General features: G+C 42.7%; 4 long non-coding RNA genes and 1 other non-coding gene across 5 annotated transcripts in view; 2 read left to right on the top strand and 3 right to left on the bottom strand.

Annotated features, from left to right (window-relative positions):
- LOC121028603 (uncharacterized) overlaps nucleotides 1-8947 on the top strand; it is a 31995-nt gene extending 23048 nt beyond the window's left edge. The window contains exons 4-5 of the long non-coding RNA XR_005789343.1: nucleotides 822-1037; nucleotides 4661-8947. This is a non-coding gene — a long non-coding RNA (uncharacterized LOC121028603). The remainder of the gene's footprint in view (nucleotides 1-821; nucleotides 1038-4660) is intronic.
- Nucleotides 1288-3238, bottom strand: LOC121028604 (uncharacterized). Its single transcript, XR_005789345.1, has 2 exons — nucleotides 3086-3238; nucleotides 1288-1613 (listed from the first exon to the last, which is right to left on the bottom strand). It is a non-coding gene; the product is annotated as an uncharacterized LOC121028604 (long non-coding RNA).
- Nucleotides 8948-16448: 7501 nt separating the features above from the next.
- On the top strand, nucleotides 16449-16557 carry LOC121029055 (U6 spliceosomal RNA). The gene has a single exon (XR_005789562.1). It is a non-coding gene; the product is annotated as a U6 spliceosomal RNA (small nuclear RNA).
- A 14501-nt stretch (nucleotides 16558-31058) lies between these two features.
- Nucleotides 31059-34297, bottom strand: LOC121028602 (uncharacterized). The gene is made up of 2 exons (XR_005789342.1): nucleotides 34039-34297; nucleotides 31059-33824 (listed from the first exon to the last, which is right to left on the bottom strand). It is a non-coding gene; the product is annotated as an uncharacterized LOC121028602 (long non-coding RNA).
- On the bottom strand, nucleotides 34292-64089 carry LOC121028601 (uncharacterized). The gene is made up of 3 exons (XR_005789341.1): nucleotides 63971-64089; nucleotides 63437-63524; nucleotides 34292-34356 (listed from the first exon to the last, which is right to left on the bottom strand). It is a non-coding gene; the product is annotated as an uncharacterized LOC121028601 (long non-coding RNA).
- Between the last annotated feature and the right edge of the window lie 8000 nt (nucleotides 64090-72089).

Raw genomic sequence — 72089 nt, 5'->3', positions numbered from 1 at the left:
AAGAGTTGTTCATTCCAACAGCTCATTGGCAGAATGGAGGCTTCCAGCAGGTGCTGGGTGATTTCTGGAAGACTTTTAGCCCATCTGTCTGTTCAGTTGTTTGTTCCTTTATTCAAAACATGTGATTCAAAGATTGGTTGTAACTAGATACATAGTGAGCCTGGTAACCCAAGTTATAGTCAAAAGATAAGTTTATTTTTTGCTATATAAAGTACTATAGCCCTTCATTACTAGCACAATAATTCATTATAAATATTTCAATTAAAAAAATAAGTACTGGGGGTGCCTGAGTGGCTCAGTCGGTTGAGCATCAAACTCTGGATTTTGACTCAGGTCATGATCCCAGGGGTGTGGGACTGAGCCCCTTGTCAGACTCTGTGCTGAGTGTGGAGCCTGCTTAAGAGTCTCTCTCTTCCTTTGTCCCTCTCCCCTGCTTGTACTTTCTGAAAGAAAGAAAGAAAGAAAGAAAGAAAGAAAGAAAGAAAGAGGAAGGAAGGAAGGAAGGAAGGAAGGAAAAGAAAGAACGTACTGGACCCTCTAGCCAAGGTTAAATCAAAGCAGGCCCAATGAAAAGTCTTAGTCTTGTCAGGACTCTGGGTAATAAGAGAGAGTAACCCAATTTCATGTAGCTTACAGCAAGGGAGTGCATTATTTCCCATAATTGTGGAGTTCAGGGTTATGGGATTTAAAAGTCAGGTTCTGCTGGATTCATGGGCTTGGATGATATATAAGGTTAGCCTCTCTCTCTCTCTCTCTTTCTCTCTCTCTCTCTCTCTCTCTCTCCCCCCCCCCCCACCCCACCTGTGGCTCTTTCTCTACAGATGGAAAGTTAGTCCAGGCAGCTCAAAGACCATATCCTACAGCTATTATTCCAAATCGACAAGGTATATACACTCTTTCAGCATCTGTGTAGAAAGTCTCAAGAAAGATGGCCATTTCAAAGCCAATCACTCTGGCTTGGGAAGAGAGGACTTAGACTGGCCCATCAAGACTGCATGCCCCCTTCTGCATCTGGGGGCACATGGAGTGCCAGTGGGGTAAGGGTGCTATGTGGTGGGACATGACTCTGGGATTTGTAGATCTATCAGGATTCCAGGGACTAGGGGAAGCATGGTTCCCTAAAGGAAATCTGAGGTGTGCTTACCTGAAGGAGGGGAAAGGAATACCAGATGGACAAATGATTTCTCCCGGCATCACTGTAAAATGTGCCTTTGAAAAGGCATTGATCCTGTTTGAAATACTTTTAAGAAACTGAAAATGAGAACAGAGAAAAAACAAAGACCATTGGGCAGCATTGAATAGAATATTATTAAGAACATATATTGGCTCAAGAGGGTTTGCTTCAGAAAATACCTTCGCAGTGAAAATCTAGGAATGATGGTATCTTGATTAAAATGTTTATTTTCATAAAACAGAATCCAAACAGCCTCAGAGTCCAAACAACTTTTCCTGGAACTGAGGTACTTTTTTCCCCCAAAGAAGTCCAAATTTAATTAAGATGGGATAAACAGCATCTGGACATTCCTGATCTTATATCTTGACATAATTTGGCTTCAGAGGCAGTCATATTTTCTTAGAAGATGATCCTTCCTTTCCTTCTGGTGGGCTTTGTCCTGGAGGCAGAGAGGAGAGAGGTTGCTGGAATTTGTCCCACATTATCCGCCATCACACATCTTCTCTGCTTTAGGGGCTCTGAGAGAGGTAAGGAGGAGGTGAGAGAGAAACCTAGTACTTCATGAAGGTATTAGAAAGGCTCTTCCAATTCATAGGGCTCCAAAGAAAAGTGTCACCAACAATTCTGGTTGTCCTGCTTTACACAGTTTTATGACTTCTAGTCTGTTTCCATCAGTTATCCTGTTGTATGGATGCAAATAAGATACATTCGGTTCTCTCCCTCTCCCTGTCTCAGTCTCTATCCTTCTGTCCCTCCCTCCCGCCATTAGGGTCACAGATTAAAAGACTCACTGCTCATCTATAAATGAAAATGGATCATTCCACAGGCCTATGCTCTCTCAGACTTCTTGTGACCTCACCCAGTAACAATTTCTGCAGGCAGAACAGGGGACCCCAGAGCCTGTCTCAGAGGGCAAGACACTGAGCTGGTAACAATATCGAAATGAGTTTAGCAAAGCTGTCTCCCTCAGGGCTCTGATCGTGCCTCTGTGACAAGGCCAGTCTCCCTTGTGGTCCTGGGTGGGCAGGCTCCCCTCAGGTTGAAAGTCCATTACCTGTGTGACTTGAACAAATCACTTCACCTCTTTGGGATCCCCTGTGAAACGAGCAGACTAGACCAGGTGATTTCTGTGGCCCTCGCAGTTCTGACGCCCCAATGCCATTTCCCACCACCGTGATTTACGGGAGTTCTATATAACCATAACTCTTTCTGGTGTCTCTCAGATAAAGGCCAGACCTAACCTCACCCCACCAGAGGGTATATCTGCAAAAGCAAGAACAAAAAAGCAAGGACAGATAGGGGGACAGGCATCAGCTATATTCAGATTAAAAGTGGTAAGGTTAAGTCAGTAGCATCCTTTATAATGTGGCCATTTCTTTCTCCTTCTCCCCTCTGGGATTAAAGCTTGTGTGCTGACTGTTGAAAAATCAGTCATTAACGGCCAGGAAATGACTTCCCCATCCATCAGAACACTGCTCAGCCATGTTTCAGCTTTTCCCTCCTTTCCCTGTGTAATTATTCTCATCCACCACTGATTACAGTTTATAATAGCCATAATTCTCTCCGAATCAATCATTACTTTACTTTACCATGGGGTTACTGGTAGAAGCATGAGGGAATGCAGTACCCCCGGCTGGGTTTTATTTTTTGGAAATTGCCTGCTTTCGTCTGGATCTCATTTAATCATCTGGATGTTCAAAGAAAAGCTAAGATTTTAATTCAAAGGCGTTTTTTTTTTCTACTTGACCTTAACTCTTCTTCTTATTTTTTTTTTTTTAAAGGAAATGATGGCTGGTTAAATAAGGCTGATAGTGTACAAAATCTGTCAGTGTTGTTGTTTGGAATGATTGGTAGGGGACACGGTGGGGATTCTTGTCATGAATTTATGTGCTTCTTTGACATTTCACCTACCTGAATGCTGTTCAGGCTATCCATCCTGTAGGATTTTCTGGAAGGTTCAAGAATTGTCTTTTCCCTCCATGGACCAGTGAGAGCCAATGTTCCTACTGGGGGAAAGAAAGTTTTTTCTTATGCATTCTGGGAGGTATGACAATCAGTCCTTTACACCTTAGTGAGAATTTAAGGCAATTCAGTCTTAAACAGTATTTACCAGACTTACTATGTTCAATATATTGTGCCAATGCTTTGGTGAGTTAAAAAAAAAATGATTATGATCTAGTCCTTGCATCCTGGAGCTCACAGGGTGGCTGAAAGTGGTAGGAACACAGACATACAAATAATCATTTCAGCACTCACTACACATACCTTGGATTATTGGGGTACAAAGTACAGCAGGAGAATGACAAAAGAGGCTATTTATACACTAGGGATCTTAGAATTTCTAGAGGAAATGTCTTGAACTGAACCTTGGCCAAGGGCAAGGACTTGAACAAGTAGTCATTCCAAGAGGGGACAGCAGAAATTAATCACAAAGGCCTGGTAGGGGAAGAAAGGATGGAGGAGATCAAGGCCTGACAGGAAAGGCCTGGAAGGGTGGAATGACCTGGAGCCTGGGATGGTGTGAAGGCCAGCAGCCTGAAGTCCAATGGCTGGCTAGAGTATCAGGTAACCCCCAAGGAAGCTTTGGGGGACCATTCGAGTTCTTCTCAGAGAGGTCTAGAAATACTTGCTAAAGCAGCGTTAGCAAACACAAAACAATAGGACAAAACATCACATAATTTGAGATATGTTATTGGAAATGTGACCTCATGGTTAGGTGTTTGGTACCTGCTAGTTATCATAATGAAAAGAGTAATTTTACAATATTGGACTCTCACCCAAAAAAGTGGTCTTTTCAAGCCCAAACAAAACGAGGTTGTAGTTGAATCTCTAACAGAAGATGTTTCACTTAGAAATGTTTTAAATACGAACATAGTATTTTGGAAGTACTGGATCAGCATCAACACCAAATGTTCTCAGACCCATTCACACGAGGGAAGAGTTGTATCTGTGGTAGGAATGGGGATGGCACATTGACTTTGCATCCCTCCTCACTACTATGTGGTTGGTTTATTGGGGGAAACCCATGACCTCTCATACAGCCCCTTTCACCCTCATTTGCCATATTTGTCATAGACAGGAGACATGAAATAATTCATGCAGCAAAAGCCCAGGGGTCTACAGTCCGGGGGAAAATGTTCCGGGTAGCTGCTAATCTGGAAGTTATTTTCTTTCCCTAAACCACCAGGGTGGTCCATATCAGTGGTTTCCAGCTTTCTTACTTCATGAGCCAGTAAAATTATTTTTTTTAATTGGGTGGTAACGGAGGGAAACATGGGTTTGCCTCCTTTTCATTTTGCCAAGTCAGGGTATAAAATATAACTGCTTTCATCTCCTTTCTCTATTGTTTCACACGCACACAAAGCACATCTTGATACACAAAACACCAGCAAACCACAATCTCCACATAGAGGACAGTCCTTTTGATTGAAAGCTTTACTGAAGAAAGCTTTCTTCATTGTCCTTACTTTTCTCATTTTGTAACAGAATGCTCAAAGATGCATCTTTGAAGGGCATGGAGCCCCGGAGAAGTTCTGACCTGTGTGAACCCTCTCTCCCGCTGCTAGAAGATAACTCAGAGAGGCGGCTCTGAGGTCACTTCACTGGACACATGTTGGAAGAAAGGAAAGGGACAGCCTCACTTTCCAGCATTGTCCAGATTCATCAGGAAGCAAATCGGGACTGCTTTGTCAACTCATGAGGTGATGTTTGAAAACAGCACGAGACAGAGTCTAAGACGTCTGTCTTCTCAGTTAATGTATCATTCCTATTATGGAGAGATGCCCATTCTGTTGGGCTTCTTGTGGACAAGGGCTGGTTGTGCATAGAAGGCCAGCCAAGCACACAAGAGTGCGTCAAAAGGGTGGAACAGAACCTGGCCCAAAGCATCTCCTTCTTAAGTTACTCTTGGCTGAGGGTTTTCATTAATCCCCAGCCTGGGGGCAGAGAGAAAGAAAGGATTGATGGTTGATAATAGTTATTACTGAATACCTACTATGTGCTCGCTGTGTACTATGTATGTATGTATGCTGAATACCTACTATGCTCCAGGTGAAAACCTTCACAATTACACCACGTTATGCAAGCCTCAAGACAAGTTTATAAAATAGCTGTTCGATGTAGCTCATTTTTAGCTGGAGAAGACAAGACTAAGAGAGGTTAAGTTCTTGGCCTCTGATTACACTGAGGTGGGAGCAGAACTCACTTGCCTGACCTGGGAGCCCACTCTGGCCGCTGCAGCAAGAGCTTCCCTAGAGTATTTGTGTTTGCTTTGTGTGATTGTCTACCACACGTGTGCATGGCCCGAAGTTATAGATTTAATACGCTGATTATAGCACATTCCCTCATAGAGCCTTTCTAAGTTTCAGTGAATCCTTTGTCACTTTTATACATGTCTCCAACATCGTTAAGGGGTAAGCCTGAGTCAGTCAGATACAGACAGGGACTGGCCATCAAGAAAGCAATGGTCCTCACAGAACAGGCCACACTGGGTCTCTCCCAGACCTATCTGACTACATCACCCTTGCTCTCAGGACTGGATGGCTGCTGATTTCGAAGGTTTTGAGAAAGCTTCCCCAGCTGTGCAGCCTCTGTCTGCCCCATCTACTGAGTTGGATGCAAATTCCCAGGAACATGAATCACCTGCTTTTCTCTAGGGTTTTGCTCCATCCCTGGCCCCAAATATTTCATAGCCGCAATGCCAAAAAGAAGCCCTGAGAGAGAGGAAAGCTTGCATATTAATTCCAGTGGCGACGTAATGAGAATTTCATTCACTTACTTTGAATTCCCTGGTGTTCCCCCATCCTCCCCTTGGTTCATTAACTCTCCGTACCTTGCCCGGCTGCTGAATCTCAAGAGAATGGATGCACTCTCGTTTCCTCCAGCAGTTTGCCTGGTCCTCTCCTCCCTGCATTTCCCCCAGGCCCTCACACATACATCTGCTCCCGCCCCTAACAGAGGTCTTTATCCAGGCACGGAGTGTGTTATTCTCGCTCTCCAGGAGAAGACAGCCTCCTTAGAGTGAGGGCTTCTCCTAAGTTCTGCAATCCTATCAGGCTCTGCTGGGCTTCCCGTCTCTGATATTGGTGTGTGTGTGTATGTTTGTGTGTGTGTGAGCGCGTGCGTGTGCATGCGCACAGTCCATGGTTCTCCCCCTCAACCCAACACAACAGACGCCCTCATTTATTTCAGAGAGGGACCTAACTCAGTTGTGTTCAAAATACAACAAAACGCCTTTCTGTAATCTGAGCCTATAATTCCAGATGAAGATTTAGGAGTATGAAAACTTGTGCAGGGATTGGGGGGGGGTTGTGGTTTGGGGCGAAAGTGTAAACTGGAATTTATAAGCCACCCAGCACAGGTTAGAGCCAAGAGCTGACAGTTTCATTCTCAGTTTAGATGAAGAAGCAAACATGCTTTTACAGCAGAACAATCTCATTTAATCTTTGCTAACCACTTCTGCCAGAAGGTGTCTCTGAAATACCTGAGCAGGGGTGCGTGTGGGTATGCTTGCATGCATGTGTCATCTCACCGCATAAACTAGGGAATGTAGACGAGGGCACTGTTCCTCCCCATCCTGTAGATGTGCTTTCACTGCTCTAAGTTGGCTGCAGGGCTGAATACACTCTTCAGGCTTTGGAGGCGTAGGGCTGACTCCATGGGTGTGTACACGGGGCAGCACATGCGGTAGGACTCTGCACTTGCCAATGCTGTGCTGTTGCTGTCTTAAAATTCTTAACGATTTATATACAACAAGGGATCTGCACTCTCCGTTTAGCTCTAGGACCCATAATTAGGCAGCTGATCCTATTGAGAAGCAGATCATAGATAGAACAATGGCTAAAAACACCAAATAGAAATGAGTTGTGTGATCTTGGGTCAGTCACTTCACCCTGCCGAGCCTCAGCTGGGCTCAAATTTGGAGGCTCTCAACTCTGGCCGTACCTCTGAATCACCAGAGGAGCTCTGGAGGAATATCAATGTACTAGAATCCATTTGGAAAGGGCACTGGCAGCAGAATTGTTCTGAAGTTTTTTTGAAATTCTGCAGGTGATTCTGATGCAAAATTGTTTTTGAAAACATAATCCTGGGTAACCTAAGCTCTGTTTTCTGTGCTTGTGTATTCATTTTCCTTGGTATCTGTTTGAATTCCTGTGACTGCTATATTCCATTCTGTAATACGGGCATGCTTGTTTTAATTTAAAGCTAACATTTTAAATTTATTACTATCTAGTAAAAGGACACTGCAGGAAGATGCACCATATTTAATTTGTGTATAAGTCATGGCTTTGCACCCTCAGATGTGTGTGCAGCCCACTTTGACAGGCCTAGGACTAGACTGGTTATGGTCTTTAAGGACCTTTATTGCTTCAATATTCTTTGGGCCTGTGGCCTGTCTTGCGTAGATCTTTCCACAGGTGGCCATATTCATGTGAGAAATGAATTCCTTAGATGTATGTGTCCTGCCCTGCTAACATCACCAACCCTGGGCCTTCAAGGAAGTTCAATGACTAAAGATCAAGGTCAAAGCAGGGAGTGATTGGTGTAGGCCCAGGGAAGGAATCTGAATTCTCAGCTGCTCCAGCAAGTTAACAGAAGAGTCTCACCCTTAGTCACATCGGGAAACATCAATACTGCTGAATAGTTTATACCAAGTTAGATCTCTTAGAGCTGCCCTGGGATTGCTCTGGGCAAAACATGACAAAGGTCAATTTGCCTTTGTTCTCTTCAGAACCCTCAAAGAGGGTTTGTTCTCTTTGTTCTCCTCAGTCCCTTGTTCTCTTCAGAATCCCTCAAAATGACCAATATGTTCAAGGGTATTTCTGCCAGCCTAATCAGGCCTGCCCACTAGGGGATTAGTATATTCCATGACCCAAACCACCTTTCTTCTGTCACATAGCTGCCCTTGGAACAGGATTTGATAAACTAATTCTCACTAAAGTGTCAATGACTGGTGCAGTCTCCTTAGTTCTTTCCAAGTGTAGTATATTGCAACAAGGCTGCATTTGCTTAGTCCAAAAGAATGTGGCTTTAAGATAGAATTTGAGGCACGGATGGCAATCAAGGAGGGGTCTAGTTAGACCTAGAGCAGGCTTCCTGGACCTCCTCAAATAACACAGCTCCTCTGGCAGTTGGCCATATGTTTGTCATTTAAGCAACAAATAATGCTATCAGCAAGCAAGTCTTTGAACATATGAAAGCATGTATTAAAAATCGACCGACCAAATAAATGTAAAACCCAAGGATATAACTTGAATTCCTACTCAAATTGCTCAAAGATAGAAAGATGAATTAAAGGTGCTTCTGTAAAACCTGGCAGATAAACAAGGAATTTAACAGTAACGCCCTGAAAATGAGTAAAGAAGAAAAAGGTGAATTGCAGTTAAGAAGGATCTAAGCATAAAAGGCAAATCTCTGGCATCCCCCCAAAAACAGTTGGGGTCCAAGAAACCGGCGAAGGGGGATAAGTGAAAGATTTAATAGAGAAACCAGCCAAGGTGCCCTGAGGAGAGGAAGTAGGTGTTGAAATGCAGCCCACACTGCCTGCCCTCAGCAGACCCTGGATCCCAGTACACAGTTATGTTCGCCCAAAGGGAGCTCCTTTTTCTAAAATGTCCTAATTTTCGCAAAGATTTCTCACAGGCCAGGGGCAACCCTGGAACCAAACCCACTTATTCTGTGGTCTGTATGCAGAAAATTTAAAAGCAAGAATAGCCAAGGCACCTGGGTGGCTCAGTCAGTTAAGCGTCCGACTTCGGCTCATGTCATGATCTCCCGGATTGTGAGTTTGAGCCCCGCGTTGGGCTCCGTGCTGACAGCTAGCTTGGAGCCTGTCTTCAGATTCTGTGTCTCCCTCTCTCTCTGTCCCTCTCGTGCTCTCTCTCTCTTTCTCTCAAAAATAAATAAAACATAAAAAAAAATTTTTTAAAGCAACAATAGCCACAGGAAGCAGAATGTCACAAAAATTCAGACCTAGACCCAACAAGGAAGTCATTAAAAAAAAAGAAAAGAAAAAAGAACAAGCAAGCAAAGGAACTGAGATTGGTAAAAGAGACACATTTACTGCGTCTCTGAAATGTGTCCATGGTAGCAGGTCAACTCTTGCTTGGAATAGACGAAAAAGAAGTGACACAACCCAGCTCTCCTTCCTGCCAGGACCGACCTATAATTTGGGAACGATGTAAAAGCAATTCGAGTGCAGGGATAAAGAGGGGGTACCTCTTGAAATCCACAAGCCAAAGAAGTTGGCCTTTTTTATTTTGCTAATTTAACGTGAAAGTGAAATAGGGTCCTTTGCAACCTTGACAGCTAGCTTTCTGGGAAGGTGTCTAATATTGGACATAAAATGGAGACATGAATCGATGAGACTCATTAATATTCATAGACAGCAGATTAAGGTTGGTGGAAAAAATTATTTATGAAACCGGGGTATTGTCTTCCTCTCACCAAAAGGATTTTGTTTGGAGAGGATTGAATTGGGTGACAGGGCTATGACAGATTAGGTATGAATTTGCAGATTTCTTGGTTTATCTCTGAAGGAAAAGAATCTAAAGCATTTGCAAGCAAAGAATGTGCTGGGCTGAGAACAGTAAATGCTTCAGCATCACGCGCCAGTAGGTGTAATGAGGTTCAGACACCACGGGCGTGATGGAAAGCACTTGGAAGGAAATGAAAGAATGGATTGAGAGTGTGGTTATGTAACAAAGGCAGGCTGAAAGCAAAACAGGGCTTGGCTGATGTCAAGAAAGGTAGGGGGATAAAACATAGCCGGTTCCTTTTCTATTATGCATGTGGGGGATGGGAGGTAGCACAAAATTGAATAATATGTAATTTATAATCTTTTCTCACATTAAATATGTATTTGTTGTATTTGTTGTGCTGCATGAGAAGCCTTTGTGTTATTTCTGAAAGTCAATGAGTTAGGAAGGTGTCTCAGATCCTCAAATAAACTCTGTTAACAGTACTCTATACTTACACAATTTGAGGATTTATTGCTAGTCCCTTATCTCCATGAGCCCTTCCCTCCTTTATCTTTCTGATCCTTTACAGGCTTGTGGAAATAAGCTGCAGACATCTGCTGAAATTTTCAAGTGACAGGTGAAATTTCTTTTTTCCAGAATTAAGCATTGAGAGTGGCAGAGTGAGACCCTTAGGATAAGACCTTGAATTGTTCCCTAGGGCGTACAACATGCCATGGATTTTTTCGAAGGAGTTTTCTGTTGATTGTGCTTCAGAGCATTTAGTCCCCCACTCATGGGCCCAGCCCATTACAGTTTGTCAATTGCCACGGTGTTGCACACATAGTTGAAGGAGAGAGAGTAGTCGTCCATTTGGGATTATCTACCAACAAGCCTTAATTTCAGGAAGATTCCCAGACCAATTGAAATGATTTTTTTTTTTTTGGTGGATGTGAACAGATGGAACTTAAAAATGTGCTCTCAGGAATTTGATAGGCCAATGTCTGAGGACAGGAGACCTGGAGCCAATCTAACAGAGCTTCATGCAAAACAACACAGCAGAGGCTACGTGGAGGTAGACAGAGTCAAGGTTTGGAAGCTGGAAGAATCTTTAGCCATGATCTGCCCTCAGCTCTTCATTTTGAAAGTGTAGATGTGAAGACTGATAAAGAACGTAGCCCAATGGATAAACAGTGTGTGGTACATCCATACAATGGAATATTATTCAGTCACAGAAAGGAATGAGGCCCTGACATGTGCCACAGCACAATGAACTCCCCCAACATCCTGCTAGGCAAAATAAAGCAGACATAAAAGGCCTCATATTTTATGGCTCAATCTCTAAGCAATGACCAGACTAGAAAAATCCGTAGAGACAGAAAGCAGATTGGTGATTGCCAGCGGCTGGAGGGAGAGAACACAGAGGTTGACCACTAACAGAGATGGGGCTGCTGTTTGGGGTGATGTAAATGTTCTGGAATTATATAGTGGTAGTGGTCGCATAACCTTGTTAATATGTTAAAAATCCACTGAATTGTGGGGCACCTCGGTGGCTCACTCAGTTAAGCATCTGAATCTTGGTTTTGGCTCAGGTTTATTCAAGCCCCACATCGGGCTCCCCACTGACAGTGCAGAGCCTGCTTGGGATTCTAAATAAATAAATAAATAAATAAATAAATAAATAAATAAAAATATTTTTTAAAAATCCACTGAATTGTACACTTGAATAGAGTGACTTTTATGTTATGTGACTTTTATCTCAATTTTTTAAATTGAGAAAAAAAGGCAAAAAGAAAAGAGGAGGAGGGGACTTGACAAGGATGTTTAACAAGGACAGGAACCCTGGCCTCCTCATCTGAAGGGAGGGTCCTTTCTGTTCATAGACCCTCTTCTGGAATCGTGTTTTCAGGGTATAAAATATCATATATGAAACAACAAAGAAAACCATAAATTATATCAAAATGAAGTGATCAAAATATTCTTCAAAACACAGATTTATGAACTAGTAATGCATGTGCTTCTAGAATGGCACACTAAAGAATAGTTACTGGCAGCAGGTCTGACAACTATTGTCATTTCAAAGTTGTGGTGAACGCACGTGATATCACACGATCCCTGCAACAACCTCAGTGGGCGGGGAAATCTGTGATTTCTGTCGATGAGAAGATCACAGATACTAATGCCAGTTTGTTGCTCACACTCATAATTGAATGACATGCTGAATTTCAGTTAGACAGTAGTGAAAAAAGAAATACCTGTATTTTTTTCACATTCGAGATCATCGACCCTCAAATTATATTATGGGCCACTTGGGGGTTCATAGACCCCAAGTTTAGAATCCCAACATTGCACCACTTCGGATGGTATCTAGGAAGAAGTGCAAAGGACTCAAAATATTTAATAAGCCACTGTCATTTAATTACTTAGGGAGGATGGTTTCCCATCTCAATAGCTAGCAAATAGCAAAAGCAGCATCTGAGGACACTTCCTGCCATTCTTTGAAGAGTGCATAATAAACTACCCGATGTAGTAGGCAGATAAGCCCCCTAAATGCAAATAGGCTTCATTGTGTTTGTGTCAACTACCAGGTTGTAGGGAATGCGTCTGGAGAAGGATTCTGAAGTTCTGTTTCCTGCCGGGGCTATTGGTAACTTCTGCTATAGATCAGTGCGATTGCTTGATGTCTGTTCCCATGTCCAGAAGGAGAGGGGACCCCCTGATCCTATTAACTCCCAGCCCTCAATGCTGAGCACCTTCTTCCTAAACCTGCAGCCTCTCTCTTCATGCCTTTTGTGCCACCAGGAGCCTTGGCTTTAGCAATTCAGTCCTTAGCAATTCTACACCAAATGTGTGATGTTAACACATCAGGAAAATTAGCCATGCAGACATTCGGGGTGGCTTTTCTTTTTAAAAACAAATCCCATTGTTTATTAGCATGACAATATGCTACCAGTGAAATGAAGCTTATTAAGAAGCTATCATTGGGGCGCCTGGGTGGCGCAGTCGGTTAAGCATCCGACTTCAGCCAGGTCACGATCTCGCGGTCTGTGAGTTTGAGCCCCGCGTCAGGCTCTGGGCTGATGGCTCAGAGCCTGGAGCCTGTTTCCGATTCTGTGTCTCCCTCTCTCTCTGCCCCTCCCCCATTCATGCTCTGTCTCTCTCTGTCCCAAAAATAAATAAACGTTGAAAAAAAAAATTAAAAAAAAAAAAAAGAAGCTATCATTTGGAGAACAATATTAACAGGTCGAGTTACTTCGGAAACATGATACTTCCTGTTTAAAATACTGTTAAGCTCTGCTTTTTAATTTACTCAAGCCCTGCAGGTAGGTCCTCGCAGAATGAAGTGAAACTCACAGGGAAGCTTCCAGGCACCACCAACAGCCAAGGTTTGGATCTGCAGAGCCCCAAAGTCAAGTGTCTTCCCAGCCCTGTGACTTCCCCTCCCAGCTGAGTCACGACTTATCATGCGGTGGGTTTCTGGGTATCTGACCGACAGGAGGCCACCCTCTCATCTCGGGTGTTGGTCCACTGCCTTTGGTTCTATTCCTTCAGTTAGTGAAGATACCAACTACTCAACTGAGGCCTGCAAGGAAACATGGCTTCTGGAACTTGATTCTCTAAGTTCTCCTCGGCATACCACACAGATGAGGTATACATGATGCATGTGTATGTATGCAAATGTGATGTGTTTGATTTGTGTGTGTGTATATATATATATGTGTGTGTGTGTGTGTATGTGTGTACATACAGATCTCCATTGTCCTTCTCTCTTTGGAACTGCTTTCCCCTCATTGTTCAGGATGAGAAACAAAAGAACATCCAGCCAGCTGGTGAGTAGTCATCTCAATTCCCTGCCCCTTAACTTTAATCAGGTTGACTGGACGACTTAGTTTGGCCCTCCAGCGTCTACTCAACAATTCTTCAGAGATTCTATCCTTCCAAATAAACTTATTAGCGGTGAATTTGACTCCTGATGCTTCCAAAGCCTGAACTGTTAGTGTGTTCTGAGATTGGCAGGAAAGCTCTCCTCCATCCATTCATCTCCCTCACTTGTGAGTCTGAGGTTCCTTTGAATCTCGACCCTTCAACCAGCTTCACGTAAAGTGAGAACACCTTCTGGGATGCAGTAGGAGGGTGGAGATACAGGAGCTTCCTTCCTTTCGCTCTCATCCAGGGCAGACATCACTAATGGAACACAGTACTATTTCCTGTGAACCTGAGTCTGGCCTCAGAGTATATCTGAGCACAGTGAGCCAACGACAGAAGTCGACACACAAGGGGAAGTCTCGCCAACCTTACATTGACCCGCATCAATGACAGTGAAGGCATGAGGTTTGCATAACTGATAACTCGGTCTCTGTGCACTGAAAGACCGTGACCCCCAGCTAAGGATTTAAAGACAATGTGTGTGTTTCTTAAGCAAGTTAGGTGCTCGTGTTTGAGAGCTTCTTTTAAACCACAACAAAATAGCCACCTTGTCCACTAATCTATGTGGGAGAGCCTAATGGGAGAGGCTTGCTGGGAGATGAGATGTGTCAATCCCCTTTGCATGGGATGTACACTGTTCCCCTGGCATGTCAAGCAGGTCCTGGCACAGAACAGCCCCTCTGTCCCTGTCATTCAGTGCACTGCCTCCTGGCCCGTGGTGTTGGCCCAGCCCAGCCCCATCGGTCTAGGGGTGCCAGCTCTTCCATTTTCCCTAGACCTCCCCTGCCTTCTCCTCTGAACATCATTTTCCCACCTTCACATGAACCGTGATCCCTCCCATCTCCCCACTATTTTTGAGAGCAAGTGTTTTCTAGCACGCCAGGCATTGTTTTAATCATCAGTGGTGTATGATGTTTCATCATTACAAAATCTCCCTTCCCTCCACTGTTTGCTTCTCTCCTCACAGCTTTCCTGACCATCATGTCGGCCATTGGACAGTGTTCCCTGGCTTCATAGAGATAATCCCCTCGCTTAACAGAGGTACTCATTTTATACTTTTATACCGAATAACCCTCTGTGTCATAGATGTCTCTCCTGGAGCCAAGCTCTTCTCTGCAGCCTAAAACCATGCCACAGCACAGCCCCCACCCCTGCACCATAAGCTTCTTGATTGTCCGATATCTCAGGGAGCAAAGGATAGCCCCAACTGCTGCAAGCAAGCTAGGCAGTGAGGTCAGTCCCATAAACTAATGGCTTAACTTAGCTGCAGCCTCATCGTCGGCACAAAAATCTTCTCTCTCAATGTTGTAGGCTTCCCAGGGCAGGGAAGAGAGTCAGGAATCCATCCTCCTGTCACCTCTCACCCAGGCAAAGAGGGGATCTGAGCAGTGGATTTCTACTCTTAGCTTTAATCTTCTGGAACACAGTTTAGCCTGGGGCCTCCTGAGCCTTGTAGCTAGTAAACCTTACCTGGGAATCTGAGATCTGCTGGTAGGGTGGAGGAAATACAGTTGTGTGCAAAGCGTGGGGTGCCACCCCCACCACCCACCCCCACCTCCCCACTTCCCTGCCCCTGCCAGCAGGAGAAGGAAAGTGAGCTCAAAACAATCAGCCAAAGCGATCAACTGTTCCCCAGACATGGCTTCTGGCAAAAGCTGCAGTAAAATACTAAGGTGCCAGGCAGCTAAGAAAAACATGGATAATCCCAAATGTTCACATTTCCCGAATTTCAAAATTTTCATGGTGTCTTTCCCACGGCTGCTATTCCAACAAGCAGAGGACTTGGAAAGGGTCCTGGCTTTGGAATGAGTGAGTGCTGGCTCCTGCATTTGCTGGTGGCATGATCTTGACCAAGTCCTGGGCAGAGTAATCTCATGGAAGCCAAGTGCCCCATTGGTAAACAGGGAACCATTAGAATATCTTGTTCCTGTGGCGGTTATAAGGTTCCAATAGCACAATGTAGGCTTGAAAGTCAATTATGTACTACAATTGTATTACAGAAGCAAGGACTTTTCCTTTTTCTCCATATTTCAACAGCCCGTGATCCTTCCAGGAGCCCCTCTCCCCCCAGCTCTCCTGCCTTACTATTTCCAGGCATTCACTGGGGCCACCCAAGCCCGATTAGTGGGGTGCTCAGTGGGGTGGGTGGGGGCTGAATTCACGATGCCTCCATTGCGCCCATGCAGATGGATAAGGCAGCTGAAATTAATGACATTCTGAGCCACTGCAGTGCTCATCTGCTTAACAATCCAATTTCTAGGACATTTTAGAAGTTGTTAGCTGACTGCCAAAAATGAGGATCATTAAAAATAGATTCACAGCTGTTCAGGAAGCCAGAGATATAATTTTACCTTCATTATGCCTTATTGCAGATGTTATTGATTTAATCTCATTGCATTTTACTGTGTAATATCAATTCACACTGTCTTTGACTTGGAAATTAGGAACTGTATTTATTCTTCTTATTCTCATAGCATAGCCATGCTTAGACTGACAGCCACATTGACATCAGGTTCCAAGGTGGTGGCACCATTTAGGCAAGGCCTAATTGTTGGGGTGCAAAGCTAATTTAGTGTAGTTGCCTGAGAGAAAAATAATCTAAACATGGGGTCACTGTGCCTTTCAAATGTGGATCTACCCACACGAACAATTTAAATAAGTGAATCAAAAGAACACTTGGATTTCCTTGCATGTCACCAAAACATTGGTTTGATGAATCTTTCACTTCTCTGGCAATTTTCTTTTATCTGGAAATTTCACACTGAAATTGCTAGAGGAGAATTTAATCTGAAATAAATTAGGACATTGCTTCCCAAGAGGTGTTTCTCAGAACATGTGTCTTGAGATAATCTATAATTAAAAAAAAAAAAAAAAAAAACAGAAAAGGTCCAGTGCTCCTCCTTTGGCCGCACATATAATACAATTGAAACGATGCAGAGAAGATTAGCATGGACCTTGTGCTAGGACAACACGCAAATTCGTGAAGTGTTCCATATTTTTATATAAATAAAATAGATTCTAAACTCAAAAGGTCTGGAAAACCCTACATGGCAAGTCCTACTTTGAAGGCGTTACAATATATGGTAGTATATTAAAGGATCCAAGCATGAAATAAATTTGCTTGACTTTGTTTAATCCAGCATTTTCTAATCCAAAGTGGTGCAGAAGTGTTTGTTTTCCCCAGCCATTAATATCTCTGGGTGCTAATGTGCTAAGGAACACCGTTTGGGAATTTCTGCTTTAAGACAGTGCTGGAAGAGGGAAGGCCAGCTCATTCCTAGGAAGTCCTACACCTTTGCTGACTGCCAGTGTGGCCACCATGTTGAACCTAAAGGAGCCGTTCCTGATTTACAAAGGTTGGTTCATGAACTTTTTTCACCTAAATGTTTGTGGCTTCATTCCTCTTCCTTTCCCTATTTTACTGCCTCAGCCTCCAGACTCAGGTTCTATCCCATTCACTCCCAATTTCCAGTCTCCCTACCGCCCCCTCAACCCTGCCCCAGGAGAAATGCCAGGCTCATCACTCTTAGGTGTAGCAGGATTCAGGGAGCCCATGACTACTCTGTTTTTGCTATGTTCAGGCATTTCCTCAATTGAGTAAGTTATCTCTGCACAAGTGAGAAAATTTGTTCAGTGTGCTCCAAAGCCTATATGACGTCAAGTATAAGATGATTCCAAATTTTTTGTAACATTAATATGTTTCATGGTGTTTAGCAGCCCATTTAGTCATTCTGTCTTGATGAGTGGTTGGCATAGCATGCCTAATGATGCACAAGTGTCTCTGTCTATGTTTATAAGGGCTTAGAAAAGGGCCCCATATCTCCAATAATGGCATTTGAAGGGGTTCCATTTGCAGCATTTGATTTAATGAGCTCACACTGGAGGTTTTACCAACTACAGTGGACATCATCAAGGATGGTGTGACTCAAGGATTTTTACTTTATTTCTGCCCACTTCCTTGCAGGTCTCCAGATATCACTCATTTCCAGGCTAGTAAATGTCTATGGGGACCTAATATATTTATGTCTATGTCACTTTCCTTTATTTCATAGAAAATATACCCCTTTGTTCGTGATGTCTAACATTTGCTACTAGGTGGCAGAGAATGTTAAGCAACTTCATTATTATCTCTCTCTAGCCCTTCCCTGCTCTTGCCTATCCCAACTTGGCTGAGTGCCCCACACCCACCACCCAGTGGTGACTCCATATCACTTCTCAGGGTGACAACTGTGGGCAAAAGTTTGGGCAGGGACCTGAGTTTGGGCAGGGAATAGAGCAGAGACCTGATCTTATTTGGTACTTACTCCCCATAATTACCAACTTCCCAGTAACAGACAACTTATGCCCTGCTAGATTGTGAGCCACACAGTGCCTGGCTTTTCACTTCTCCACATATCCACCATGGTACCCAGCACCAAGCTCAATGCCTACTTACTGACTACTGGTTTAGCATCTCCCAGCCCATAAGGGATGGAGCCAGAGTTGGACTCAAAGTCTCTCTCTCTTTTTTTTTTTTTACATTTACATCCAAGTTAGTTAGCTTATAATGCAACAGTGATTTCAGGAGTAGATTCCTTAGTGCCCCTTACCCATTTAGCTCATCCCCCTCCCACAACCCCTCTAATAACTCTCTGTTTGTTCTCTATATTTATGAGTCTCTTATGTTTTGTCCCCCTTCCTATTTTTATATTTTTATTTCCCTTCCCTTATGTTCATCTGGTTTGTCTCTTAAAGTCCTCATATGAGTGAAGTCATATGATTTTTGTCTTTCTCTGACTGACTCATTTCACTTAGCATAATACCCTCCAGTTCCATTCACGTAGTTGCAAATGGCAAGATTTCATTCTTTTTGATTGCCAAGTAATACTCCATTGTGTGTGTATGTATATATATGTGTGTGTGTGTGTGTGTATGTATATATATACACTCCATTGTGTGTGTGTGTGTGTATATATATATATATGTGTGTGTGTGTGTGTGTGTGTATGTATATATATACACTCCATTGTGTGTGTGTATGTATATGTGTGTGTATGTGTATATATACATACACACACACACACACACACACACACACACACATATATATATATACCACTTCTTCTTTATCCATTCATCCATCGATGGACATTTGGGCTCTTTCCATCCTTTGGCTATTGTCAATAGTGCTGCTATAAACATGGGGGTGCATGTGTCCCTTCAAAACAGCACACCTGCATCCCTTGGATAAATACCTAGTAGTGCAATTACTGGGTCCTAGGGTAGTTCTATTTTTAGTTTTTTGAGGAACCTCCATACTGTTTTCCAGAGTGGCTGCACCAGCTTGTGTTCCCATCAACAATGCAAAAGAGATCCTCTTTCTCCGCATCTTCACCAACATCTGTTGTTGCCTGAGTTGTTAATGTTAGCCATTCTGACAGGTGTAAGATGGTGTCTCATTGGGGTTTTTATTTGTATTTTCCTGATGATGAGTGATGTGGAGCATTTTTTCATGTGATGGTTGGTCATCTGGAAGTCTTCTTTGGAGAAGTGTCTATTCATGTCTTTTGCCCATTTCTTCGCTGGATTATTTGTTTTTTGGGTGTTGAATTTGATAAGTTCTTTATAGATTTTGGATACTAACCCTTTATCTGATATGTCATTTGCAAATATCTTCTCCCATTCTGTTGGTTGCCTTTTAGTTCTGCTTGGACTCAGAGTCTCTTAATGGGCAGATCTGTCACCCTGAACCAGTTCTGTCCCATGAGTGTGATTCTCCAGAGCACTCAGCTTGCTCCTCCATGGGCCCACTTCATTCTCACTGTGATTCAACATTGATTGAAAGATAGCTGGGGCTCATAACTACATACATTGTGGTGCCACAGAGAATTACCCAGATTTTAAAAATCGTAGCTTATGCAGATAGCTTCAAGAATCATGTTTGGGGCAGGCAGGGGCCACAACTATGTGTACGAACTCATAAGGTCATATTTGTTCCAAATTGAAAGAGATCTTTGAGGGCATTTAGAGGAAATTCCTTATTTTTATAGGTAGGAATTTGAACTCCAAAGACAGGTACAACTCAGAAACACAACAGATAAACTACATGATGCTAGAGAATTCCTCTCTACATAAACCCAAATGAGAGAGTTCATTTTCAATTCTTGTACTGATACCTACTTTTCATTCCAGTATTTGAGTTATGTCACATTTTGGTAACTCTGATGTGATTCACAATTTTGTCGCTTTTAAAATCAAACTGAAGTGAAATCTCTAACAAAATTCTAAAGAATCTGAGACAGTGACAGTCCAAAAGGAAAACTCAATTTGGAGCCATACTTGAATGTCCTCAAAATTAATTCAAGAGCGAAATAGAACTAAACTGTACGCTGTAAGGAATTGCTAGCTCTACTTCCCCTAGCATACTTGTATCAGTATATTATATAAAAGCATATACTTATATATGACAGACAGACATATTAAGAAGAGAATAGAAAAATAAAAAAGCTTCTTTACATGACTTAAGCTACTCCATTAACAACGCTGCTAAACAAAGGAATTTTAAGAAATAAGAAATTAAAAACAGACATAAAGAAAACTAGCAGAGCGGCGCCACCTAGTGTCGATAACCTGAAAAGCAGCTGCTCTTTCCTGCGCCCTCCAGTGGTAGAATTCACCATTTGTCATTGGCAGGAAAACTAATTCTTGAAACACATCGTTTGGTTTCTTTCCTCCGCTCTGGATGGGAGACAGAAAGAGATTGCATTTCAATACATATTCTTAGCAAGATGTACCTTCGTTCACTATATTTAAGACAAAACAACTACAGAGATCCTATTTCTGGTTGATCACACAAGTCTTCCTATAGACATGATTTCAAGAGAACCGTACTCATTAACCTTTAAAATCTGAATAATTTTAAAAGATGTCAGCCCTTCTATTCCCATGACATATTGTTCAGCGTGAAATTTTACAAACACCATCCCTGTCCCAACATTTTGGTAACATTTCAAAGCCAAAACAAACTTTGATTTAAAAAACAGTAATAATTTATAAGTAAATGTGAGAGAGTTTGATCCAGAAATAAGGTTCATCTTCCTCTGTGCCTTGGTTTACCCGTCTGTAGTGGGGAAATTGTTCTGATTCCAGTCTCCCTACCTTCCTTTAGGAGTGAGGGAGAGTTGACAGTGATAGGATTACATGAGATTGTCCCTAGATGCTAGTTAAAAGTAGAAAGTATATGATTCAGACAAAACTGAGATATTTTGTTATTTGTATTAAGAGTTTAAAAATGTTGGCGTTGATGTCTAATACCAGCACTGCCTGAGTGAAGGTAAGAACAGTGCACCAAAGAACGAGATGAACTTTACTAGTCACATGATCTATCCTTTGATAAGTCATTTACGTCTGGACTCTCTACTCCATAGGGCCTGTTCTGGCTCTGATATCCTACAGTGAGATAATATGATTGCAGTTTCCCTGTCTCTGTCCCAGCATAGATCGTCATTACCTCTTATCTGGACTAATGCAATATCTTCCTAACACATCTCTCCTAGCTCCAATCCATCCGGCAGAGTAATCAAGGAAGATGGGTATTTCCAGCATAAATCTCCCTAAAGTGTAAGTCCAGTCATCCCATTCCCCTGCCTAAAGGCCTGAAATGGCTCCCCATGGCATTTTGCGGGGCAACCAGCCTTAATCGGCATCTATTCTGTGCCAGACAGTATAATTGGTGCTTTCCCGCCAGTGTCATCACATCCATGCAATGATACTTCAGATTGGTGGGACATGCCCATTTTCATGAGGGTGGCAGCTGGGTGGGGGGGTGGGGAGTCTGAAGCTCTTGGGGGTTCAGGGAACTGATTCAAGTCCCAGTGAGACAGCAAAGAGCCTGGGATGCAAATCCAGGTCTCTGGTTCCAAAATTCGTGGTATTTGTGAGCAGTTAAGGCGTCTACTTTGGAGCCAGAAATGCTTGGGTTGGAGTCCAGGCTCTGCCAAACATGGTTACACACTGTGTGACCTTTGGAAATTTTCTAACCTCTCTATGCCTGTTTCCTTATCAGTAAAATGGGTGCTTAGTGAGTGTTTTGTGTTATTGTCACCACATTTTCTCACTGAGTAGGCATGAAGATCCCCCCCTTAGCATTCAAAGTGCTTCTAAACTTGGTTCCAACTGGATTTCCTGTTTTTTCTTCTACTACTTTCCAAAGAGCCCAATGCCGAATCGTTCCAATCCCTCTCCAACCCCACCCCACCCCCCATACTTGCAGGTGTATTGACCTTCCCCCCTAGATCTCTGCTTTTGCTGCTTCTGGTGTTCTCCCTCTTCAGCAAGTCTGTTCCTCCTCTCTACCAAACCCTAGTGGTTAGCACAGTGATGGGCATATGGCAAGCATGTAATAAATGTTAGGCGTTACCAGTATTATGGTAATTGATGGTACTATTAATAATATCCCTCAAGGCCCAATTCCAAACTCGCCTCTTTCATGAGACATTTTCCAGCCCTCACATGGGGTGTTGTCCTCTTCTGAACTACCTGTCTGTTGCCCTACCTGCCACTCAGCACACTCTCAGGCTGTGCTGACCCATACAGTAGCTGCCGGCCACATGTGGCTACTGTACTTGAAATGAGGCTGATCCAAAGTAAGATCTGTTGTAAGTGTATGATATACCCATATCCCAAAACTCTGTATAAGTAAAAGAAGTATTAAAAGTTTCATTGGTATTTTAATTTTTAGTATTTTAATTTTATTGACTATATGTTGAAATGATAATGTTGAACAGATTAGGTTAAATAAAACGTATTATTGAAGTTAATCTCACCTGATCCTTTTTCTTTGTAATTAAAATTGCATGTATGATTTCCATTATATTGCTTTGGAGAGCACTATTCTAAAGTACAGTTATTTTTAACAACCGATCTGACTAGAAGATGTAGTTCATATTCATGGTATGAAGCTGAGAAAATGCAGAAAAGCACAGGGTGGAAAAGGTGGTAATCCACCACTCAGGAAGAAACGCTAATGTGTATGTTCTAGGATTTTTATTTATAAATGTATATTTTTTGGTAAAATATATTTTTTGACAAAGTTAAGGTCATAACCTAAATGTTTTGTTGCCTGCCTTTTTCATTCACTATAATGTAAATCTCTTCTACTTCATTGAATCTTCATTTTTAATGGCTACATAAGTGTCCCGTTTATGGATGTACCATACTTCATTAAGCCAATCTATTAACATGCCAGAGATCAGCTAGACACTCACCAATCTATGATGCCCAAGAAGGGGAAGATTAAGATTCCCAGAATCCCTTGCAGTTAGCTGTGGCCACATGACCAGCTTCTGGCCAATAAAATGTGGTCAGAATGATGTAAGCCATATCCAGCCCATAACAAATCCAGGCATTCCTCCTTATCTTTTCTGTCTTCATTTATCTGTTGGATGAATGCAGGGGTATAGATGAGTACTTTGAGGTTCTGGAAGATAGTAGAACTACAAGATAGAAAGAATCAGGATACCTAAATCACTACACGGAAGGCCATCAACTGTATCATGAGCGAAAAATAACCTTGATTGCTTAAAGCCACTGAGATTTGGGATTATTTGTTAGAGCAAGCTAGTGTTAATTCCTTTAATACCTAGTAGTGGGCATTTGGATTACTTCTCATTTTTATTATTTTAATCTGCAGTGTTAGGATAAATTCCTAGAAGTAGATTCACAGGGTCAAAGGATATGTACATTTTTACAAATTTTGGAAACTATTGGCAAAAAAAATTCTTGTATTCCTTACCAGACTGGAAGCCATTTTATAGATTTCACTTTGATTGCTTCTAAGTATCTTATAGGTTTGGTTAAATGCTAAGCAAACAAAAGGAAATACTTCCAAAATAACGGCTCCGAAGTATTGATTTCGGAAACAATGAACTGTATAGATGCCTTTAAGATATATATGTTAAATGGGGTGCCTGGGTGGCTCAGTCGGTTAAGCGTCCGACTTCAGCTCAGGTCATGATCTCACAGTTAATGAGTTTGAGCCCCTGCATCAGGCTCTGTGCTGACAGCTCAGAGCTTGGAGCCTGATTCAGATTCTGTGTCTCCCTGTCTCTACCCCTTGCTTGCTGTCTCTCTCTCTCTCTCTCTCTCTCTCTCTCTCTTTCTCAAAAGTAAATAAACATTAAGAAAATTTTTTTTAAAGAACTACAGATTAAAGAAAAATGGAGACAAGTAACATCAATGTGCTGGGCTGGGAACTTCTTGTTAAAAAGGTGTGTTCATTCTTCTAATTGTCATGGTGAAGCCATAAATAGCCAGTTTGGGTATGTACCTCCCACACTATGGGGTACTGATATGCAGCTGGCCACTCGAAATGTTTGCTTTTTGCATCTTTTTGTTCCTCCATGGATTCTCTGTATGAATCTCATTGCATATATCTGTGCTATGCCTTTTTCATGTATCACAAACAGTGATTTATTTGTAGCTACATTAATCCTTCAAGAAACATAAGTATTAGATTTGGGACAGGTGAAGTTAAGACTACATCATCATTAAGATTCTTTCCAAATCTAAGATTCCACGTGAAAGGTTCTGCAAAGAAATGAATATGATTATCTGGTGCAAGGGCCTGCTCTATAAGAGATCACAGACCAGTCTGGAGGTCAAATTTTAGTTTACGGGGGTTTGGTTTTCTGGAAGCCCAAGCAGTGACAATAGCTTATATTTCTTTCAATCACAAACCAGTGCTGTTTCTTCATGTTAAAAATCATTGAAATAACTCCAGCCCCTCATTACCCGAAAATGCCAGTTTATGTTCAAAATTCTTTCAGAAGAATATGGTTTCACATTGAGTGGAGTTGAAGTTTTCAAGTCCTCAGGATGTTGAGAACAGCAAAACCCCAGGTTCTAGTCTTCCTATAATGAGATAATTCTCAAGTTATTGTGGTAAAAACTTGTGTACAATGAAAAAACATAGTACATTCTAAATAAATGGGTCTCTTGACCTTATTTCTGGAAATTTTATTAATGGTTGAGAAACAATGACCACATAGGAATGAGAAAAATTTCTGTTATATCATCTCTTGAAGAAAATCAGAGTTATAGAGAAATGGATTCCACAACACCCCAAGACAACAAACCAGCTGCAAGGTTAAAAATATTATCTATCTGATGCTGAACAATGTTGTTGGGTGTCTTTTCTCTAGGTGAACTTCTCTAGGTGAACTTCCCTGACTGCTTAGCTATGTAGTGTCACAAAGACACTCCTCATTGTGGAGGATGAAGAAGAAATTAGTGTCTTGTAACTAAATGTTATGCCTCTTGAATGGGTCAGAAGGAGATGGGCTTGGGGTGCCTGGGTGGCTCAGTCAGTTAAGTGTCCAACTTAGCTCAGATCATGATCTCACAGTCTGTGGGTTCAAGCCCCGCGTAGGGCTCAGGGCTGTCAGCTCAGAGCCTGGAGCCTGCTTCAGATGCTGTGTCTCCCTCTCTCTCTGCCCCAATGCCCCCTTGTGCTCTGTCTCACTCTGTCTCAAAAATAAATAAACGTTAACAAACAAAAAGGAGGGAGATGGGCTTTGAGGAAGCCAAGCTGCTAGCATAAGCACTAGTTTGTTTTATTTGGACCTTTTCTGTTCTTCTGTGGTTATATGGTGTTGTTTAAACTATAAACCCATCACCTTCTCAGACTGCCCTGATGGCAGGGCTCTAGGGGAGAGTGACATCCACCAACTTCCTTTGCAATCTCTCTCTCTCTTTCGTACTCAGGCAGGACCAAGGCTAAGAAAGGTCTCTCTAAGGGACAAGACACCATCAGACCAGACAGCACTAGAGTATATGACACGTGAGTAAAAAGAGGCACAAAGAAATATCTTATTCTCCGAGTTGACTGTCTTCCACCTCCCACCCGCCCTCCCAGAATGGAAGTTCTCCAAACACGGGGATCTCATTCTCGGGTGCCTAGAACATGACTGGAATATAGAGAATGCTCAAAACTATATTTTTGAAAGGTAGAGAGGTAAAAGGAGAGAGCCATGAAACTCTTACTGGATAAAATGTTTAAGGTCGAGCAAAATTGCCAGATCTCCTAACACCCGAGTGGTCAGTATTTATTGATTACCTAGGATAATATCCCAGATGCAGTACCCAGGCTATAAACAATAGTAGAAGCAATCACAGAGTAAGAGTCTAATCATTTTCTAGTCAGACAGTAAGTAAGTTTCTTCTAGTTTACATCATCTTATGCCTGAGAAACTGATCTCAAAAGAGGGCAGAAAAATACTAATGGGCATTAAAGTAAAGCATGTGCCTTTCATTGCGAGCATGTTCTCTGCTGTTTTGCACAAGCTACTTCCCCTATCACTGTACCAATTTATCGTAGGAGAACGGCTACCCAAACTCATATCAAATGACACACTCCAAATTTTCTTTGCCATTTAGTATGCATTTTAAATTACATAGTAGCATTGAGACTTAAAATAAGGAAGGTATTTAAGGGATCCATTTTATATCATGTTAGTCATCCGTGGGGTGGACTGGACGACTCTCGGGACAAAGAATCGCAGGAAAGTAGAATTCTTTTTTATTGTGAAGAGTTTTATCCCCAAAAATCTCTTGGCCCTTCTTATGGCTCACGTCGTTGTTGATTCCTCCTCATTCACCGACAAGCATCCAGCGCTAGGCCCTTGTCGGTATTCAGTACACGCAGCATTTATTAAGTTTAACACAATCTTCCACCTCTGGGTTGAGCATCTATCCCCCCCAAATGCTTTCCCTACCCTCGACACTGAAGCTCATTGCCTTTCTAGTCTTCTTTCTTTGTCCTGGCCACCTTCATTTTGGCTTGAGCTCTACGCAGCACTTGGGAGAATGACTGCCCTAATCATAATCTTTAAGATCTCTACAGAAAGTGTCTATAACTGGAATTTCCTCATTACTTTAATGTCCTTCTAGTCATAGCTTCATGGGCCTATTATGTGTAAATTAGAAACACATTATTCCACCAGCAAAGCTTTTCTTTCAAATGCATAGGATTTTATAACCTGTCACAATCTATTAAATTCCGAATTGTTTGTACTGAAACTGACTTTTTTCTGTAAGAAGATGTCAAAGGATCTTAATTTCAGCTAATTCTGGCAACCAAAACGAGTCTCCTCTACTTAATAGCTGGCAGTGGTCTCTGCAGTAAAATGCTTCCAGGAACAATTGGAAATTACTAAGATAATAGTGTGTTTCTTTAGATTAGTATCACCTCTGAAATGTGAAGCTTTTGCCAATTCAAAGCTCCTTTGCTGTCTTTCTAAAACTGAATTTCCTGAAAAGTTCTTAAATATTAAGAGGAGTTGATGTAAGTAGACAAGAAGACAGCAAACAGGAAAGCTAATGGACAGACTGTGAGTGACCTGTGGAGAGTTCTAGAATTTCACATGGGCTACTTCCAAATAAGGGAAAACTTGGCAGGCATGAGTTTGGAATTCTCTTTAGTTTGTCGCTCTTTGCAGAGCCAGTACTGTTTTTGCTACTATTGCTTCATGGTCATCAACTGGAATATTTCCAGAGATGATATGTTTTTGGGTGGGAAAAGCATCATGTCCTTCACAACCAGCTCATGAAGTGTGATACAGACTCAGCCCTGGAGTGAAGAGTTTGCCATGAGTCATCTAATCTCTGACTTTGGGTGTTAACTCAAATAGCTAATCCCAGGGAGCTATCGTGGGGCAAACTCAAGACTCTATGCTTAATGCTTGATGAGGAGTAACTAATACGAATAGCCAGGCGGGACAATAAGTGTTCCACGTGCACTAGCTTATGTAAGCCTTCAGAAAACAAAACAAAGCAGAAATAAAAAGGCTTATTATTATTATTCCCATCTCACAGAGGGCAACAGTAAGTCTAAAAAGGGCAAGTTAAGATTTGAACTCAGATCACCCTTCAACGTTTTTGTTTTGGAAAAGATCCTCGATTTCTCCAGGATGGGATGACGGGGATCACAAAAGAGCTCCAGATACCGGAACTTTCTTGTTGGTGCTTGTAGGTCTCCTTACCTTTGTGTTTTGCCACCAAGCATTTATTGTCCGTTAAGTCGGGGAGTCTCTGGTGTGAAGATGCTCTTAAAGCAGGAGAGGCACCGTATGCAAAACAGACACATTATAGACAGATTCTCGAGGCATTCCAAATGACTGGTCAATTCAGTCAGTTTAGGATTGAACAGTTCAAACTGACCGGGTGTCTTCGCGTTGTGCCAGTGAGGTTTCAGACAGAGAATCAGTCAATATCTGTGAACGCATCATCCCCACGGCTTGGCCCTGTGTACACCAACTAATTGTTGGATGTTTTGCACTTTTCTCTCATTTGTTTTTACACGATATGATTTTCCTTTGCTTAATTTTTCTCTTTCTGTTTGATAAGTCCTGCCTGAACAATTCTGAGCTTCTCGTTAGAACAATTTTTACCAATTATGCTCATGGCAATGCCAAATGTGGGTGTGCTTAATTTAAGTATTAATAGTGAAAATAATTATATTTCACCCAAAATAGTAGCATATGTTTACCATGTTTCATGGGCTATAATCCTTTTATCGGCTTTTCTCAGACTGTGGTTTTCAATAAAATTCATTTTCAATAATAAAATTCCCCAAAATGAAATTCTTTATTTTATATTGACCTGAGACACCTGGGCAACACGTCCCTTAGAAGAGATGTAATTTGAATGTATTACACTTGAACGGAGCTGTCTTTTAGGCAGGCGACCTTTGGGTTGCAATGAATAAAACTTCACTCAAACTAGTTGAAAAACAAAATGTACTTTTTCAGGGAAGTGAAAGATTTGCCAATTAATCAGAAAGTCAGTTAATCAGAACATCCTTTCACAAAGTTCTAGCCTATCAAATTTTGTTTTTCCATTTGTCCATTCATCGATTTATCCATTCCATTAAGATCGACTGAGCCTCTACAACAAACCAGGTACTGGGGACACATGGACAGGGGCTCCACGATCCTTGCACTCAGGGAGTCTTGTCGCCCCTCCCTTAATGCTCCTTCCTTCTCAGCATTTCTGTGTGTGTGCTATCGAAGAGTTTCTAGAACTGATGCAAAAGATAGAAGCGGGGGGGGGGGGGGGCGGAGGAGAAGCTGTAAAATGGAAGAGATCACTCATTCTTAAATCTATTAAAGATTAACGTTGGAAATCCAATGTTAAGATGAGAATATATTTCTGTGGAATGCACAGCTTATTAACTTAAGAACCAAGAGATTTCAAAGCTTAAAAAAAACTGAGTTCGGTAGTCACTGAGACAGACCTAATCATTTTCTTCGAATGATACTTGCAGCTCTAATAGAAGAAATCTCCGAACGTACCTGTTGTTGTTAGCTCTTTTTTCCTGTCCAGCTGTGTGACATCCTCACAACCAACCAGAGGGCGGGTAAAAGTCCAGATTTGTGGGTTCCGTCCCCAGTTTCTGATTCCTGAGGTCCAGGAGGGAACCTGAGAATTTCCATTTGTAGCAAGTTCCTGGGTCATGCTGATGTTGCTGGTCCAAGGACCACATTTTAAGAAAGGTTGTTGTAAATAAATGTTACTCAAAGTGCCAACTGCAGATGAGAACTGTTCATTACCAGTCTGTGACAAGAAAAGTACAGAAACTGAGAGGAAGCAGTGGGAATCTTCTATAATTTGACATTGCCGTGACATCCAAGTGCATGATCAGTGGGCATATGTCACTGAATAGCTGAGCTCAGGGCTGTCAGACTTGCATTGTGAGTCACATGTGGTATAACATACATGCTAGATATATACAGGGAGCCCACATTTTATCCTGTAACAGACTGGAAGTAAAAACACAGGTTGTTCACCATACACAGTTTGAGAAGCACCACTCTCTAAACCATCATGCTATATACTGCCTCAGGGTCATCCCCAAAATAGTTTCGGGCAGGTAGGAGGAAGACAAGGCCATGTCTTGGCCTGATGCCCTCTGCCTGGGAAGGCCCAGAGGAAACAGACAAGGCTGTACAGATGGGCCCTGGGTGTGACACCACACATCCATGGAGTGGGTCAGCCCAGTGGCCACAGAGATTGTGCTTTTTTGAGGCTGGAGGCCTGGAAAAAGAAACTGACCAGTCAGAATTTAGGATGCCCAACCTCTGCAAGGGTCAAACCATGTACCAGGAAGGTTGGATGCTTCCCAATGAAATCAATATGGGCCCCTCAATTGCAGGCAGCCAAGATTTGAGACTCGGTGCAGGCAACTCTTAACTGTTCCAGAGTCACCTGATCTCAGGTCTGGGAAATTGACTTAATACCTGGGCAGAGAAGCTTGGGCATGACTAAATCTGCAGGTGGAGACCAAGAGCAATTGCCATCATGGGTGCACCCTAGCCCAGGAAAGGGGAAGGCAAAAAATCATCCTTTTATCTCAGCTACTTGGGCTGGCATTTTCTTTTACCACTTCAAACATTTTTATTAAAATTTCCAATCATCTGATTTCTGTCAGGATTCAGCTGTTCTTAGCCTTAAATTCTAGGATCCTCTTGGGCTGGCTAGAAGGAAAGCCATGTGATGGGGCCTCCATGATTTCAAGGCTTGATGAATGTGCCTCAAATTGGCTTTGCTAACTGTCTTTTCAAATGGATCTCCTGATAGCTCTATGATTTTACCAGCAGTGATTTATTTTTTAATATTTTGCACTTCAAGCTCTGATAAATTCAGTATTCTTTCTAAGCACTTGTACAAATTAGATTGTAGTTAGAGGAGGCTAACATTTCTACATGTTCAATACGTCAAGGCCTCATAAGCAGGCATTGCAGCTGTCTGTTTGCTTTTCTAGTCCCCACTGAAGTCTGCTCTTCTCTAAAACCTGCCTCGGCTGGAGTCACCCCGAGAAGAGGTTTTCATTACCTTGTATCCACAAATAGCCATCAGCTTTGCTCTGTGGCCTCCAGCCACCCATTTGAAAGAGTGACCTTACATGCCCAGCGGCTACCTCCCAGGGCTTTAGCCTTCCAGTAGGAAAACTAACTGCCCCAGAAATGCTGTAGACTGGCTGAGACACAGCGATACTACCAGACTTCCGGTAAAGATAGGAGTTTCGAGATGATGAGCTAGAGAAACAGAAAAGAGGGTAACACAGATAGTATACACTGGTGATGGGTCAGACCTGGGTTTGATTCTTGCCATATCATTTAGACTGCTTCTGAGCAGAAAGTAATAGAAAAACTACGTCAAACTAGTTTAACAGCAAAGGAAATTTAGTGGCTTATATTGGTCCAGAGGCAGAGCAGGCTTCTGAGTTGACTGGTCCAGGGGCTCAAGGACATCACTGGCTCTTCTCTCCGCTCTACTGTTTCAGCTTCATCCTCAGACTGATTCCCTAAGTTCCCTCAAGGATGCAAGACTGGCTGAGGATTGTAATTGGGTTTCCTCATGAGGGGCCAGCAAGGGAAGGAGAGGGAGAACTGTCTCTCACAACCAGTGAAAGAAAAGTCAGTCACTTAAATATGATTGGCAAGGAGAATGCCCTGCACTGATTGGCTACATTCTGGTTTATTTGAGCCAATCACTGTCCAAAAAGGCTAAGACTTCCAGAATTGGCTTAAACCAATTAGAGTCATTCATTGGAGTTAGGGGTGGAGCTAATGGCTGAAAACCCAAGGGGAGGAGGGAATGGCAGGTGGGGGCCAACCAGCATTGCTCATGATGCTGGCTCTGTCACGCTCATCCCCTTGACCTCCTCATTCAACCTCTCTGAGCCTCGCTTTCCTCATCTGTAAATTGAAGATTACCTTGATACCCACTTCCCTGGTTCTGATAGGGATTAGGAAAGAGATAAGAACAGTAAGGAGCTTTGCACTGTGCCTGGCACACCATAAGTGCCCGGTGAAAATTAAGAGGCAGATCGCCGGAAGTAGGTACCCGCTGTATTTAGACATTACATGCTTTCTTAGGCTTGTTTCCAATAGCTCTTCCCCCTTAGTGGATGCAAGTGAAATGGCCATAAATGGACAGCAAAGACTGTTTAGAGAGACAATTTTATGCTGATTTATCCAGATATTATTTAGGTGGGGGGGGGGGGGGGCAAACAAACCTCAAACCAGGCAGTTCTATTACATTCAAAGAGTATCTCTGGGTAGTGAGTTTAAGAATAATAATAATAATGATAATAATAATAATAATAATAATATTAAAACAAGGAAAGTGAAAGGAAGAAAAAAATGAAAATGATGATAGAAGGGGAGTAGCTACAATTCATTAGGCACTGTTGGGTGTTATACTGGGCACTTTACAGGAGTTGTGAGCCGTTGGTGTTGGTTTTATTATATCTATTTGTACGTAAGAAACAGAAATTTATCTAAACTAAGGAGTTTGCCCGAATTCAATAGCCTTTAAGTGGCAAAACCTGGATGGGAACCCAAATTACTATGACTCCAAAGTTCATTTCATGTCTTCATTTCAAAACTACTTGCAAAGGAGGGTGCCCCCATTCATTCATTCACTCATTCATTCATTCCCTCACTCAGGCTCCTAGCAGCTGGCCCTGGAGCCCCTGCCAGGATTGGTGTTGGGGAAAAGAAAGGTGAATAGGACACAGCAGTGCCCTCAAGAACCAGACAGCGTCCACGTCCTGGGATTCCTGGTTTTCCGAGGAGTTCCCAGGACAAGGTTGTATGGAGCAGGGTTTCGCACTCTTTCTCAGTCAAATGAGAACTATTGAATCACTAATGATGACGGAGGCACAGCGTGCTCCATAGCCTGCAAGACACAGGGGGCTGCCCTCTCCCCCCAGCTCCCTCTGCCATCTGCTCTCCTCGGTGAGACAGTTTGATCTTGAGCTATCTCAGGGCGAAGGAGGTCGGACCGTCAGAGGTCACCTTAACTCCCCATAACTCTGCTCCAAAGAAATAATTGTTTCAGAGGAAAATGGCTGTGACCAGTCAGATTCTTCTTTATTCAGAATCTAGACTAGATGAAGAGAATGGGTCTTGGGGATTTATATTGTTGACTCTGTTCAATTCACCCAACTGTGTTGAGATGGCCTGTGTGCTGGGGATATGCAAATCAGTGGGTATCACAGTGCCTCTGGCCTCTGGGGTCCCCAAGCTAGCAGAGCAAACACAGGCACATAGAAAGGAATATGTATGAGAATAGAATTGTCTAGTATGCCTCTCAGGATGGCCAAACAAGTTGTTAAAATTTCAGCAACTAACTCCAGGCAGGTAAACACATGCTGTCCTCACTGCCCACCCACTTGCCCCACAGAATCCATCTTCTGTCTTTTCTGTCCTGAACCCACCTCAAGGACCTGCTTCCCACCCAGTGGCCCCAACTTCCCCATGATCCCTAAACAGGGGCCTCCAAACCCCTGCCCCAGCACTGCAGTGGTCCTCTGTTTTGTTTGGTCTGCATCTGAACATAGCAGTTGCTAAATGTTTTGACGGTCATCTCTGAATAAAGACACATACCATGTGCTTCCTGGAGTCCAGGGATGGGGAAGAAAAGTTGGGACCAGTGGAAGGGAGAACGCCCCCAAGAGCACACATGCGTGGAACATCTGTTGTGTACTCAGATCTCTGGCCCGCACTTTGAGCCATGCTCCCCAGAGCTTCCCAAAGTCTTCTTGCTTTACCCGCATCCTGCAGTCATCCTGCTTTGTGTCCCAAGGCCACTGCTTACTGCTAAAGTCAGCCAAAAGGAGCAGATATGGGTCAGAAATATAGGGCTCCCACAAATTGAGGTCTGCTTCCTGGGAATCGGCTTCAGTGTCCTCTGAACTTTTACTTTGGTTTTTGTAGGAATAAAGGACTCAACAACCAGATGGCTGGATCTTTTTATCTGATGATTGGAACTCTACCCATTAGGATGCTTTTGGCTACCAGTAAAAGGAAAAAAAAAAAAATCAAACTCGCTGAAACAAATGGGAAAATTCAAAGGAAACACACTATGGATCCCAAGCATGGCTCTGTCTCGGTGTCTGAGCGATCCGGGTGACCTTGGTGTCTGTTCTCTGCCGTCCTCAGTTACCTTCAGCCTCAGGTAGGCCTCCTCCATTGTTGCAAGATGGTGGGCAGCAAGAAAAATCAGAAAAAGGTTGTATGTTCTAGTGTTTCTGTCCTCCAGAAAAAGGAAATCTTTCCCCACAGCCCTCCAGGTGGCTCAGCCTTCTACCTCACCATCAGAAATGGGTCACGCATTCACTCCTGGCCAATGGCCAATGGAGGAATCGCAGCCACCATTGCTGGCTTTTTCAACTGAGATTCCCAAATCCTTTGCCAGCAATCAGGAATGTCTGCTACTCGAACCTACGGGAAAGAGAAAAGTGGAATTGGAGAAGATGATGTTAGTGAGTAAAATGTGGAACATGGGAGTGTGTCACTAGAAATCAGAAGTTAAAAGACAAAGGATTTTGGAGTAAAGAAACTTGGTTTGGAATGCTAGCATCACTTACGTCATTGTTTTCATTGCTAGTTACTATGTGACAATCACCCCCTACACTTGGTGGATTAAAACAAGTACCATTTATTTTTGCTCGCTGATCAGCAGATCAGCTTGGTGGTTCTGCTAATCTGGGCCAGGCTCAGCTCATCTGGACCCTTTCAAGCATCTTCAGGAGGCTGGCTGGTATGGGATGGTCTCTGCTGGGGCAGCTCATCTTTGTTTCACGTGGCCCCTCATCCTCCAGCAGGCTGGGCTGGGCTGGGCTGGGCTGGGCTGCTGTGTGCCGACCGTGTGCCCGACTTCCAGGAGAAAGAGTGGAAGTGTGGTGGGGTCTTGGCCAGAAGCAAGCCATGAAACCAGTCAAAAGCTGCAAAGTCACATTGCAGAGTGTGGATCCTGGAAAGAGTGAAGAACGGTAATCACTTTGGCAATCAATCTACCACCATGACCTTTGTAAGACATTTCTTTTCCCTGCACCACCATTTCATCACCTCTAAAATGACAGTAATAATAGTATCGACCTCAAAGTCTTACTTGAGGACTAAGTGAGAAAATGCATGTAAAGTGCTTAACACAGTGGTGGGCACATAGTAAGCATTAAATAAGTACTAGCTTTTATTACGCTTGTAACTAGTCTTATTATCATTATTATTACAGTTGTTTTAATGATTATTATGATTTGGAGTATCTGTGTGCTGGGTTATGACTCCCCCTAGGATACAAACCTAGTGAACTAGCTTCCAAAAAGCCCAGACTTTATGGAAATCCTAGCCGGCTCCCCAGAAGCCTGCTATCAAAGGAGGGTGATTTCTGAAAGCTCCCCATCTGCCTTCCTCCCGCTTGCTGCTTGTCGAGTGCTGTTCTCTCTGGGTTTTTGCTGTGCTGGCTGCTTGGAGCTCCCTGAGCTCTATGCCTCACTTGGAACCCTCCAAGGAACGGTGGTTAGCTGCTATTTCAACAGAAACCATAGTTTTGGCCAGCCTGCCTCCTGGAGAAAGTGAAGCCTGGAGCAGGCTTCACCCCCGGGACAGCAGATTTTCTGCTCTGTTCCGCTGTTCTGTCTGTGCCCAGTGCCAAACTCTCTAGAGGCGATAACGTGGTTCACGGTGCCCAGAGTGGGCTGTGAGTGAAGGAAGGAGAAACCTCCCAGCCTCATCTCACATTTACTCCAACCCAAGCCTCCAAGAATTAAAACCAGTTGGCCATCTCTTGGAAAAGAGAATTTGTCTCTTAAATCTTCAAAGGAGAAAAGTTTTTTGTTTTATGTTTTTAGAGGTTTTTTTGTTTGCTTGCTTTTTATAGTTGTTTTGTTCATGAGGAAAAAAACCCAAAAAACCCCAGTGACGGTCCTGGCGTCTATACCCCATGCAGATTCTGAAAGTACCAAGGAGGAAAGGCACAGGGCTCGTTCCACTAGGCAGCCTGCTAATTTCATTTGCCACCACGGTTTTCCCATCTGCTAAGGGACCAGCCCAGACAATTTTCCATGTATAATTCACAGTCCTTTGTAATTGAAGCTCAAACAGAATCAACAGCTTGATCAAAACGCCATGGCGAGGATTCAAAGGGCGGCACTCCCATTTTCTGTCCTTGCTCCAAGCAAAGCCAGTGCTGGCCCTTCCATGCGTGCACTTTCTCTCTGTCTTGCTCTCTGTGTCTCTGCTTCTCTCTCCCTACCTTGTTCCACAGCCTGCCCGGTTTCTCCCTACCCTTCCCCTTTATGGGGCACTCCATTTCTACCTCACAAATGTACTGCCTCTGCGACCATTGTCAGAGCTCCACCAGCTAATTGTGGCCCCCACCCCCATGTCATCTGGCCATGGCCAAGATGGATGGATGCTCAATCTGCATTATTTATGTCTCTCCTTTGTGTTGGTGATGTGCTTTTGCATAACATATGTAAACTTCTGCTGACACTGGGAATTCATTTGGTTGGAGGTGCTCAAAAAGAGGGGCAGGAGGCGACCTGGTTTGTGTAAATTCACAAGCTATCCGACAGCCTTTGCTTTGTCTCCCTGAGAATTGGAAGATGGCTTCTCGTGAGAGTTCTTTGAATTACACTTGACAGTCAGGTGAGCTCTTTTGCTTAAAGAGCTTTGGCTCCGTCTGGGCTATAGGTCTTCTGCCTTCAAATGGGCAGGGCAAGGGACCAAGGCCCATCTGAAAGTTCAGATGCAAGCCTGTCCCTGCATTGCAACTCCAGCCAGAGATTATCAGAGCGAGGAGGCCTTAGAGCATCTGATTTAATCTCGTCATTTTGTAGAGAGAGAGAAACTGAGCCTCAGAAACATGAAATGGCTCGCCAAGGGACTAGTCTTGGTATGTCATGATATTCAGTCCTTAAATTCCTTCCAATAAGACCACATTGGTAAAAGGGGGCAGGCACCCTTCTAAGCACTTTACACATTGTCTCATTTAATCCCCATGAAAGACTCATACACCAGGACTTGTTTCTATCATTCTCACTTCATAGCTGAGGAAACGGAGGCACAGAGAGGTTAAGTAACATGTCCAAGATCACACAGTACTAAGCAGCGGGCCTAGGACTCAAACCCAGTTAGCCTGGCTCACGAGTCCCTGAAATGCTCACTGTCCTAAAGCCTCTTTGAGCTACCTCGATGATTACAGAAGACTGCCCAAGCTCCACACTTTGCAACATAAGGCCTGATCTGGTCCTGCCCCTCCTGACCTTCTCAGCTTCATTTCTGCTACTCCTCGGCATGTAGCCCCGTATTGGGAAAAGCAGTCTTATGCGTGTTGTTTTTTTGTGACTTAAAATAACACAGACTGCAGTGTTACCATAGTAAGAAGCGATAGTGATTTCGCTAAGGAAACTCCAAGGAGATAGTCCTTAAGTAGTACATATGATATATATTTCATATGCAAAATTCTGATGCACTTATACATCATGTCATGGGATGGATTCAGAAGCCGTAAGTGATAACTCTGTTCTGTATGCCAGTTGTTTCCAAATGTCAGTTCGTAACAAAGCTTTCGTGGACCCAGAAAAATAAGGGCAAGAACGTAATGTGTGTGTAAAATGTGTGTGCGTGTGATTATCAATTTGTAAATGTCCTTTCTTGGGAAGCAATGTCACTTATTCAAAGACTGTAGGCTCTTGTTCTTAAAATTATCAAAGGCAAGAGGAAAGGGCAAGAAATGTTCTTTTGTAAAATAACAGTGTGTGTCATATCAGGAAAATCTTGGGATGTTGTATTTCAAATTTCTTCATTTTTTGATATCTTATTAGATTCTCGGTTTATTTATTTTACTTAACTCATTCAAAAACTTAAGCAACTTCTAGGTCACCTCACCGAGATGATCCATGCCCTAAACTTTTCAATCCAAAGTATCTTCTCAGAGCTAGTGGGGCTCAACCCTATTCAAAGTACAGAGCAGGGGTGCCTGGGTGGCTCAGTCAGCGTCTGACTTTTGATTTCGGCTCAGGTCATGATCTCATGGTCCATGGGTTGAAGCCGTGAGTGGGGTTCTGTGCTAACAGTGCAGAGCCTGCTTGGGATTCTGTCTCTCCCTCTTTCTCTGCCTCTCTCTCCTCTCCCTCTCTCAAAAACAAATAAATTTTAATAATAACAAAAAATAGAAGTACAGAGCACACCTCTGTCTCTTGGTGGCCTTTTCTTCAGAGCCCTGCCTCCATTCAGGCTCTCATGCTCTGATACAGCCCATGATGGGCCCGTTCTGACATGGCCTTTCAGCAAGTGGCCTGTGGCCGAAATTACCCTCTGCTTTTCCACTCCTCTGGCCCTGGGCCTCACCTCCTAGTGGGAGACAAGGTATAGGCAGCTGGGAGATTTCACTGCAATACATTTTTGCGGGCTTTGGCATTCTAACACAGGATGCTTATTGCTCCAAAGGGTAATTTCCTCTTGTGGAATTTTAGGCAGTGAAGCCAACTGTGGCAAAAAGTTCCAAGCAACACTGGAGAGCTAGTCTTGAGCACTTCAAATTAAAACCCTCAGGGGGCCCTCCTGAATGGCTGTCCTTGATCCAACCCGGCTGCTAGAAACAACAGAACAGTAGCCTACTGATGCGCCAGGAGACAGCCCTTAGACATCGGAATCATTCAAATGCTTTTGGAGGAAATGGGTGGAAGAACTAATGATCGTGTACTGGTCTAACCACAGATTTCCTGTCTCCCTTTCTCTCTCTCACCCCCTGTAGACCTCCATCTCCCCTTCCACTCTTCATTCTCTGTCTTCGCTTACTACAGAACATTTTACCCAAATAGATGAAAAATGTGTGTAGTTTGCATATCCACACATTGATACTCTCTGTAGGTTCTATGATCTCTTGTGCAGTTTGGGAATGAATTTTGAAAGTCTTACAAAGAAGAACTAGCAGGAGCGCCTGGGTGGCTCAATTGGTTAAGGATCTGACTTCGGCTCAGGTCATGATCTCACAGTTTGTGAGTTCAAGCCCCACATCAGGCCCTGTGCTAACAGCTCAGAGCCTGGAGCCTGCTTTGGATTCTGTGTCTTCCACTCTCTCTGTCCCTCCCCTGCTCATACTCTCTCTCTCTCTCAAAAATAAATAAACATTAAAATTTAAAAACAAAAAAACAAGAACTAGCAGATCAAGACTCTCAACTAAGAACACAACAAACCGTATTAAAATAGTAATCTTCAAATTTTCTCTTGAAAACTTAGAGAATGGCCGCTAGAGGCCCAAAGAGGAGAAAGTATGTGTGGAGGAAGGGATACGTAGGAAAGAACCAAAGAATATGGCTTATGGAACCCATAGAGTATCTATCAAGTTATGGTTCAGGAAATGTTTTTGCTTTTCTTACAGCATTCAGTGATGTGACCTGAGAGAATTAATGCTTGTGTTGGGAGATGTAGGATGTGACATGTCTGAAACTCAAGCTGTTGAGGAGATTCTAGTAGACAGGCCCATGCTCACCCCAGATATGTTTTCTGTACCACTCCATCCCACTGCAGGACCCTTCTGTGGACTTTGGGATGGCAATCCCACCATTCATTATATTACTAAAGGTCTCCTTCTGCTTCATTACTTCTCAGGCTTGAAGTAGACTGAAGGATCCTACCTCCATCCCACTTCTGTAGTTGATCAGGAGGCCTTACTAGGCAACCACAGCTGCCTTCCTCCATCACTCTTTCCATGGTCCCCTTACTCTCTGCCAGCAACTCAGCTGAATAGGTTTTTTTTTATCTATGGGATGACCAAACTTTCAATCAAATGATCTTAGTGCTTCTTGGCCTTGCCTTTAATGGCTTGCCTCAGCTTCCCGTTACCATGGATCATCTAGTTAAATCCTATCTGACATCATCATCTTCATTTGGTATGAAGATGTTCGTTTACCCATCCCCGTAGCTTGGGTAGAAAGGCAGATACAGACTGAAATGTAAAACCTTAAGAACGGTACCCAGCTGAAGTATTGTTGGCTACAATAAAATATTGTTGCCAAAAAGTTTAACTTAAATCTGACCAGCCTTCTAGATTTAACTAATGATTTATAGAAAATTTAAGGGAAAGGGACCTGATATCTTTAATAAGTTGAAGACAGATAGAAGTTGAGATTTAAAGACTAAAAGGAGACACATCAAACTATTGCCATGTATGGACCTTATTTGAATTCTGATTAAACAAAAATCCTCATCCATCTCATTAAGAGGTGAATATTCAGTAACTTTTACTTTTTGTGTTTGATCATTTAAATCAAAGTTTATCATAATAGATTGTTATTTGTTAAATATCAATGGTAGAATTTTTTAAAAAATATGGTATTATAGGCAGAATGAATAAAAATATTCATTTCAAATCACATACATATTTTTGTTACAAAAAAGTAAAATGAAGTGTTCAATAACAAGACTTTTAAACATAAAAATACATTCTATTAGGATAAAGTTATGGAGGGTAAGCAGAAAATAAATGAATTATGAAAATTTATGAAAATGAAGAAATATAAAATTTCAAGAGTTTCTGTCCATATTTTTTAAAAAAAAATAGTAAGATGGGTATTCAATTGCTATGGTTCTTAGATTCTGTGGATACATTTAAAAGGATAATAGAGGAGAAAGCAGGAAAAAACCACTCTGACCTCAGCCGCAGCAATTTCTTACTTGACACATCCCCAAAGGCAAGAGAATTAAAAGCTAAAATGAACTATTGGGACCTCATGAAGATAAAAAGCTTCTGCACTGCAAAGGAAACAATCAAGACAACTAAAAGGCAACCAACGGAATGGGAAAAGATATTTGCAAATGACATATCAGACAAAGGGCTAGTATCCAAAATCTATAAGGAGCTCACCAAACTCCACACCCGAAAAACAAATAACCCAGTGAAGAAATGGGCAGAAAACACGAATAGACACTTCTGTGAAGAAGACATCTGGATGGCCAACAGGCACATGAAAAGATGCTCAACGTCGCTCCTCATCAGGGAAATACAAATCAAAACCACACCCAGATACCACCTCACGCCAGTCAGAGTGGCCAAAATGAACAAATCGGGAGACTATAGATGCTGGAGAGGATGTGGAGAAACGGGAACCCTCTTGCACTGTTGGTGGGAATGCAAACTGGTGCAGCCACTCTGGAAAACAGTGTGGAGGTTCCTCAAAAAATTAAAAATAGATCTACCCTACGACCCAGCAATAGCACTACTAGGAATTTACCCAAGGGATACAGGAGTGCTGATGCATAGGGGCACTTGTACCCCAATGTTTATAGCAGCACTTTCAACAATAGCCAAATTATGGAAAGAGCCTAAATGTCCATCAACTGATGAATGGATAAAGAAACTGTGGTTTATATACACAATGGAAAACTACGTGCCAATGAGAAAGAATGAAATATGGCCTTTTGTAGCAACGTGGATGGAACTGGAGAGTGTTACGCTAAGTGAAATAAGTCATACAGAGAAAGACAGATACCATATGTTTTCACTACTATGTGGATCCTGAGAAACTTAACAGAAGACCATGGGGGAGGGGAAGAAAAAAAAAAGGTGAGAGAGGGAGGGAGCCAAAACATAAGAGACTCTTAAAAACTGAGAACAAACTGAGGGTTGATGGGGGGTGGGAGAGAGGGGAGGGTGGTGGGAGAGAGGGGAGGGCACCTGTTGGGATGAGCACTGGGTGTTATATGGAAAGCAATTTGACAATAAATTTCATATTACAAAAATAAATAAAATAAAAGGATAATGTAACAATAACAGTTTTATTTTTTAATGTCAGTATTTTTTAAAAATTTTTTAATATTCATTTTTGAGAGAGAGAGAGAGACAGAGTGCGAGTGGGGGAGGGGCAGAGAGAGGGAGACACAGAATCTGAAGCAGGTTCCAGGCTCTGAGCTGTCAGCACAGAGTTCGATGCACGGCTCGAACTCACTAACCATGAGATCATGACCTGAGCCAAATTCGGACACTCAACCAACTGAGCCACTCAGGCGCCCCTTTAATGTCAGTATTTAAAACATGCCAGAAACTATGTCCTTTGTAACTGTTACAATTTAGATGCCAACCTAACAGAATGACAAGTATACATATGTTTCAAAATTCTTTTAGGGCAGACACAAGCAAAAGAGTTTGAAAAGCCCTGTTAAATCCACCACCCCTCAATGTTTTTGTTTTTTTGTTTTTTGTTTTTTTTGAACCAAACGTCCTTTTCTTGCATAATACTTACCCACAGTTCACAATGTATTTCAGGAAACCACACTATGGGAATCCTCCAACGGCCTTTCCCTGAGGCAACTGCTGTAGCAGAGGTGTGCTTCTCATTCTCATTTATTCCCTCATTCACTTAATAAGTTTCAGCTGAGGGGCTCCTGGGTGGCTCAGTTGTTTAAGCGTTCCACTTCAGCTCAGGTCATGATCTTGCAGTTTGTGAGTTCGAGCCCCGTGTCGGGCTCTGTGCTGGCAGCTCAGAGCCTGGAGCCTGCTTCGGATTCTGTGTCTCCCTCTCTCTCTGCCTCTTCACTATTTGCGCTCTCTCTCGCTCTCTCTCTCTCTCTCTCTCTCTCTGTCTCTCCCTCAAACATAAATAAATGTTTTTAAAAAAATGTTAGCTGAGCAGGTACTCGGTTCAAAACCCTGGGCCAGGCCCTTGGGACATGACCCCTGGAATCACATTCAGTGTTAACCTCTTTATTTAAATTCTTTTGTTACACAGCCTAACACTGACCAAATCACTCTGCTCCAGCCTGACTCTGATGGATGAAAATAGGCGCATGCAGTGTCCTCTGGAAAACTGAAAGGATCGTGGGATGGTCTAGCACAAGCATCGTATGTACACACACACAAAAGGGTATTTCGTTCAGAAAGCAGACCATTGCTCCAAAAATTGAATTTTACTCTTAATTAAAACGGCTTCTTCGTTCTTTTGAAGGACCTCTGAGAAGGTGAATTAAAAGCCAGTTCATAAGGAGGTCCATGTCAGAAAAGATTTCCTTATTACGGGTGAGGAAAACACACACACACACACACACACACACACACACAAGTAAGACAGGCTATGAGTAATATCAGTATTCCAGACCTGTCACTCTATGCCCCAGACTTTGCAAATGCTCCAAAGATTATGTGTACATGGAGTTCTGATCTGCAGATGATTTACCTGCAGCAGTCTGACCAGCTCTGTTGAACAGAGTCAGCTATATTTTTGGGGGCTTAGAAGATGACATTAATATTGCCCATGTCTATCATGGAGAGGAGACACAGAGTTGCAAGCTGCAGTTCTCGGATGTGTGGGTTCAGTCGTGTGTGTGTGCTGTTTTCTGATGTACGTGTTAAGCCCGCCAAGCTTCTGGTAAAGAAATTTCTTACTCTATGTTATGTATTTATATCCACCTGCCTTCCTTCATCTGCAAACACTCATTTACACATTCTTGCACACTTCAGTGTGATTCTTGCACGCAACTATTCCTTCTTTGTTTGCTCAAAGAAAAATTCCTGTTTGACAGGGACACCAGGGATGAAAACTCTCCATTCCTTCCTGACAACACATGAGGCCAAACTCCTCTGGGGGTAGGTTGGGGAGATGCGGTCTGCAATCTAGGTTTTTGTTTGTGTTTTGTTTTGTTGTTGGCAATCAGAGAGCAGCCCCCTGCCCCTTTGCATTGATTACTTAAAGCATCAAAAAGAGATCTGGCCCACTGTTCTCTGAAGCTGACTCCAGGCATTGTAAAACCTGAGGATTTCTGCTTGTCATCTTTATTTGCTCACTCATTTGACAAATTTATTGACCACCTATAATATGCAAAGCCCTGGGCCAGGCAGTAGGCAGAATTATCTATATTTCACAGATTCTGAGACATGCATTTTTCAACATCTTATTGTCTCTGAATTTGGGCTGTTTCCATGGCAATGCTTTTTTTTTTTCTTTCTTTCTCAGCGGCACCCAAAACAATTCCATGTCCTACCACCAATGGCCTCTTAGATTTGATGGGTTACTACATTGTCCATGACTTCTCTGCTTTCACCCAAAGGAGGAATGTGCAAAATAAGGGAAGGTAAAACTTTCCACTTATCATCAGCTCTTGCAGCAAAAAAATAAAGCTCTTGGAGCTTGCATGATTTGAAGATGATCTGTGTGTTTCATTTACTCACGCTCTCCCTGGCCTTAGAAACAGATCATAACTGAACGTGGATTATGTGTTGTTATTCTGTAGTTCTTAAATTCGCAAATGACTTTTTTATTGCTGTAGAGTGAGTGTGTATGTCTGTGTCTGTGCAATGCTTTCTACCAAGAAACTTATTCGGAAATTGATTTTTGATCCATTGTTGAAGCTGTAATTTGAGGAGACTGTTTCTTAGGATATATCTATAATATGTCAGTAGAAACTGGTTAGAATTATTTTTAACAGAGCAAAAGAAAGGTGTTTTTGTTACCTTTATTCGTTCAAACATTTATCGAGTCCCTATGATGGCTCCAACGCCACAGAGCACTGTTAGGGGACAGAAACTAATGGGAAATTATTTTTGCCTTCATAGGACTTACAGTCTAAATGAAGAGGAAAACCTGTAAGCCACAAATGGTCACATAAAGGAGAATAAAATGAGTCAAGGATGACTCATGAGACCAAAGGATGCTTACATGAGATCTGTGTCACTCCACAGCATTACACTGACTTTTTTGGGGTAATATTTATTTATTTACTTACTTATTCATTTATTTATTGAGAGAGAGAGAGAGAGAGAGAGAGAATGAGTGGGGGGGGTGGTACAGAGAGGGAAGGAGAGAGAGAATCCCAAGCAGGCCCCGCTATCAGCGCAGAGTCCCATGTGGGCCTCAAACTCCTGACCGTGAGTTCATGACCCGAGCTGGAATCAAGAGTCTGATGCTCAACCAACTGAACCACCCCGGTGCCCCCTCACTTTTAAATATAACAAAACAAAGGCTGTTCCATTTCCTCTGAAACATGGCCGCATCAGAGAAAAAGATCCCAGGGGGCGCTCAGAACAATATCCCAAAGCAGGCCTTTCACGGTTGATAGAGAGACAGCTTCCATCCACTGCGGGATCGCAAGGATTACTTACTTGGGAAACTTCACAGTCAGCCAAGCTTTTTATGCCTCCTAGAACTGCTGTCATTGCTTTGTATCCAATGATAGGTCTTATCAGTAATGAGTTGCACCCCTCTTCTTATCCCTGCTGGGCTTCTCCCTGATTCTCCCCATGCTCTCACCTGCTTTCAAAACCCTTCACCTGCAACCTCCTTATATAACACTTTCTTCCCATTTTATTGAACTGCAAGCTCTTCCAGGCAGGAACTGAGCCTGTGTGGCACCGAGTAGACCCCAAACACAAATGTTGCTGTATCAAGGAGGAAAGAAAAGAAAAAAGAAGGGAAGACAGCCTTTCATCTTGAGTATGTGAGTTTAATAACCTGAGGGGAATTTGGGACCAGCCACAAGCAGGAAATGGTACCTTGGGATGTCAGGCTGGGTTTCCCCTCCTGGAAGTAGCTGGGGGCAGTGAAGGACGACCTAATCTTTTGCCCCAGCACCTGTGACAGGTGATTTTCAAATTTTTTTTTTCAACGTTTATTTATTTTTGGAACAGAGAGAGACAGAGCATGAACGGGGGAGGGGCAGAGAGAGAGGGAGACACAGAATCGGAAACAGGCTCCAGGCTCCGAGCCATCAGCCCAGAGCCTGACGCGGGGCTCGAACTCACGGACCGCGAGATGGTGACCTGGCTGAAGTCGGACGCTTAACCGACTGCGCCACCCAGGCGCCCCGACAGGTGATTTTCACATGAATGACAAATCGGTGGGGTCCTAGTCAACTTAGATGGAATCCCCAGAGAGTCAACTTACGCGTCACCTTTCTCTCTCACCTGGTGTACAAGTGATGAAAGAAGTTATTGAAAAGATAAGATTGAGTCCACTCTCATTTATGGGGGTGGGGGGAAGCAAGTCACTTGCAAATTTTGCTATTTTATTTTTAAAGTAATGAATTTCCCAACACCACTGGCAGCCCCTTACCTGACACACTTCCCACCGGGTCTTACCTGCCACTCCCTGTCCCCCACCCCAGAGTCAGACCCGGAAGTCAAAACCCAAAGCAGCAGGAACTCTATCCTTGCCTAGTACCCTAAATGGCATCCAGTTTTCTGCTTTTAACTCATGAAATACCGATAAACCCATCAGCAAAAGTTTATAGGTTTATTGGTATTATTTGTTTAAAAAGAAGATCACCCATTATCAATTTAAAAAGAAGACCACGCTCTTGAAAAAGAAAACCAAATCAGGAGGCATCACAATCCCAGACTTCAAGCTATACTACAAAGCTGTAACCATCAAAACAGTATGGTACTGGCACAAAAACAGACACTCAGATCAATGGAACAGAATAGAGAGCCCAGAAATGGACCCACAAATGTATGGACAACTAATCTTTGACAAAGCAGGAAAGAATAGCCAATGGAATAAAGACAGTCTCTTCAGCAAGTGGTGCTGGGAAAATGGGACAGCGACATGCAGAAGAATGAACCTGGACCACTTTCTTACACCATGCACAAAAATAAACTCAAAATGGATGAAAGACCTAAATATAAGACAGGAAGCCATCAAAATCCTCGAGGAGAAAGCGGGCAAAAACCTCTTTGATCTTGGCCACAGCAACTTTTTACTCAACACGTCTCCGGAGGCAAGGGAAACAAAAGCAAAAAGGAACTACTGGGACCTCATCAAAATAAAAGCTTCTGCAGAGCAAAGGAAACAATCAGCAAAACTAAAAGGCAACTGACACAATGGGAGAAAATATTTGCAAATGACATATCAGATAAAGGGTTAGTGTCCAAAATCTATAAAGAACTTATAAAACTCAAATAACAAATAAATCCAGTGAAGAAATGGGCAAAAGATGTGAATAGACACTTCTCCAAAGAAGACATCCAGATGGCCTACCATCACATGAAAAAATGCTCAACAACACTCCTCATCAGGGAAATACAAATCAAAATCATAATGAGATACCATCTTACACCTGTAAGAATGGCTAACATTAACAACTCAGGCAACAACAGATGTTGGCAAGGATGTGGAGAAAAAGATCTCTTTTGCATTGTTGGTGGGAACGCAAGCTGGTGCAGCCACTCTGGAAAACAGTATGGAGGTTCCTCAAAAAACTAAAAATAGCACTACCCTACGACCCAGCAATTGCACTACTGGAAGAGACACATGCACCCCCATGTTTATAGCAGCACTATTGACAATAGCCAAAGGATGGAAAGAGCCCAAATGTCCATCAATGGATGAATGGATAAAGAAGATGTGGTATATATATATGATGGAGTATTACTTGGCAAACAAAAATAATGAAACCTTGCCATTTGCAACTATGTGGATGGAACTGGAGGGTATTATGCTAAGTGAAACGAGTCAGTCAGAGAAAGACAAAAATCATATGACTTCACTCATATGAGGACGTTAAGAGACAAAACAGATGAACATAAGGGAAGGGAAACAAAAATAATATAAAAACAGGGAGAGAGACAAAACATAAGAGACTCATAAATATGGAGAACAAACTGAGGGTTGCTGGAGGGGTTGTGGGGGGAGGATGGGCTAAATGGGTAAGGGGCACTAAGGAATCTACTCCTGAAATTATTGTTGCACTATATGCTAATTTGGATGTAATTTATAATAATAATAATAATAATAATGAAATAAAAAGATCACACATTCTAAATATGTTCATTTGACTGAAGAACAAAACACAAAACCCTTAATTTCTAGTATGCTCAGGTTTAGACTACCTAGTTTTTAGACCATCAAATCCTTTAATAATTTTGGTAAAATGAACCAGCTCATAGCCCTTCATCAGTGATGTGGAGGTGGTCATGTTACAGTATCATTCTCCCATCCTTCTCAGCCAGAGTCCCCTAACGATGTACCACACAGTGGTGGTCACTAGATAGGATGGACAGATTTAGCAAATGAAAGTACACAAACGGCCAGCTAAATTCAAATTTCAGTTAAACAACAAATAATTTTTTAATATGTGGATGTCCTATGCAAATGTGGGACACACACATACAAAAAACTGTTTGTTGTTTATCTGAAATTTGAATTGACCTGAGCATTTGTATTTTATCTCGCAATCTTGTCACCAGAGACCGTTGGTTGGGATTCACCAAACACCTTTATATCCACTATTTCTTCTAATCAAAGGGATTTGAAGTGATAAGTACCAATCATTATTGGTAGCAGCTTAAGCACTGGAAAGTCTATCAAAGGAGAAGGATGTGGGGACTTCCTAGCATCTCAGAAATCCGGTTGTGGGCAGATCCAACTTGCCTGTGAGAAGGAAGACCAGCCATAGTGATAAGGGAGAAGGGGGACAGTGGACAAGTATGTAAAAGATGCAAGGGGGGGCAGAGCATCCTCCGGGGACCACAGCAGACACGATGTGCTAGGTTTACCTAATGTCACTCCAGGGAGAGCCAACTCTGCCCAGTCTTGTCTCCTCCACCCTGAGTCTCCAGGAAAGTGGAGAACATGACCCAGTTCAGTGCTTTGGAAACCGTAATATTAAGACAGAAGAACCCAACTGATTTTCAGCTTTCTTCCCTTTGCATCAAGGCCCAGAACTTTGACACAAGTTCTCATAAAGGCTTGGCAAAGATCTATAGGTGGGAAATGGAAATAGGTACCTTGATAAGCTCAAAGAAACAGTTAAATCTGAGTGTGGATCATTTAATCACAGTATCTGGAATACATAAACATGGCACATATTATCTTCCCCCACCTTTTTTTTTTTTTTTTTTGTGGCCTCAAAATTTGATCCAAGTCTGGGAGTTAAAAAGTCCCATTTTGTGTAATCAGGTTCTGGTTGAACATGATTGCTGAATTATTTTAAATTGAAGACACATGTCTGGAGGCTGAGCTGTATGTATTATTGCAGGATGGTGTCCATTAGGTCTTATCCACAGGGGCTATCTTCAACTTTTGCCACATTCAATGCATTCTTTATACATCAGTATTTGCAAAATGGTGAATCATATATAAGGGAAAATTGGAGGGAATATGGTACTCGTTAAAGGGTGATTTTTCGAAATTATCTTGAATGCATTATTCAGACCTGTTTCCAGTCTCCCCTGCTAAGGGTCCCAGTGCTGCTTAGAAATTTTCTGGGGGGGGAGGGGTAGAAAATATTTTAAAGACAATAACAATGCACAAATAAACAAAACCCAGCAGTTGTGCAAGACCCTTTTGCAAGGCTACATCTTTGAAAACTTTACAACTGAATCAACATTTACTTTAATTCCTTGTCAGCCCCAAACACTTTAAGTGTCTTAATTGCAGAGCTAAAATTGTTGCTGCTGCCATGGGCTTTCCCCTTTGAATGCACGCGTCCCTGAACCGAGGCTTTTGTCAGACTTCACTTCACAAGGGCAGACAGTTGATTTTGTAAATTGTTGCATCATGTCAAAGGCTCCTGAAGGACTCGAAGGTCACTGGCTCTCCGTGAGGGAGACTTTGGGCTAGGAAACCCTAATGCCGAATCAGTCCCATATCCCAATTGCACCAACCATCACTCCCCTCCAGAAACGTCCTCCATACTAAGAGCCGGGACGTTGGTTGTGGGGTTGTTCGTTTTAACAGCTTTACTGAGGTATAATTTCCACACCAGAGAACTCACTCATTCAGAGTAGATGATTCAATGATTAGTAAATTTTCAGAGCTGTGCAAACATCACCATCACCTTGTTTTAAAACAATTCCATCATCCCTGAAGAAACCTGTGTCCAACTGCAGTCATTCCTCATCCTCTCTTCCAGTCTTTAGCAATCGCTAAAATACTTTCTGTTTCTGTAGATTTATCTTTTTCTGGATGCTTCATATAAATGGAATCATATAATATGGGAGTGGGGAGGGGGTTTGGTCTAGCTTCTCTCACTTGGTATAACTTTTTGAGGGTCATCCGCATTGGAAAATGTGTCGGTGTTTTGCTTTGACTGCTGAATAGTATTCCATTGTGTAGATATACCACATTTTTGTTCACCCACGCGTGAGTTGACACATTTACTTGGGTTACATCTCTTTTCAGGCCACTGTGAAAAAATGCAGCCATGAATGTCCATGTACAAATTGGGCATTTTTCAATGAGTCTGAAGTAGGACTGTTAGTGTCATTCACAGTAAAGTGTAAGTTGCATTTATTTTCTATTTTTTTAAGGGGCTATCCAGGCTTTTGTTAAAGCTGCCCGTTGGCACATTCCAGAATAAAGGAGGCTCCTGAGTATACTTCAAGAATTTTTCTACCAGAGTGAGAACCTTAGCAATTCCAGGACATGATGTGGTTAAGAAAAAGGAAAGAAATTTGAAAATTTTGAGACGAAAAGCCACCTTCAGAGCGGCCTCGGCCCCTCCCGAGGCAGTCATAACCTGGAGTTTAAAGAGCTCAGACCCGCGCACGGCGGCCTCACAGCCACTCCTTCTCGCAGCCTCTGCGCCCGCTGCCTGATGTCTGGAAGTCCTGCTGACTTAAATAACGTGGAGGCTACTCAGGGAGAAGCGAAGTTGGAAGTGGCAGGGAGGTGAACAGGTCATAACACGGGAACAGAGTTGTCAGGCTGTGTTTATTTTCATGCCTCCAAGACTTCAGCGACTGATAGGAGACGCTGGCGATTCTGTCATCGACGAATGAGCGTTGTACGTGATGGGGAAGGCGCTATGGCAAAGCGTGCCTTCGTGCGTTGCCCCCAAGTCACCCATGTAGAGCCGGGGAAGACCCATGTCATGAGAAATCCCTTCCCAGGGACCATCACAGGAAGCAGGCCTATAGAAAGCCAGACGTTTTACAGAATGTGGTACTGATCAAAGTCAAGCCCAGCATTCTTGTCTTGGCGTGTCACTGACCTTCCCTGTGGCCGTGGCCAGGGCGCTAACCTCTCTGGGCCCTGCTTTCCTCATTGCAAAATGAATGAGTTGACATCCAGATTCTTGCCTACGGTTTTGTCTCCATTCTGTTTCTTTGGCGACTCTGAAAATGTCTACTTTTGAAACCCACATTTAAAAGTGAAACCCAAAAAATAAATAAATAAATAAATAAATAAAAGTGAAACCAGTGTCATCATCCTGTTAGCAATCAACTTACTGATGTCAAGAGACGCGAACTGGAACGCCAACTGGTGGATAATTAGCATTTGGAACACAATTTTTTTGAAAGCCGCACAGCGTCCCAGCGGCACTCCAATGCTATTTTGCGGATAGGGAAATTGTTGATTTTCCAACATATTCTCCTACAAGTCATTTCGCTTCTTTTGTGTCAGAGTTGGGAATTAAAGCAACATTTTAGGGCTTCCAGACCTTTATTGTATCGATTAATCCGGATTGCCTGGGAGCAAAGAAAATAATCATTCAAGGGCTTGTGCAAAATAATCCACCATTAAAAAAAAAACAAAAACAAAAACAAAAACTGACTCATTGGCCAAAAAAAAAGCCATTTTTTTTTTCTTGTTTTTGGTTTCTGGTCTAGGTTCTTATTGGAATGGTGAGATCTTGCTGCAGAAGGAGCTTGGAGGGGTTCCATTTGGACAATAGGTGGTAAGGCTTTATTCTCCCAAGAAGAAAGAACATTCCCTGATGAGAAGAACACCAGCCAGTCTTTTACCCCTCCTTCCTTGGTTGCCTGTGTTCTGTCTGTCACCAGGGAAGCAATGTGACATCTCCTGCCCAGCCTCTCACACAGCCAGCTGTTGAAGGTTGACGTTGCTTTCGTTAGGATGTCCAAGTACATCTCTTAACGGGAGCTGACAGTCTCTGCCCACTTCCCCACGGCAACAACCAGCCATGGGTCTCCCAGGGGCTCCTGTCCTTTCAAGTCTGTACAGAGCATCCCAGAGCCCTGGCCTTCTGACTGTTCTTCAAAGCCAGTGACCAGCCCCATAGTAAAAGAAATCTGGGGACAGATGGCATGAAATTGAAATCACATCATCACTAGCCTCTCCCAAATGCTGGCCTGTTGCTTTGGCGAAGCTCCACAAAGCTCTGCGGCACTCCTGCTGGTCTGATGGAGGCCTCTGTCTTAAATGTGGATGCCTGAACATCAGGGCTGATAGAGAGGGAGCACATTAAAGAGGAAATTGCATTAATGTCGTGTGGTCCCTCCATGGCAATCAGAGCCACATGTGCATTTGAAGAAGTCCACATGCCACCAGACAAATGAGTAGGTCTCTTTTCACTTACAGACCCATCTGTTGTTGAAGAATAACTCCGTATCTGTGAGAAGCCATTCTGTGTTGGAAAGGGAGCCCAGTCCTTGAGATAAAGATGGTTGCAAAGGTTTGTTTTGTTTTTGTTTTCTGATTTTCATCTTTGAATTTAGCTGAAAGTTAATCTCGTGAGGCCCTCTGAAGCAAGTGTACAGCATGGTGGGGAGATAACTGACATTCTCTTTTGATTTGCTGTAGATAGAATAGCCAATCATGGGCTGGGGGTGGGGGGGGAAGTGGAACAAAATGAGAGAAAAAAAGGGAAGGGCCCCAGTGCCCCCTGGAGGGACGCTGGAGACTCACAGAGAAGTCCTCATGATGCTGGTTCCACTTCTAATCGCCAAACTTTCATAAATGCCCCCAGCAATGTATAGAAGCAGTCAGGATGTTTCGGTTGGTACCAACTCCTACCCCGATGATGGTAGTTTATTTTTATCATGAAGAATTATACTTCCTCCCCTCTTAAATATTTCAAACAGTGTAAATAATGTATAAGTCTATAAATGTAAGAGTATTTTAAATGGCATATTACATTTCTTCAAGTTCTAACTCAAAAAGGTAAACATAATTATTGAAAGATTAATATCTAATTCTACCCCCAGCGTCATTCCAAAAGGAGGGAGAAAAGCAGGGAATTTGAAGTTGGATGGTTTGTATTTAAAAATTCCTGCCTCTCCACCTATTACTTGGATGATTCAAAAAGAGTCTGAACTTCTGTATTCTTATTTATAAAAATCAGCATAATAACAATAGTAATTATTACAACAACTTTAAAGGATTATTGTGAAAATGAAATGCTTTTTAAATGTAAAGTCCTAATTGAAAGTTATTTATTATTGTCTGTAGGAGAAAAAAAAAAGGCAGTAAATGCACCGAAGCATCTGGAAAAGGTTTGTCTTTCCTAAGGGCCTGTCATTAGTGTGGGATGAGGGGAAAACTCTGAAAACACCGAGACGAGAAGTGAGCTAGTTTGAACAACTTCCTTGTCTGCAGTTTTCTTTCCGATCATGTCTCTAGGACTTCCTCGCTTCTTGAACGTACTTCTGTATGCTTCGTAGACAGAAAGATATTGCTGTCAAAGAACTCAAAATTGTGTCAGAGAAAATCCACCCCCCGCCCCCGCCATCTTGCATCTCTTCCAACGCCCTTTCCTTGGAGATCAGACACATTTTCCTGGCAAGATGTTCATTATTCAAATGTTACTTTGCAATTTCCTTCAACTTCTGCTCTCCTTCAGGTTAAACTATGCCTCTATTTCAGGATACAGGGAAACTTTGAAGAATGAGAAATTGGCGTCAATTGTGGATAAACTTCTGGAACAGTACCAGCAAAAATAGGCTTTGACACTATCACCTTCGTCATGGTTGATTGTAAATGATTCATCACTTTCTTGCTCATGTTATTGTAAAAAATACTGGAGTCCTGAGTTTCTAAATTAATAAAACCCCTTATCAACAACACACTGTTCCTTTAATAGCTTATTCCTGACAACGACCTATTGTATGAACACATATTGATCACAGTACTGCATTGCTTACCCATGGGGTCAGAATTATCCACACCTCTGTAGGTCAGGTGCACCACAAGGTTTCCTTTGGTTAATTCACACGGAGAAGGTAGGAAAGACTGGGAACAGGAGACAAGCAGGTATGATGCTCAACAGAAAGGATCCCTGAGTTTGGAGAAAAGGAGCCTGAGATGGCACGTTATTTAAAGGACTGTATCTTTTTAAAGTTACACACTGCCAAAAATCCGTATGCACATTACAATCTCTGGATTGAGTTGGGAAGCGTATGGATAGAGTGATGAGATGATCTTAAAAGTTTTCATTTTCATCTGGATGTTATAGAGACAAGCAGTTGCTGTTATAATCCTTCTAGCTAAGCATTCTGAAGTTTTTCGGAAGGGGGATGGTCAGGGATACTTTTGAAATTTTGATAAAGATCTGTCTTCTAAGATAAAAGCAAATACAAAACTTTGCCCAACAACTAAAGGCACTTCATGGATTGCCTGAACTTCATATTACAAATAACTGAAGTACTTCTGTATCTCCTGATATAATTTATGTAATCAATAGTATTGATCATTAGTATAGTCATATGTGATAAATAGTAATTATTTTTTCCAAAGCTTTTTTAGCCCTGAATACACAGCAGATGACAAAGACATCACCCTTCTGTTAACTTTTTAAATGTAATCAGGTTAATAAAAAATAAAGCTCTTCCCCAATGATTCTCCAATTCTTTGTTTTCCAGAAGGGACCTATATCTTTGCATCTCTCTATCTGTTTATTTTACTGTTGGTCACTGCTGTAACGATCTTTCTGAGAGAAGAAACAAGTAAAACCAACCTAGAGAACCATCCCAGTGAGAGAAACCCCCAGATAAAGAAAAGAAGTAGAACATATAGTAATTCCTCTTTGCAGAAAATGAGTTAGGACTAAATCTCTTCCATAAGAAACAGATTTTCCATGCAAATGAAACCTAGGTTTTATTTTTAAGTATAGCGTTCTCATATTTTTGAAGAATGATGGGAGCTGTAATATGCTAGCATCTCTTACCCGTTTTACCAAGAGTTAAGATATATCAAAACTTTTATAACCTATGTCAAAGCACATAAAGACCTTTTAAATTTTAGCAAAGGTTTTCATTTAAACAAATCAACGTTTTGAAAGATGTTGTCTTTCTCAAGTAAATAGTTGCATCAATTCATACTCTTCTTTGTCAACAATTTTTAAAAGTATTTCTTAGTATAATAAAATCAAAGCATCACACGGCCAATTTAAACATCAAAAATTAATTTCAAACAACCAAAAATTATAAAAAAGCATATTTTGGTTTTCATTTTCACCAAGTTATAGTCTTGAAAATACCCGGGTCAAGGGATTTATTGATGCCACAAAGCCTCCTGTGTTATTTACCAAAGAACCAAAAAAGCAAATAATTACATATGGGCAGATTATATAGGTGAGAATATTGTTTAATTGTACTTTAAGTGGAGTCTCCAAGGTGGCTGCTTTATATAAGAAAATAGCCCACAAACGTAAAATTTATAAGTGGACTGCTCTGCATTTGTAGGGAGAGTGTTTCCCTTTCAGAATTACAGATGTATAAAAATCATGCGTCTCTGCTGGTGAAAGACCAGTAAACTTTCACGTGTTCTGTAAAAACTTAAAATGCTGGAGGCCAATTCCCACAAAATTTAATGATCTTTCTGCTAATAAAAGCCAACTTCTTTTAAAAAAAATAAGGAAAAGAAACAAAATATATATATTCTAAGTGTAGTATTTGCAAATTTTGTAGAAAGGAGTGTGAGAAATCACCTATTTTATATTTTTAGTTTGCTCATGTTTGCTAAAGTCAATTCTATTCACAGAAATAAATGGGCATGTGAAATAAACACTGATGTGCCGGAGTCATCTCGTCATACCCTGCTTTGAAGGAAACCAGTTCTTGTTGAAAAAATGACAATAAGGTAAAAAAAAAAAAAAAAAAAAAAGAGGTAGGAAGGACAGTGTACCCCCTACCCATATGCTGTATGCTACATTTCTCTTTCATTATTTGGAACTAAGCATGTCTTCTCTTAGAATCAAATATTCCACTGGGTGGAAGGATTCCCTGTCTGGCTCACAAAATTCAGAATAACCCACAATTTAGCCTGCTTTATGTACGAATAGAGTTTATGCAGCCGTCAGGTAAAACACTTTCTATAGGAAAACTCATTGTCTATCCCATCTCGGGGCTTCAGTAATCCCACCATGGGGGCCACGGGAGTGGCTGGGGGTTAAGGGAGGAGGGAAAGACATAGTGTTAATCTCGATGGCTATGAATTCCTAAATCCTCTAAGATTATTTTAAAAGATAAAATCATGACTCTCATACGAATACAAAATGAACTTGTGTCAAAGATTTTTTTTTTTTAACTCATTAATTCGTGAGGAAACAAGTAAGATGTTGCCACTGGGTCAAAATTCAAGGAATCGCACATATATGGGCACTACGGAATGCTGAGATGAATTTGCATAGAAGGGCAAAAGGGTCTCTCCAGGGAGCAATGATCAATTACATTCTACCAGACACGAGTAATTTGCATTTCTATAGATAAGAATTATTTTCATTATTATCAGCTTTCTACAACTTGCAGAAGTATAAAACAGCTGGATAAACAATGAAAAGTGGAGATAACTACACGAGTGCATCACACTCAGTAACTTCTCTTCCATCTGTCACGAAGTGTTTCTCAATTTTTCCTGACCCTGTGTATCACCACAGAGTCCTTTCAGGTCAATCATATCCTGATACTGTGAATTGGGGAAGAAATACTGAATTCCAGATAGCAGCCCCCCCACTGTCTATTAATAAAGTCCATACTAGGGTTTCCCAACAGAAATATAATGCAAGCCACAAATTCAGTCACGCATGTCATTTTAAATGTCCTGGTGGCCACTACAGGGGAGGGCCACCATACACTAAATTTAGAGAAGAAAAAGAAAAAGAAATAATTACAATTAATTTTAGTAAAATGATTAATAAATGTATGCAATCATTTCACTTCAACATATAACATATAAAAGAATTAATAAGGTAATTTATATTCTTTTTTTTTCTTTTTTCTTTTTGGTTACAAGCCTTCAAAAGCCAGTGTATATTTTACCCTTATAACACATCTTAATTCAATTTTTTTTTATTTTTTTTTAATGTTTATTTATTTTTGAGACAGAGAGACACAGAGCATGAACAAGGGAGGGTCAGAGAGAGAGGGAGACATAGAATCGGAAGCAGGCTCCAGGCTCTGAGCTGTCAGCACAGAATCCGACGCGGGGCTCGAACTCATGGACTGTGAGATCATGACCTGAGCCGAAGTCGGCCGCCCAACCGACTGAGCCACCCAGGTGCCCCTTAATTCAATTTTTTTTTAACGTTTTATTTATTTTTGAGACAGAGAGAGACAAAGCCTGAATGGGGGAGGGTCAGAGAGAGGGAGACACAGAATCTGAAACAGGCTCCAGGCTCTGAGCTGTCAGCACAGAGCCCGACGCGGGGCTCGAACTCACAGACCGTGAGATCATGACCTGAGCCGAAGTCGGGCGCTTAACCGACTGCGCCACCCAGGCGCCCCTAACACATCTTAATTCAAACTAGCCACATTTCAAATGTTTTACTAGCTACATGTGCCAGTGGTGACCAGACAGCGCAGGTCTGTATAAATCAAACATTCATGAGCTGGCTAGGTTTTGCATTTTTCAAAATAGTAATTAAAACACTTAGCTCTGTCTCAGCCCTTTCTGCGTCCAGATCATTATTTTCAAGGTAGCCGGGTTCCCAGATTTCCTCGTTTTGGAACAAAGCGTGATCAGCGCCTAGGGAAACTGTAATTTGAAGTAGCTGTCTGGTGTGGCCCCATGAATTTTCTCATTAGCAGTCTGTACTGTTGTCTTTTCCCGGGGAGACCATACTCACCCTTGTGATGTGAGAGAGAGAGAGAGAGAGAGAGAGAGAGCGAGCAACGTGTACTCGGGGACAGGGGACACGGCGATAACCATAATAATAAACATAATACTGCTTTGCTTGTCACCTGAGTGAGAAAGCGCCCGTCAAAAACATTAACTTTTTTATTTTCATATCACCCTTGTGAGACAAAGAGAGGAGGGACATTTCTCATAATCCCTCTTCCACTGAAGAAAGACAGGAGACATTTTTCTTCTTTGCAAGGGAGTCACTAAGGTATATCCACCTCAGCATCTTGTGTATTGTATAGAACTTAACTGGGCACAAACAGATCCCATTCAGAGTTCTTCCTCTGGAAGGGGGAAAGGCCCATCTCCACAGCACGCCCACCACCTCCTCAGAACTGCATCCGTGCCAGGTGGGCGGGAGCAAGAAGGAAATAGAAGTGAGCCCCTACTTCTCTGTGGGGCCACAGCGGGGCTGGTGTGGGGAACCTCCCTCTTTAAACCAACATGTTCCAAATCGCTATTATTTATTTACTGCTTTTTATTGGGACTTCTCCCCACAGGGGTTTCTGAGAAAAGAATGAAAGTCCGGGGGTCAGACAACCCACTGGGATCCCTCATAAAAAAACTTTATTTCAGATTGTTCTGGAGTAACACTTGGAATTCTTCCTTTCCTAGTGTAGTTCTGGTGTTTTATATAACTTGAGCCAGGAGAATAAGCCATAGCGCCGTGTGTGTGTGTGTGTGTGTGTGTGTGTGTGTAAGAGAAAAAGAGAGAGAGAGAGAGAGAGAGAGAGAGGCAGAAACAGAGACAGAGAGGGGGAGAAACAGGGAGAGAGAGAAAAGCCAAAGGCTACCCTAAAACCCAAAACCTAAGACCTTCTTCCCCATTTTCTTAGGACCCCAGGGACTAAAATCAGTGCCCAGTGGCCTACAGATTGCCTTTCAATCCCCTCCCCCTCCTCTCATACAATGCCCCTCCTCGAAACGCAAGTCCTTCTGCGCACCCCCCACACCCACCCAATCAACTATTTTGACTGTGGTGGCTGCCATTTGCAATCATCACATCCTATGCGTGAATGGCACTTTTACCACCTGGGGGACAGTCATCCATTCAACTGGCAGTGTTTGTCTGTATTTACCATTAGCTTTTTAATAGTGACCTATTGAAGCTCTAGGCCATATAATGTTTGAATAAGGAGGAGCACCGTTCAGAAGAGACATGAGCTGAATTTAAGAAGGGGGCTATTGCTTTCCTACTCTAAACAGAAATGATGATAAAACCAGAACCCAGAAAGGGCTCCTCACCCTTCATCCCGGCGTGAGGGGGTTTCGTTTCTCTGCCGAGCCTTCTTTGAGTGCTGGCTCCTCCAGGTTTCCAGTGCATTCCAGGGAGAGAGATAGAAACCAAAGCAAACAAAGTGCCCCCATAGGACCCTCTCCTCCTTCCAAAAAGCTTCTATTTTTAATTCTCTGCAGCTTTTAAAACAGTTGAATGGGGAGGTTTCAACAGTCTGTGGTGGAAGAGAATTCCTGCTTTCTCTAAGGACGCCCACTTTAGATACTCCCAGCTGGCCACGGGACCCAGGGCCCAGGCTGGACGAACAGGGTTTCTTAGCGGTTCCTTTTCAGCGTGTTCTGTCATCACAGAGTAAACTTGTAACAACTGTGTTTTCCTCTCCACAAAGAAGTTAGAAAGCATGTTTTGAGCTGCTTGCTAACGGCATGCAAAACGTACCCACTTTTCCCCTGAGCATCCAGCTCTGATGCCAAAAGTAGGCTTTACTAGTGCCTGGTACTTTGTATGGGTGCTTGACTTTAAACCAGGGATCCCTAAGCTCTCTGTGGGACTTCTCGTTCACTCCACATCCACCCTGCAACGTGGGTGGCCAAAGGCGAGCCCGTCTCTGCCAGGTGGGGAAACGCGGCCGACACATAGAACGTGGCAAGTGTTTTTCCCAAGCACGTATGGAGAATGTGAGCGGCAAAAGTCAACATGCCCTGTGTGGCTCTGTCTGGTTTGGGGCCTCGGGGCCACTCTGTCCCGAACACACGTTATAGGGGGTCATCCTGTAGGCATCCGGTGAGCATTTGTTGTCCAGCTGCCAGGATATGCATTTCGCACACATTTCTTACTCCCTGATTCCCAAAAGCTATGCCGCCACGCCAGTGTGAGGCTGGCATTGGGCACCCCTGAACACGGGGACCACAGGAGGAGCAGGATTTCTTAGGCTGTCCTCCACGTTACCCCAGGCTGCCTTGCTAGAGCTGTCAACATTTGCAGGGCACATTTTCAAAAAGACACATTGAAGGCAATTGGCCATAGAAAGCACTAGACCCAAATAACCTCTCAGGGTTCTTAAGGACAGGACTTGAAGGGTGGGAAGGAAGCGCCAAGTTAGCTGCAGGCGTGAAGGTGATGAGAAGGGCTTCAACCGAATGGAGAGTTAGACGGCCCAGGTTTCAAAGTTCTTTCTGCCTCCTAATGTTACAGTCATTAAACCAAGAATTTAAATCCTTCGCCAAAATGCACTATTTCCTAATACAGATCTCTTACTTGGCAAAATGCTACTTATAAATGTCTCCTCCTCTTCTCTCCAGCTTTCAGAGCTCAACTAGAGCCCATTTTATATTAAATAAGAAACAAAGCAGTAGAAACCACGAGAACTAATGTGTCTGGGCCCATCCCCTGCCCCGTTATTTCATCTCAACTCTGAATCCAGTGAAGCCCTATTAGCAATTCAGCCATGAACTTGCTGCATAAAGTGGGGGAAGATCTGGAGCATATGTTTTCAATTCATTTACACTTGACTCATCAAAATGGGCTGCTTTAAAAAAAAAAAGAGCTATTTGATGTTTAAGGAATTGTTTCCACCTTTTAAAATAAACCCTTCTAGGGTCTTTCTCTGTCCACATCAGGAAGCTGCAGAATGCAGGGGACTCAAATGCAGGAAGGTTCAGGGACGGTTCAAAACTCAGAGCCATGAATTTAGAGAGGGTTCAAAAGTTGGCAAAGTGAACCCTCTCATCCCTGCCCACAAATAATAAATAACAATCACAACAAGGAAGAGGAGAAAGGGGAAAGCCACTGGAAAGCCATAAGTCATCCTGTCTTCAGCCTTACAGCTCTCTCCAATAAAGCAGGAGTTTTTCAGAGGACTTTGGTGGTGCTGCCTGCAGGGAGCTGAGCTTGTCTTCTGTCGTAAATTACCTTGCTGGGGATAAGCTTTCTTCCAGGTCCAACAGACAAGCAGTTCTGCAAGACCCATCACCCAGGGCTGGGCTTCTTAAATTATCTTTCATCTGGTTGTGACATCTGAAAAGCTAGAGGGAGAACGATCACCCCCACTCTGACCTTCCCATACCGCTAGGGTTTTCTTTCTTATAAAGAACGACACCACAAGAAATAGACACGACAGCATCCTATTTGCAAACAAAAATCGGTGGAGGAAACAGAGCTTTCTCTACGCATCTCCAAACAAATACAATGTTCTCAAACTCGTCCACGCTAAACTAAAGATTTATTTATTTTTTCATTGAGATGTGACCCTAAGTCCTTTTCCCTACCGAGGTAGCCCTCCTGATGCTTAAAATCACCACGTGGGGGAAGTGAGGATGGGAGGAAGACTTAAATTTCCCTTCATTTGCACTTTGCAATCAACAACCTCGCTGCAGGATTTGGACCATGTTCAGATGCACACGCACCCAGACAGCCATGTGCACGCAAACATCTGAGGACCCGGAATAATTCGAGTAAATGGCAGCAGTGCCTTGAAATGTGATCAAGTCTTGAGAGCAGGTACCAGGCCAAGAGAAATAACTCTTATCCATAAACAGTTCCGTAGTAAATCAGAAAGTCTTTTCTTCCATATGTCACCTGGCATGTTTAATTTGTCTGCTTTGACAGGATTGTGGCAAGCAGTGCTGACCGTTGGTGAAATGAGAATGGGCAGGACGTCGGGCGTGGAAGGGCACGGTGAAGGGTATACACAGTGGGCATCTCAGAAGTGCTTGCAGGCTAGCTCCATGTGATGGAGAATACAAAAGAAGGAAACAAAGATCTCAGATATCACAGGTTTGAAACACGTCAAGCCGATGGGCAGATACAGGAACACTCGTATTGTCCAAGAAATTTAACTGTTTTCTTTCCTCGCTTGCTTCTCCTTGGAATTTGGCCTTTGTCGCAAATGCTAGGAAATAACATAGATCTATTCATTTTCATTTGAGCTGTTTACTTCTGGAACACAAGATTTACACCATAGACAGGAAAACGTATGCTTTCCAAAGTCTGCACCTCCTGAACAGGGGTAGCCAGTGAATTTATTAGTGTCAGACTGGCTGACCTTGGATCTGGTCATACAATTTGTTGTGAAAAGAAGAGCTCTTCACCTGGAGAAGAAACACGCCTGATCTGGATTTTGAGTTCTTATACTTTATTTATTTGGGAAGAAGGACCCTAGTTACTAGCTGTGAAGCCCAATGTTCCCTTCTCTGAACCAGCTTGGACACCATGATTACCTTCACTGCTGAATCGGTATAGAAAGGACACCATTTCATCCTACCCTGTGAATTAGGAATGATCTATCCCGTTTTGCAAATGAGTAAACTGAGACCCAGACAGAGATCAAGTCGTTACTCCAAAGTTACCTAGTGGCAAGGTCTGTATTCAATTTGCCATTGGTGATATACATATACCTTAATTCTTTGTGTCCATTTCCTCTTTTCTATTTTATACAAGAGAAGTGTAATGCATACACATAAAAGTGCATAAATATTCTGTTTGACAAATCCAACACCTGGATCAAGAAACAGATCATTTCCAGCCCACAAGCCTTCATTGTGCCCTCCTTCATTACTCACCCCCCTTAACAATTATATTCCCTTCTCTTTTCATGCCAGGGGACCAGGGTGGGTGTAATATTTGGTCATGAGCACGTGCTTCGGAAGGAGACCACCCGGGCAGAAATCCTGCCACACCTTTCACCAGTTGATAACTTCTGTGTCTCAGTTTTCCCAACCTTGAAATGGGGGTATTCACCGAACTACTTCACAAGATCATGGTGGAGATAGTATACCTGAAGAGCTTAGGTCAAGGTAAATCGAAAACCTCCGGGAAAACCCTCAGGAAGTACCAGCTACTATTCTTGCTGGAACATTCATCCCCACTCTCAGAGACTGGCCACGGGAGACCAAAGAGACACGATAGGAGAGCAAGGGAGAGAAAGAGGAATTCTAAGCAAGCAGGTGCTGAACGTCAGCAGCAGAAATAAACCCATCTCTAGGTTGGGGAGAGGAATAGAGCCCAACAGGTTGAGGAAGAGCTAACTAAGCTAGACAGCTTTCCAGTTGCACCGACAGCTTTCCAGTTGCACCGAATCAAGTTTTCTGAGTAAAACTGTTATTTGAAACATTATGCTCTGTACCTGTGCAAATAACTCAGATGCCAAAATGAGTAGGCACGCGTGCTGTTTTAGATCGCTCATGAACTTCCCGTGACCCTCATCGTCTAGAATTCAATGGATACTTTAAAATTTCTTCCAGTAGAGAGAAACGGGGCGTGAAGTCTTTTCTACCCAATTCACAGTTTAATTCCTGACATAACTTTTTAAGTAAAATAGATTCAGGCGTTTTTCCATGTCACATTTTTAACTATTTTTGCACCACTTGAAATGCTTTTTACCCATTTAACTTAGAACTTCTCAAAATTCTCTGCAGTGTAAATCAAAAGGAAGTAGCTTGTTTAAAGCATAGATTCTGAGAAACCAGAAACCTCAGGAAAATAAAAATAGAGGATTAAGAACTTGCCATGAAAATGTCTTTTTTTTTTCCAGCCCAAAGGAGGGCATGTACTGCAACATCTCCACATTTAACGAAATACTTAATCAAGTTATCAGCATTAAAAATGAAAAGAGAAAAAAAAAAAAGAACATCTTTTCAAGTAATACTAAAAATGATCAGCATATAAGAGAAATTTGAACAACGAGTTGACCACAATAAAACATCAACATGGTTCAGGTTCCCAACAAGTGTGACCATGGATAGAGACCTGATGTATTAATTTGTTCAGTCAGGACTGGGGTTAGGAAAACTGAAAATGGATAAGAAAAGAGGCCCATGCTTGATTCTTTCTTCTCTCTCTCTCTCTCTCTCTCTCTCTGTCTCTTTGCCCCCTTTGTCCTTACCCTCCCTCTCATGCTTCTGGTTTTCTTTTTCATATTTGATTGTGAGATAAGCAGACCAGAAATAACTATTAAACTCCAACTCTGTGCGCTTTCCAGTTCTGATAGATCTTTTCAAGGCAATGGAGATAATGTTACTTACAGAGCTTGTCAACAGCGTGGCCATGTGGCCGGCCGGGCCCTCTGTTTAAAAGGAACAGGATGCTTCCTTCCTGGGTGGCTGGCTGGAGCTGGAACAGCACATGATGTTCAAGATAAGAAAACGGAAGTTCCAAGCACTGAGCTTGTGCGGTTTAACCAAATGAGGTAAAACGAGAAATGGAAGGACAGTGAGAAGCTGCCTTATACGCAGCCTCGTGTCAGAGCGGCGCGGGGATTTGGAGCCGGACAGCATCTCTCTCAATCACAGTGGGAAGGCCTTGTCCCCTGCTCCCTAGCTCTGCTTGGATGTAAATATGAGATAAAGCAGCTTTGTTACCTTTTAGGGATATCGTAAATACCAAAGAGATCATTGTAAAGTGATTCTTAATGCCCTTGAGCTTGCTTTGAAAGATTAAGTAAATGGAATTTATAATTTCTAGTCCCGCGGCTGAAGATTGTGTCCACCCATTTCTAAAACCAGGGGTTACTGTTTCCTCCCTTAGAATCCTCCAACCCTTGAGGCAACTGAGCTCACTCTGAACAGGATGTTGGCCATCATCTCAGCCATGGGAATTGGCATCCAGACTTTGCCCCAAGCTGACCCCGCCATGGACCACACGACCAACTTTCTGTCCAGAACAAGATCTGGTCACCGCCACGTTCTTCGGAACCTCGGGTTCCTCGTCTGTAAAACGAGGATGGTAACAATATTAGTTCCTGCCTCATGGAGGTATTTCTGCTCAGCCTGCTGCAGTCTACAGGTGGGCGGGGAAAGAGACATACCTGGTCATCGCTAGCTCTGTGACCCTCAGCAAATCACTTCAATGTCTGGCTGCCCAGTCCCTCATCTGCGAAATGGGAAGAAGAAGAGCTGCCTCATAGTGAGTTCAATGTCATGTAACTCCGTAAGTTATTATTACTGACCTGGCTTCTCTTGTTCTGACTTACATTTTCAGTCTCTCTTATTTGTGGACATCTGACAGGAGCCAGTGATGCCCCTGGCTTCATCCTAGGCTCTCCTCCATGGATACAACTTGGACTCTCCCCTTATAGGTCAAGAGGCTCACACCAACTCAGGTCCCACCTGTCTGGCTGGAACTCATCTGGGCCTTATCATCCCCTACCATGGGGAGGTGGGGTGGGGGTATGGACTGACCCACTTTAGGAAGCCACTGCCAAATAATCAAAATGGGCTTCTCCTCAGCCCCTAGACTCTCTCCCTTGACTCACTGTTTATGCTGTCTTCTGGGATGGTGCCCTTTAACTGGTTTTTCAGGCATTCCTCTCAGTAAAACATTTTTTAGCACAAACACCAATATAGATTTATAGATTATCTACATATAATGCTCTGTTGATATAAATTCAATCATTTTCTTCGTACACCCCAAGAGACCATCTTTGGTTCCCTCTGCTGCTGTCCAACCTTCCTGGCCCGGTGGGAAGAGTACTATCCTGTGGGATGCTGGGCGTCCTACCCTAGTGACAGCTGTGCACACACTGAAACCCAAGATCAGGTCTACGGCCGAAATGAGCCCCCATTCTCAGCACGGGACCGTCGCCCCAAGTCAGGTCAGCCCGGTGGCCAAGTGACCTGTGTTGTCAAGCAGGCCCATGCTCAGAAGGGTCCCTTGCTTGGTTAAATGACAGATATCAGCATCTTGACATTCATAAAATTCTTATCCTTGAACTTGTGAGGTGCAATGGGACAAGGGAGTCTGCATGTGAGTGGAGGAGACGTGCACAGCATGGGTGTCTCCCGTTCCTTGCTCCCCTGTTCACATACAGCTTTGGCAATGCCTCACGGGCACAGCATTCCAGCGGACCCGGCATGTGTTGGAGTTTAGCGAGACTCAAACTGAGTACAAGGTAAGCATGTTATGGAAGCCATCTGCTTCCAGAGTGTGGTAGAATGCGCACACTTCAAGAAGTGAAATAAAAACAATGGGGTTAGTTTCGTGAAGTGTTTCCACTGCTCTGGTAAGAATTAAATTCATATGCATGTACGCACTATGAAAAACAAATTGTATAATTTCAGTGATTTCGAAGACAGGTTAAGTGTTCCTCTATCCGCATTGAAAACTGGCATTCCACGCTATAAAGATGAATGGTATAATTCATGCTAATAATTTAAAATTTTAACTTTTGTTTACTTAAAATGACATCAGACAGCAAATAAAAAAAGACCATGACAAGTTAAGAAAGAGACTGTGAAGAAAAGAAAATATTTTCTGTTTTAGTACTTTTAATGCCCCTTTTTTCTTGCTTTCTGAACAAGAAGTCTCACTATTTTACACTGTGACAAACCCTGACCCATGTCCAAATGACCAACCTCTCTCTATCAAGAGAGAAGATTGTGCCTCCGTTTTGCCCCAGAAAGAGATAATGCCCTTCTAAGACCATGGTTAATACATACAGTTGATTTCCTGCTTCATATTTCATTCATTCAACAAATATTTGTGCCTGTGTATAGTTACAATTTAAATAACAAAGCACTAACTATTTGCCCAAGAGAATAAGTACTTCTTCTACCCTGTTTCTGACACAGCAGAAAATGCCTGCCGAAATGGAAAGATCTCAGTTCAGAAGCATACTGCTAGGGAACTCGGGGACTGAGCCCTAGAAGAACCACCCCCAGGCATTCTTCACCCACACCCAGGAGCTAATGATTTCCAGAGGTGGTCACCGCAAAGAATTCACAGGAACATGGGTCACCATGTCCAGGATCATGTCAAGAAGAGAAGGTCAACAGCTCCAAATATTTCAGAGGTGAAAAGGTCATTCTTATAAATACCGTATCCTTCACATCCAGCACACCACGGTACGTGCTTTGCCACAGTTTGGTGGGCCACCAGCTGCCACCAACGGAGCCTCCATCCAAAAGAAATTCCTCAGTCTTCACCAGCCAGATGTCACTCTTACACCTTGGTTGACAGCTTCTTCCAAGAGTGTGCATGCATCGGGCTTTTGCTATGCAATGGGCTGAGCCAGTGGTTCCTAAAGTGTAGTCCAGGGACCTCTGGGGGTTCTTGAGACCTTTCCAGTAGGTTCATCCAGTTAAAACTATTGTCATAATAATACTGAAATGTTATTTGCTTTTTTCACTTTCGTTCTCTTAAGAGTTTACACTGTAGTGTTCTAGAAGCTACATGACGTGAGGATTTCTTGTGTTTCTTGTATTCTTGTATTTTAAAGATCCATTTTAATTTCTTTAAAAAAAATTTTTTTTAACATTTATTCATTTTTGAGACAGTGAGAGACAGAGCGTGAGCGGGGGAGGGGCAGAGAGAGAGAGAGAGGGAGACACAGAATCCGAAGCAGGCTCCAGGCTCTGAGCTGTCAGCACAGAGCCTGACGCGGGGCTTGAACCCATGAACCCTGAGATCATGACCTGAGCCAAGTCAGACGCTTAACCGACTGAGCCACCTGGGCGTCCCTATTTTAATTTCTAATATAGTTAATATTTATAAATGTAAGCTCTCTCAGGTCATCAATAATTTGGAGTCATAAGACCAGAAAGTTTGAGAAGCACTGGACTGAGTCCACTAGGTATATGTCACCTTTTCCATCTCTTCAAAGATGGGTCTTCTCTCTCCTCCCCAAGATAATTCTTTCTCACAGACCCAGCAGTTTCCAGTGATCGTCAGAACTCACTGAGGAGATCGCCATGTCAATGACCAACAGGCAGATGACTGTAATTCAGCCTCGGTCACTTCAGCAAGCAGAATGCTGATGGTGTGCACCTGTAGGGCTCTGCAAAGTGATTCTTCATATGACATAAGTCACACACCATGTTTTATGGAAGAATGGGATTTAAACTGTCTTTGCATAAAGAACCATCTAGTATCCATCAATTTTTAAAGTACATTAAAAGAATACAACTGGGTTTCCCCCAACAATTAATTAATTAGTTAATAAGTTAGATGAATTGCATCCAACAGGGCATATATCTGGAAAAGGAAAGCTCCGCCTCTTCCTAAAGAACGTCTGCAACACACACACATGAACCCCGTCTTGGACACATATGGTATTTAATACATACCTGTTACAGAACAACCAACGCTTTTACCTTTTCATGAACTGTGAGTCATTCTGCCCCAGAGAGGGCTTTCTGAGCTTCATAAATATTGATCATACTCCCTAAATTCTAACAGGCAGTTTCCTCAAATATGAATGATACTTCTCAACTTCACTCTTTATTTTCCGTATTCAGTCACATTGCTGACGACCATGGAAGAAAAAGATATTCCATATAAACAGAGACTCCTGATAACTGAGGCTTCGTCACTTCAAAGTCTTTCTTTCTTCCTTTCTTCCTTTCTTCCTTTCTTCCTTCCTTTTTCTTTCTTCTTTCTTTCTCTTTCTTTCTTCCTTCCTTCCTTTCTCTTTCTTTCTTTCTCTTCCTTCCTTTTCTTTCCTTTCCTCTCTTTTCTTTTCTTTTCTTTCCTTTCCCGTTTCCTTTCCTTTCCTTTCCTTCCTTGCCTCCCTTCTTCCCTCCCTCCCTTCCTACTTTCTATTCATTCATTCATAACCACTCCTAAACCATGAGCTAGGAATCATGCCAGGCCCTGAGACCACAATGACAAGCAAAACAAAGTGTGCCCTCAAAATCGCTCATATTCTTCTGGATGTTGAATAGAATTTGTCCTAAAATTTATCCCAATGGTCTTCAGAGTGATGTATGTGAAGAAAATAGCAGAACCTCTAATTTGTTATCTCGTGTATGTTTTATGGTATAAATATTAGTTTAGCAGAGCATGCACAGATTACAAAGACATTAAAATATGTATCTACTGAAAGTGAGTGCCCCCCCGATTTTTACTGACAGGGTGTTGCAATTAAGAAAGGTGGGAGACACTGATGGCATGTGCCTCACTAGGCCTCCTTTTTTAAAAAGGAGTCAGTCTGTTGTCATCATGAACACTTCCTTGGCTAGTCAGCAGCTGCCTGGGAGTTAATCATAAAACTAGTATATGCTGTTAGCGGGTTGGCCTGTAAGGGAATTAAGAGGTGATATACTAGATTTTTTTCTTTTGCGGAAGCAGCAAGACCCAGAGCAATAATTGACTTGCCTAAACCATATCCCAATTTGGTGAAGGAGTCAGCACTGTTTTTGAAAGTGTAATTCTGAGTCACCATCCCAGTGGGAGAGGCCTCGTGAAAAGGCTGGCCTGAGGAGCTGGACGTTTTTGATCAGAATCTCCAGGGGCAGGGCCCAGGCTCCAGGCTCTGAGTTTACAACAGGCTCCCCAGGAGATCCCCGAGCCCTCTAGGGGCTGCGGGAATGGAAGGGGGAGACCGGGCCACGGTTCCTGTGTTCTCAGCGCTGGGCTCCCTCCTTCAGGCAGGTTGTCACGGCTTTTAGAGCAGGAACTATGTGTTCGGTAACAGATGTGCTGTGCCGTTTGACCCGATATAAATGGCTGTGGATTGCTGATTTTGCTAATTCTGGGACTGTTTCTCAGGGGCTTGTTTTTATCTCTTCCTTTGATGTCAGGCTGTTTGCCATCATTTCTTACTGCCTTCAGTGTGATCACTGCTAATCTCTCTTCCCTCCTTCCTCGTCCCCCCTCTACTTTTCTGCTTTTAATTTGTTGTGGGCTGGGAGTCTACATAAATGGGCTTGTTAGGAGTGTGTGTTAATTAAGAGTCAATTAGACATAGTTAAAGTGCATTGCTTTGTGACTGGTTGTTTCCGCTGCTTCGAGCCTGCTTTGCTTCCTTCCTGCTTCACAACTGAGTTCCAGAAGGTAGAGGTTGAGGGACGCCTGACCTCTGGATAACTGGGGCACTAGGATATTTACTTTCTTGTCACATTTCACTGCTGTCAAAGCTCAGAGAGTCTGGCCAGCCCCTGGAGGAGCCAGTGTGCTTAATGATTCAGGACACCTGGGTCTGACCCACTCCTCCTACATTTCTCTGGGCTCAGGGTGATTTACAGGAAGAGGGGATGGGATCCAGGAGGCAGGAGGAAGGGCACACTCTCCAGGGTGGACCAGGAAGTAGGTATCGGCTCCTCTGAGAAACACACTAATTTCCAGTTCAAGAAGGGTCTAGGTCTGTCCTCCTTTAATGGCTGCTGGGGAATGTCAGCTATGACACCCACAAGGGTAAATCTCACTGGGTCGTGTGGGGTGGGAGGAGTTCAGTGATGGGCATGGGAGGGGGAGGAGGGCCGTCTCTGGCATAGAAGGCATAATCAATATATTTAACACTGAAGTTCATCCCATGAGAAAATGCTGCTGTGTTTTTTTTTTTAATTTTTAATTTTTTGTTTTAATTTTTTTAAGTTTATTTATTTACCTTGAAAGAGAGTGAGCATAAGTGGGAGAAGAGCAGAGAGAAAGAGAGAGAGAACCCCAAGTAGGCCCTGAGCCATCAGCTCACAGCCTGATGCGGGGCTGGAACTCACAAACTGCGAGATCACGATCTGAGCCGAGATCAAGAGGCAAACGCTTAACCAGCTGTGCCACCCAGGCCCCCCAATACTGCTCTATTTTTTAAGACCTTCGGTGGATAACAGTATCTTTAGAGTGACCTAAATGTTGTCTGTGATGCCATTGTTACATGGAGTAAACACAATCAAGAAGATCGTAAAATTTCCATCTTCATCTTGTATCGGGAAATGAAAATTAATCGTCCCCCAAATGCCCCAGGATCCTTCACCCTTCCTTTATTATCCATAAATATACAATCTTTTGAGCAGAGACAACTCTTCTGCCTTTCCAAAGTTAAAAGATGACAAAAATAAAAACAAAATGGGAACCCAAAGACAATGTTATTTTACTTCACGGGGTTCTGTGCTTCTTATGAGCTGATTTCTTGGTTTTTTTTCCCCAGAAAAAGTAACATCTTTAGCCAGTATCCCAGGTTGGGACATGCATGACTAAAGCTGAAGTGTGTGTTTATTTTTTAAAAATAGGATTTGAAAAGGTGCAAAAAGCAAAAGGTACTCGTATGCAGGAAGGGATCGCACTGATCCGTTTTCAGTGCTTAATTACAAATCTGCTCCAACTAATTTCCTTACTGTGCCCACAGCTGCTGTTCTTTTGTCACCGTTTATTTTTCTTTGAAAATCTGAAAGGCATCAAGGCTCAGCCGAAAGGCATCAGGAACAGAACTGGTGTCCCAGATGCCTCATTACTGGTCTCGTTTACAAGCCTGTTTGGTTGTTTATGTCTTGCATTCAAATCATTTATTTTGTTCAAACCCTCTTTTGCTTTGAAAATGATTTTAGAACACTGGACTGCTGAATCACTCAACCATTTACCTTGCCGGGTAACAGGAACATCATGGTTTAATCAACGTCCCAATATCCGAACAATCTCCGGGTGGGGCCTGGTTTGATAAACACCGAAAAGCGTAGAGCGCCACAGACTCTTTCCCAGTGACCCAGGGCTCTGAGTGTCTTTGTTGGAAAGCAGAAACTGTTGTTCATGTGAAATCATGGTGATTTTGGAAGATGATCATCTGTAAGTCTAAACGTCATATGGGAGAGTTTAGAACTTGCAAAGGCTTTCCTTTCACAGCCAAGGAGATTGGCTGCTAAAAGTAGCCAAGGCATTTGGGGAGCGGTTCCCCTTGCTGGTTCCCAGGAGTCAGAAAGACCTACGTTCAAATCCTGGTTTGGGCACGTGATCTTCACCTCTGAGGCCTTAGTGCTCCCCAGTATAAAAGGGAACCGAGTAGCATCGAACTGCTGGAGTTGTAACGAGAATTACATTAGCTAATGCTTGGAAAGCCCTAGGCGAGAACCGTCATGCGGTTAACTCAATAAACAAGAACCATTGTCATTACTATTATTTGTTTCTTGGGGAATAAATTGTTTGGCCAAATACTTGCTTCATTTTTGGTTCCTGTCAGTATTGTGGGACATGATCTAAGATGGTATCAAGTGAAAATTGTTATTTACTGGTACAGGTGGGCAAGTCTATTAATTTATGGTGCAAACCAGGACACTCTGAGAGTGAAAATGTGCACTATTAATAACGATGCCAGGACAATAGGCATAATTTAGGACCATCTCAGGCAAACCACAACATATGGACCCCTTGGCCAAAGGAACCTCAAGCCAAACGTTGTCAGAACTGGAAATAACCTTTCATACTTTTTGGTTCAAGGCTTCAGTTTTGCAGACGAGGAAACTGAAGTTCAGAGCAGTGATGTAACTTACCCGAGGTCACACAGCTAATAATCGGAACGTGAGTCTGAAACGTCAGCCCTTTTATTTCAACTTTAGGGTCTGTCTCATAGTACAGTTCTGTTTTAAAATATCTTTAGCAAGACTGGACACTGTTCTTCTTCCTTATTTCTTCTACTGGAAGAGTCCCAAGCCACCCTACTCTCTTTTCCTCCATTTGACACAGAACAGATGACAACCTGGACAGAACAATCCTCCCGTCCCTTTTTTAACCGACATCCTCCATGCTGTTGTTCAAGGTCATTTTTCTCGTTCTATTTATTTAGTCATGGGCTGGGAGAGAAAGAGCCCAACTATTCCCTCCCTTCTTTCTATCAAGAAGTTCTTTGGGGTCACTCCTGATTATTCATTGTTCCTTTGGGATCAGTGAGTTACAATTTGTTCTTTACCAGGATGCCAGCTTTCGGTGACTTTTCCAATACATATCGCTGGGACATATTTGTTTCTAAGCCCCCTG

Source organism: Herpailurus yagouaroundi, unplaced genomic scaffold, assembly GCF_014898765.1.
Source record: "Herpailurus yagouaroundi ecotype Mexico unplaced genomic scaffold, PumYag 100, whole genome shotgun sequence".
Lineage (NCBI taxonomy): Eukaryota > Metazoa > Chordata > Mammalia > Carnivora > Felidae > Herpailurus > Herpailurus yagouaroundi.
The sequence above is the reverse complement of the archived record's forward strand: the minus strand, read 5'-3'. Positions and strand labels throughout refer to the sequence as shown.